Below are 60948 nucleotides of genomic sequence, written 5' to 3' on the forward strand. Positions count from 1 at the left end.
ACTGAAGGGTCCTAGGTTTGATTCTGGCCAAGGGCACATGCCTGGGTTGCAGGCTTGATCCCCAGGAGGGGGCATGCAGAAGGCAGCCAATCAATGATTCTTTTTCATTATTGATGTTTCTACCTCTCTATCCCTTCCTCTCTAAAATCAATAAAAATGTATTTTTTAAAAAGGTTATCACTGACAATCTTTAGAAAAAAAAGAAAAGAAAAAGAAGTCAGGCACAAAGGCAACATTTTATGGTTATCTATATATATAAAAGCCTAAGCGACCAAACGACTGAACAACCTGTTGACAGGTCACTATGATGTGCACTGACCACCAGGAGGCAGAAGCTCAATGCAGGAGCTGCCCACTGGTGGTCAGTGTGCTCCCACAGTGGGAGCGCCGCTCAGCTGACCCCATGGGAACCTCTCCCACCTCTGTGGCAGCACTCCAGAGCAGCAGGCACAGCAGGGCCAGGATGAGCAGGAGCAGAGGCTCAGGCTCCTCCTCAGCCACCTGCCACTTTGCATGCTACTACGTCTCTCGGGGGATGTTGGACTGGCCTGCAGGGATCAGGCTGAAACCAGCAGTCCAACATCCCCTGAGGGGTCCCAGATTACAAGAGGGCCCAGGTCAGGCTGAGGGACACCACTGGTGCACGAATCTGTGCATTGGGCCTCCAGTATTTATATAAAATCTCAAACATAAGCAAATAGAGAGAGGCAGCAAGTGGATTATGGTTGATTAGTGCTGAGAGGTGTTAGTGTTAAGGTGGCAATACTCCCCCAAATTAACCTATGGATTGAATATAAGACCAGCTAAAATACCATGTGCTTATTTTTTTTGGCATGAACGTATGAGCTGATCATAAAATTCATATGAACTTGCAAAGGACCCCAGCTAGGTAAAACAAATTTGAAAAAGAAGAAAAATATAGGACTCCTAATTCTACATTTCAAAACATACTGTAAAGCTATCCTATCTAATAATAGACAAATATGCAAATTGACCATACCTCCAACACACCCACAAGCCACGCCCACCATCCAATCAGAGCAAGTATGCAAATTAACCCAAACCAAGATGGCTACAGCCACAGAGAGCAAGGTTTCCTAGGTAACAGAGGAAGCCAAGCTTTCCGCCTGCCCTTGCCAGGCCTAAGCCTCCACTCAAGCTACAAAGTTTCAATTATAGAAGGTAAACAAATTCAAACAAATGGCGGCAGAATGGAGCTTGAGAGAGCAGGCCAGGGTTGCCGCCGGCAACAGGGGAAGCAAAGCTTTCTGCACACCCTAGTTTCAATTATAACCCCAACACAAATGGCTGCCGGCCTTGGAGGGAGCCCCAGGCTTGGCTCCGCTCCAGGCTACAAAGTTTCAATTGTAGAAGGAAAATAAATTCCAGATACCAGGCCCTCCGCTTGGGTTGCCAGGGGGTGTGGCTGGCCTGCAAACCACCACAGGCCCCTCGCTCAGGCCTCCCCAAACCCCAAGGGAACCCCCACCCTGATCAGGGACACCCTTCAGGGCAAACCAGCTGGCCCCCACCCCTGTACCAGGTCTCTATCCTATCTAATAAAAGAGTAATATGCAGATTGATCATCACTGCAACACACAATATAGCTGCCCCCATGTGGTCAAAGATCCTGCCCCCATGTGGACACAAGATGGCCACCACAAGATGGCCAGCAGGAGAGGGCAGTTGGGAGGCACCTGGCCTGCAAGGGAGGGCAGTTGGGAGGCACCTGCCTGCAAGGGAGGGCAGTTGAGAGGGACCAAGCCTGCAAGGGAGGGCTGTTGGAGGTGATCAACCTGCAGGAGAGGGCAGTTAGGGGTGACCAGGCCAGCAGAGGAGGGAAGTTGGGGGCAAACAGGCTGGCAGCAGAGTGGTTAGGGGGTGATCAGGCTGGCAGGCAGAAGCGGTTAGGGGCAATCAGGAAGGCAGGCAGGCAAGCAGTTGGGAGCCAGCAGTCCTGGATTGTGAGAGGGATGTCCGACTGCCCGTTTAGGCCCGATCCCGATTAGGCCTAAACGGGCAGTCGGACATCCCTCAAGGGGTCCCATATTGGAGAGGGTACAGGCTGGGCTGAGGGAAAACCCCCCTCCGTGCACGAATTTCGTACACTGGGCCTCTAGTAGGTAACCAAAAGAATATGGTCCTACCATGAGGCTAGAAATATAGACAAGTGAAAAGAATGAGATTCCAGAAGTAAGCCCATCCTATCTAATAAAAGGGTAATATGCAAATTAACCATCACTCTGTCACAAAGATGGAGGTGCCCATAGCCACAAGATGGTGGCACCCAGTCCCCTCAGCCCTGCTGGAGTCCCCCAGTCCTGAGGGGGCGGCTGCTGAGAGCAGGCAGCATGAGAGGCGTGGCAGAATGCTTGCTTCATCGCCATGGCAATGAGGCAAGTGTTCCACCCTGGCCGTGGAGGGCCTCTGGGCAGCGGGTGCGGAGTGTCCTGCCCTGGGCAACACGCACATGCGCGGAGTGGCAGGGGCTGCGGAGGGCCTCTAGGCCGCAGAGGGCCTCTGGGCAATGGGCGCAGAGCGGCCAGGCCCCACAGAGAGCTACTGGCATATGGATTCGTGTGCAGGGCTACCAGTATAACTATAATCAAATAATTTTTGACAAGGGTGCTACACCCTTTCAATAGGGAAAGCAGTCTTTTAAATGGATGATTCTGGGACAAATGGATATCCACATACAAATGAATGATTTTGTCCCCTATCTCATACTGAGTAAGGATAGTAAGAAGCTGGGAAAATTCCTGGGCAAGTGGAATGGGGAAAGTGAGACAAGATAATTAAACAAGGCCAAACACTTTGAACAATTTATAGCCAGCTAAGGAATTGTAAGACCTTATCTTCCTAACCAAGGACACTTGAGAGCAAATGGTTTATACCTCTCCTCCCTAACCAGAAAATACATAGCTTAAATCACCCTGGTCAGGGAGTTAGAGGACAGATATCCAATTAAAGCCATTTGTGCCAGCTAAACCCAAGGATAGATGAAGTCAGGGGAACAAATAACAAAAACCTGACTAATGCTAGACAGATCCAAGATAAAAATAAAACCGAAAAGCACACCAAAGAATAATCCCAAACTCCCCTATATGCCCATTTTGACACATCAGCATATTAAAAACATACCTGGAAAGCTAATGGAATATTCTACTAAAACCCTCCCCTAAGACTCTCGCCCCACAGAAGAAAAATTAAAACCCTCAAGACAAAGACCTGGTGCAGGCTTGCTCTAGAGCTTGCAATGCCATTTCTTGGGCATGAACTTTTTACTTCCTCCTAAACTTAAACTCTAAGGATCCTCAGGAGACTTGAAACCAGGGGAGTAATAGGAAGCAGCAGCTCTCCAGGACTTAGCCCCTGATCCTGTCTTCAAGGCCCCCTTTTTCTCTGACTTTCCAGTGAGCTAACAGCAGCCCCTCTTTGGCCCACTTCTTTCCTGTACCATTTCTAGGAAGTCAAAGCAGAGCACTGCCTAGGTTCTCTCCTGTGACTTCTACCCTAACTCCTTCCTTTGTTTCACTGTCCCCACCTTTAATAAATGTACTCTCAAAGTCATCTGGACTTGTGTTATGAAATCTTTCCTACACAAACTCAAGAGCCCACACACTTTAGACCAGCCTAAGGCAGACCTGTTCCAGGCCAGTCCTTGTCTGGTAACATTACTATATACAAAAATTAACTCCAAGTGAATAAAAGACCTAATTTTAAGAGCTAAAACTGTAATATCCTTGTAATAAAAAATATATATATATATATATAAATATTTGACTTTGGATTATTCACATTTCTTAAATATGGCACCAAAATGCAATTTTGTCTTCAGAAAGAACAATGTAGGAGAATGCAGCCTTCCCAATTTCAAAACTTACAACAAAACTGAAGTAATTAAGACAGTGTATTCCTGCCATAAGGATAGAAAAGTGAAATAGAAAGAGTGTATAGAAATAAACCAATACATCTATGATCAATTGAATTCCTTTTACTGATTTTAGAGAGGAAGGGAGAGAGAGAGAGAGAGAGAGAGAGAGAGAGAGAGAGAGAGAGAGAGAGAGAGTGAGAGAAACATCGATTGGTTATCTCCCACATGGGCTTCGACTGGGGATTGAGCCCACAACCTGGGTATATGACCTGCCCTGGAATCAAACCCAGCACCTTTTGATTTACAGGCCAATGCTCCAACCAGCCAAGCCACACAGGCCAGGGCTATGATCAATTGATTTACAATGAGGGTGCCACAACCTTTCAATGAGAAAAAACAATTGTCTTTTCAACCAATGGTCTAGGTCCTGAATAGCCACATAGAAAAGAAGGATTTTGTCTCCTACTTCATACCATAAGCAAAAATCAATTTGAAAGAGATCAAAGACCTACATGTAGGACTTAAATATCTAAAATTCTTACAAGGAAACATAAGTGTAAAACTTGGTGATCCCGGATTGGGCAAACAGTTTCTTTCCACTCCTAAGATATACCTAATGGACTGAAAACATGCTCACACAATTACTTGTTCATAAATGTTCATAGCAGCATTATTCTTAATAGGGAAAAAGTAGAAACAACCCAGATGTCCATGAATGAATGGATGGATAAACAAATGAGGTAAACCCATAAAATAAAATAGTATACAGCCATAAGAGGGAATGAAGTACTACTACGTGCTACCACATGGAGGAACCCTGGATACGTTTTGTGCAGGGAAAGAAACCAGACACTAAGGCCACATAATATGCATCCTAATTGGTCTCCCTGCACCTAGTCTTAATTCCTAAGACTCTTTTCCATTTTGAGTCCAGATAGATGAAAATAAATCACAAAATATGCACTTCATTTTTCTATCAAAATCTTCAATGGTGTCCTGGCCAGGTGGCTCAGTTGGTTGGAGTGTTGTCCTATACACCAAAAAGGTTGTATTTCTTTGTGCCCCTCTCTAAAATATAGCATAATGCAAAGTACTGATTACAAAAATTTAAAATTTTCAACTCTGAAGGGTTGTCAATCTCTGCCTGCAGTTACCAGAGGAGTGTGAAAACTCTTTATCGAGTAATTATACATGTGGATGAATCCTCTTTGAGATTTATTCAAGAGCCCTCTAGTGCTAAAGTGGTTTAATAACAAATGTGAGAAACATAGAAAGGCCTTAACCAGAATCTTAGAGACATAGGTAACTAAATGTGTTACTTCCACCAAAATTTATAATAGGAATGACTTTTTCTTTATTTTTTTAATATATTTGTATCGATTTCAGAGAGGAAGGGAGAGATAGAAAGATCAATGATGAGAGAGAATCATTAATTTGGCTGCCTTCTGCACATCTCTTACTGGGGTCCAGCTGCAACCTAGGCATGTGCCCTTGACCGGAATCGAAACCAGGACCCTTCAGTCTGTAGGCCGACGCTCTATCCACTGAGCAAAACCAGCCAGGAGTGACTTTTTCTTAATGGGAGATTCATTCTGATAAGTATTTTACCCTATTGCACTTATTCTACATGAAGGCAGCATTGTTTGATATCCCCTTTTAATTTATATATCCTCAAGAATCTTTGATCCCAGTCTCTTAAACTATCTATACATTTATTCATTCATTTAACATATGATTTAGATCTAAAATCTAAAGAGATAGGAGACTATAATGGCTAAGATTACAGAACCAAAATACCTGGGTTCAAATCTTGGCTTTATCACTTGTGTTGTGTGCCTGCAAACAAAATATTTACTATATCTGTGCCATCTGTGTATGGGGGTGATAAAAACAGTACTTTCCTGATAAGGTTGTATGAAATAATTAATATTAAAGAGTACTGAGAACAGTGCTTAGTACACAATAAATGCTATATAATTTTTTTTAGCTATGATTTTAATTATTACTATATATCAAGTGTTTCTAGAGCTAACTCTCCTGTCTTTCCTGCATTCTATTTCTTCCATTCACTAAAGTGCTCTGTGGAGGCAATTCCTCTAAAAGTCCCACTCAGAATAAATATACATTCCCAGGAATTTTGGTTACTCTATCAGATGTACTACTTGACATGTGGCATTTTTTGTGTGTGTTTTTGTTTTAAAAAAATATTTTTATTGATTTCAGAGAGGAAGGGAGAGGGAGATAGAAACATTAATGATGAGAAAGAATCATTGATTGGCTGCCTCCTGTATGCCCCCTACCGGGGATCCAGCCCACAACCTGCAACCGGGCATGTGCCCCTACCAGGAATGGAACTGTGACTTCCTGGTTCATAAGTCAACGCTCAACCACTGAGCAACACCAGCTGGGCTTGATATCTTTGTTTTTGATGGGATGAGAAACAGAACAGGGGAAACTTGAGGAAGAGTTTTAAGGATAAAGTAGTCAAAATCATCAAATTTCCCATGTGTGAATTCCATTTTCACCAGGCATCCCTTTTATTATAATTTGGCTTCTCTTGTACATTTCCTTTGTTGTTGTTGTTTTGTTAACCCTCACCCAAGGATTTTTTCCATTGGTTTTTAGAGAGAGTGAAACATAGGTAGAGAGGGAGGGAGAGAGAGAGATTGTTTGCCTTCCGCACACACCCCTACCAAGGCCGGGATTGAACCTATAACCCAGGTACATATCCTTCACCAGGAATCGAACCCAAAACCCTCTACTCTCTAATCCAGGGGGTCCTCAAACTTTTTAAACAAGGGGCCAGTTCACTGTCCCTCAGACTGTTGGAGGGCCGGACTATAGTTTAAAAAAAAACAACTATGAACAAATTCCTATGCACACTGCACATATCTTATTTTGAAGGAAAAAAACAAAACGGCAAAAACACCCGCATGTGGCCCGCGGGCTGTAGTTTGAGGACGCCTGCTCTAATCGCTGAGCTCGGGTACATTTCCTTTTGAGGAAACATTTGCTGACCAGAGTTTTTGGGTTTTCTTGACTGTTATATTTTTTCATGGGAAAAATTAATAAATTGGATCCCAGCCAGTGTGGGTCTGCGGTTGAGCATCGATTCATGAACCAGGAGGTCACGGTTGGATTCCTGGTCAGGGCACATGCCTGGGTTTCGGGCTCAAACCCAAGTAGGGGATGTGCAGGAGGCATCCAATCAATGATTCTCTCTCATCATTGGTATTTTGTCTCTCCTTCTCTGAGGAGAGAATAAATATTAAAACAGAATAAATAGGATTGAAATTTTTGTTTGGTTTATAAATGTTTTCTGGTCATCCCACTGAGGCATATTTTACCCTCTCCCCTCCTAATTTTAGTTGCTTTGCGCAGGCTCTTGACACTCTATACACGGAGAGAATCTGAGGTAAATTTTATTAGTCTAGGGCTCCTGGGAAAGAAAGGGATCTAAACAGATCTGGACTGGCTTGAGAGGAAGAGGGAGTGCGCGTTGGGACTTTGTAGTCTCTAGGAGGGTGGGACCGAGGTAAAGCTCCACATCATGGGCTGTAGATTTGCAATTTCCCAGTGACAACAAAGGAGAAAGTTCTGGCCTTTCTTATCCGCCTGCCCAGAAGTGAGTGTGTGTGTGTGTGTGTGTGTGTGTGTGTGTGCGCGCGCGCGCGCGGGCGCGCGGCCCGGGGGGGGTGGGGTGGGGTATCTATAAATGCTGGAAGATTTTGCAATTTTTAACTTTCCGTGTTTTTTATTTTTATTATTTGTTGTCTTTTCTTGTAAAGCTTATTTTCAGGGTCGGTCAGTAGCAAAAGAAGTATGGATAAGAAAGAAGAAACTAGCTCAAATAGAATTGGCAGGATTCAGTGACTGACTGAACTTGCATATGCATTAAGGAACTATTACGGCAAGGTTTTCAGTCTGAGTTAACTCTTGAGAGAATGGCCACTATTGCCACATGAATTTGTGAGGTAAATTGAGAAAAAAAAATTCTTTACCGTTCAAAACGCGTAGAAAATGTTTGCGCACGCAGTGTCTTGGCAAATGTTTTTCTCCTAAACGTATTTTTTCCTTAACATTTTTTTTCACATTTTGCTCAACAGCTTTTATTTATTTGTTTGTTTGTTTATTTATTTTTATATTTCTTTATTGATTTCAGAGAGGAAGGGAGGGAGATAGAGATAGAAACATCAATGATGAGAGAGACTCATTGATTGGCTGCCTCCTGCAGGCCCCCTACTGGGAATCGAGCCCGCAACCCAGGCATGTGCCCTTGACTGGAATCCAACCAGGACCCTTCAGTCCGAAGGCCGATGTTCTATCCACTGAGCAAACCAGCTAGGGCCCTTAACATTTTAATAACTACTATAGACATGTATATGACAGGAATAACGTGCAAGCAAAACCATATGTTTAAAACAAATTCAGTGAAATTAACCTGATTTTTATGCATTTTATTCACCAAGTTTACGTCTTCACCGGTCGGCTATAGTATTTTTTTTTAAAATGGTGTCTCTATCCCTTACACACAGGGAGGATCCAAAAATCATGTGCTTAGATGCTGTGGGCAGCCCGAATTTTAGAATTGCTACTCGGGTTGCACAGCAGGGTCGCGGAGGAGAGGGCCTCAGCGTCCAGTACTTCGCCCTGGCTCGCAGCCTGCAGCCCGAGACCTGCAGCCCACCGCGCATGTCCAAGTGCTGAGGCCTTCGAGATTGTATAAGGCCGTGTACATGTACGCGCCCACCCTCCAAAGTCCTTTAGTAAAGTATCATAGAAGCCCGGATGTGCGGGGGCCCGAGCGGGGGCCGGAGCGGGGACCGAGAGGAGGCAGGAGCGGGGGGCTGGAGACGGAGGAGCTGCCGTATACCCATGAGGCAGCGCGCGTAGTTATATACCGCCACCGCGGTCTGGGCAGCTCATTCGGCGCTGAGAGGCACTGGGGCGGCTGCTGTGGCAGTAGCCGCCGCCCAGTGTTTTCGCGCTCCTCCTTTTTCCTCCTTCCCTTTCTCCTCCTCCTTAGAGTCCCATTCTGGCCGACCTGTTCTGCTCGCGGTAAGTGGCCGCCACCCCGCCTTCGCCTCAGGGAAGCGGGCGGAGGCTGTCGCTCGCGGCGGTGATCGCCTGGCTGTGAGGGCGGCGTCGGAGGCCTGTGGGTGAGGAAGGGAGGTTGAGGGTCTGGATGCGGCGCGAGTCCAGGATAGTCCAGGGCGCGCGGAGGAGGGGACGGCGGGGTGGCGCGGTGGCGCGGTGCCGGGTGGGCCACCATCTTGAGCCATCGCTGGCGGGGGGGGAGGGATCTCGGGAAGGTAGCTGCTCAGCGGCGGGGTTTGGCGTGCAGCTCAGGCCGTGCTCGCGCGGGTTGCCGCCACTGCCTCTTTATAGTCTGGGGCCTGTGCGTGGCTGTGGGTCCCCAGACAGATTTTGGCTTTTCTTTCTGGAGACAACTCCCTTCGGTCTTTTGTACATTTGATGTCGATGTCTGGTGAGACCCGCCTACCCCTGAGTCTCTAAAAGAGAAGGTTCCGAACTTTGAGGCTTCAGAGGCCCTGGGGCCCATCGTTTACGTGTAGGTTTCCCCCACCCAGATTACTGGTCGTCGAGTGCTCACACCCTCGTTCTTGCCAAAGGGATTTCGCTCCTCCTCAGAGAAATCTTGCTCCATTCCGTTATTGTCTAGAGGAGAACAGCCCCGGGAAGAAACGTGGAGTTAGAGACACATTTTTTTTTTTTTTAACAATGAGCTTTGCAGGTTTTACTTAATGGAAAAAATTATCTCATTCTGAGATTTTATCCTTCTCTAGACGCGGAGGGAGTTCCTTTTAACTTACCTCAAGTTTTAATGTTTTTATTAAGGAGAAATTAGAATAAAATGTTAAGTGTAGCAGCTTCTTGCAAGCACAGGAAATCTTCAAGGGGTTCTCTTTGTTTGCAAAGATTTTTTTTCGTTGTTTTTATTTTTAATATGTGGACTTAAATTTCGCCTTTTGTTTTCAGTTTTGGTCTGTGAGTTTTAATGTCTTTTAGTGCCATTAAATATAGACTTGAAACCAAGAAATAATGCTTTAAACTACAAAAAGTCTTCTCTTAGCCTTTGTGAGATGTCCCGCTTTGGGGGTTACTGTGAAAACTCAAACCGTCTCCTTAAGGATAAATTTTATTGAACCTATGAAGGCACTGGTTTGCTTATGAAATTAAGTTAGGGTTGTATGCCCTTGATGTTATAACATTGGTACAGATTCCACTATAATTGTATTCTGCATTGTATATTTCATGGATTATTACCCATTTTGAGGTGTTGATAGAACTATTTGGAAGGTGAGGAAACAGCCTCAAGTAGAAGACTTTACGGAAGTCATAATGGGTAGGAATTTATATATCTGATTCTTAAACCTATATCTTCTAACTCTTCAACCAGTGTTCAATTTATTGTATCATGCCCCACTTTTCATTGCAGTGAAGTGGTTAAGGAGAATAAACAAGGAGGCTCACCCCCAAAAAACAAAATATTTTCAATTCCCCTTTCCTTTAAATTTTTATTTTTAATACTTCAGATCTTTTAAACTTTTTGGTATTTAAATAATATTGTTATTATTTCCAAGCATGTTGAAAAGTTGGAGAATAGTCCATTGAAAAAAGTTTTGATGTTGAAAGGCTCCAAATTCCAGCTTCCCCTGTTCAACCTATTTTCCTCAGTTAAGTTTTCTAGTCTAATCCCATTTTCTTCAGCCCAGTGTTTTACTATTCAGCATCAACTTTTTTTTTTTAGTTGAAGAGATGAGTAAGGGGAAAGGAATATATAATTCTGTATCTCCTCTTCTCTCTGATTTGTTCTCTTTATTCAAGAGGACATTTAGAGCCATCCAAAAATATGTTTGTTGCTGTTGTTATACTAATAGAAAACGGGAAATACCTAAATGAATAAAAGTTTTTGTAAATAAAAAGCAATCCATAGTTTTAGTGACAGAATATTGGAAATTTATATTTAAAATATTTTTCATTTCAAAAGTAACGTGATAGGTCAGAAATATTTATGACTTATTCATTAATTAAATATGTAACTGAATATTTTTTCTGTCTTCCTACACCAAGAGGGACTAAAATATATTTGGTTTTTAGGCAGGTTGTTTTAAATAATGACTCAAGAAGATGGTTTACTCAGTAATTTGTATCAAAAATGTGTGTCTAGCCCTGGCTGGTGTGCTTAGTGGTTAGAGCATCAGCCCTTGAACTGAAGGGTCTGGTGTTCTTTATTTGTGACGGTATTTAAACAGTTCTTTACATGAACTAGAATTTGATTTCTTTTTAGTGCAAAGTACTGCATAATAATTTTTCATGTGCTTTATTTTATCTTCCCAGTAGGTATTACTGTTTTCATTTTACAGAAAAACTAAGCTCAAAGAGGTTAATTAAGCATTCTGTAGGTTTGGCGACCAGAAAGTGGCAGACTCCAAATTCACACTCATTTATTCAGCCCATGTCCAGTGTTCTCATCATTGTACTGCAGTTTTTACTTGACATTTCCCCTAGTGGATAAAATATACCCCTCTAAGATGTGTGTCAGGATCCAGCTTATCAAATATGGCCCCCCCAAAAAAATCACAGTCTTTGTACCCAATGATGATTGTTTGAATTTTATTGAGGAAAATGATGTTCTGTTCGCTGTCTTTGGTCGCAAAGGTCATGCTATTGGTGACATTTCTGTAGTCCGCTTTAAGGTTGTCAAAGTAGCCACTGTCTCTCTTTTGGCTTTATACAAAGGCAAGAAGGGAAGAACAAGATCTTAAGTTTTGATGGTGAAAACAGAGTAGTAATAGATTTTCATATATCAAAAAAACAAAGTAAATGAGTAAAACTACAAAATCAGTGCTATATGAATCAGTGTTAATACATTGAACAAATACTATATTTTTATGAAACAAAGTCACTGCCTATTTTTTAGTTTTTCATACCTATAATTCATATCTATCTAAACAATAGCAAGATTTTTCTATTTGAACCTTTTCAATACCTTCATTTCTATAGCTAAATGTATTATTTAAATACTCTCTCCCTCTGATCTTTTATTAGTCAGCATCAATTAAAGTTACAGCACTTGATGACAATGCAGTAGTAAATACAGACAAACACATGAGCACTCATAGGATCCAGCAATTCCACTTCTGGATATTTATCCAAAGTGAACAAAAACATTAACTTGTAAAGATACCTACCTCCCCCCCCCCCATGTTTATTAAAGCATTATTTACAACTAGTGGCCCAGTGCACAAAATTCATGTGTGTGTGTGTGGGGGGGGTGTCCCTCAGCCCGGCCTGCACCCTCTCCAATCTGGGACCCCTTGGGGGATAACTGGCAATCGGATGTAGGGATTGGGCCTAAACCAGCAGTCAGACATCCCTCTCGCAATCCGGGACCGATAGCTTCTAACTGCTCACCTGCCTGCCTGCCTGATCGCCCCTAACCACTCTGCCTGCCGGCCGGCTCACCCCCAACTGCCCCCAGCTGGCCTTCTTGCCAACTGCTCTCCCCCGGCCCCATGCCGGCCTGCTCACCCCCAACTGCCTCCTCTGCCAGCCTGATCACCACCCCTGCCCCCTCCCCGTCAGCCTGCTCAGCCCCAACTGCCCCCTACTCCACCGGCCTGATTGCCCCCAACTGTCCCCCACTGTCAGCCTGCTCGCCCCCCCCTGCCGGCCTGCTTGCCCCCAACTGACCCCCCTGCCGGCTTCCTTGCCCCCCACTGCCAGCCTGCTCGCCCCCAACTGCCCCCCACTGTGGACCTGCTCACCTCCAATTGCCCTCTCCTTCTGGCCTGATCACCCCTAACTGCCTCTGCCTCAGCCCTGCCACCCTAGCTTTGTCCAGAAAGATGTCTGGAAGGTCTCCCAGGTCTCCCAGTCTAATTAGCATATTACTCTTTTATTAGTATGGATAGCCAATGCATGGAAACAATCTAAGCATCTATGGGCAGATAAATGAATAGAGAAGATGTGATGTGGCGTGGTGTGTGTGTGTTTATTTTTAACAGCTTTATTGAGATAATTCATATAACATACAATTCACCCATTTGAAGTGTACAGTTCATTGGTTTTAGTATATTCACAGTGTTGAGCAAACACCACCACAATCAATTTTTTGATGGCCACTATTTTTTTAAAATATGTATTTTTATTGATTTCAGAGGAAGGGTGAGGGAGAGAGAGATAGAAACATCAATGATGAGGGAGAATCGTTGATCGGTTGCCTCCACATGCCCCACACAGGGGATCTGGAATGTGCCCTGACTGGGAATTGAACCATAACCTCCTGCTTCATAGGTGGAGGCTCAACCCCTGAGCCACACCAGCCAGGCTAAAATATTTTCATCACCCCCAAAAGAAATCCCATACCCATTCAGAGTCACTCCCCATCTCCCTCCAGCCCTCCCAGACCTAAGCAACCACTATTCTACTTTCTGTCTTTATGAATTGGCTATTTCTGGACATTTAATATAAATGAAATCACAATATGTGGTCTTTTTGACTGGCTTCTTTCACTTACTATAATGTTCTCAAGATCTATTCATATTGTAGTATGTATCAGTACTTCATTCCTTTCTATGACTGAATATTATTTCATTGTATAGGTATGTCACATTTTGTTTATCTATTCATCAATCAGGCATTTGGATTGTTTTCACTTTTTGGTCATTATCAATAATGCTGCTATGAACATTTGTGTACAAGTTTTTGTGTGGACATATGTTTTCAATTCTCTCTTGCCAAGATTGCAATTGCTGAGTCATATGGTAACTTTATGTTTAATTTTGTGAGGAACTGTCAAAGTGTTTTTCCAGTGTCTGCACAATTTCATATTCCCACCAGCAGTGTATGAGGTGTCCCTTTTTTCCATATCCTTGCCAATTCTTGTTATTATTTGTCTTTTTTTTTATTATAGCCATCCTAGTGGGTGTGAAATGGTATCCATTAAATTTTTAAGTATTTTTTTCTTGTGGTAAAATACACATAATGTACAATTTACCATTTGAACTATTTTAATCCATTGTTTTAAAATTTTTTTTGTAGAATGAACTCTTAAAAGAGTGTTGAATTTTAAATATTTAAATCTGAAAACAAAAACTATCTAAATAGTAATTGCAACTACTTAAAGGCAATCTCTAAAACCTGAATGGGTGTGTTCCAAGAGTTGTTTGTCAGTTACTTGGAAGTCATTTACTTGAGATTCATTCCCCGCCCCCCCTATAGGAACAGTATATTAAACATGGGCATAGTGTCTTTAAGTCAACAGCTAGAATGGAGAGATCTTTACTCTTCAGCCTATTTTGATGCCAACTCTGAGTTGCATAACCTAGACACCCTTTGGAGTTGCTATTATAGGAGCACCAAGGTTCTCACTGCACATTTTGCTGAATATTCCATTTCTTTAACAGATCTCCCACAGAATTCCTTGCTTTGGAACCAAAACTCTGAAGTGATTACTTAAGATTTTTTTGTGGTGATAGCTTTGAAGGGTTCAGCTATCTTATTGGATAGCACAGCTTTAGACTGAAGTTGTGGTTCTAATGGCACCTGAGTATTTCTGACTTTTTAGAGTGTTTGTGAATGTATTAATTGAGACTCCTTGGTGGCTGCTATGGGCCCCAAAAGCCATCTCCATAATCATAGGCAGTACATAGGACATGTTTATTTATAGTATTTGTATATTTAGTACTAATTTTAAGATATTTGTGTCAATAGATATTTTATATGATCATCTAATAGAGTTCTTTTTTTGTGAAATATATTTTATTGATTTTTTACAGAGAGGAAGGGAGAGGGATAGAGAGTCAGAAACATTGATGAGAGAGAAACATCGATCAGCTGCCTCCTGCACACCCCCTACTGGGGATGTGCCCACAACCAAGGTACATGCCCTTGACCAGAATCGAACCTGGGACCCTTGAGTGAACAGGCCGACACTCTATCCACTGAGCCAAACCAGTTAGGGCATGAAAGAGTTCTTTATGAGTCTCATGGGCTGTGCAGTTGTGACTCTTAAAAAATATTCTGTATTCTTGACATTATTAGTATGTTCCTCATGCTGAGCAAGAATTGTCATGTATTTATCTACTCGACATGTGCATTACCTTAATTCTAGTTGCAGAACAAGTGATAACTATTCAAATAATTGAGTTGAAGAGATTTAATAGTCAAACCTCAGAATTACGGAAATTTACTTATGTACTGAATCACTAGAGATTCTTGTAGCAGTAATTCAAACATTTATAGCAGTAACTTCTTCTGGAGTTAAATTAGTTTATTTCCCCTTTGGTCTAGTGAAGGCTAAATTTGGAATTGGAAAAACTAGGAAAGCTTGCTTTTGCAGTCTGAGGATAAAGACAAATGTGAAGGCTCAATTAGCCGTTTATCCTAATATGTCAGATTTCTGATGTCTTTTTTTTTTACTTTTTTATTTTATAACAAATAGTTTTAAGTATGTTTATTTTATATGTCAAGTATGTTATGTGCATGAGAATTCTGAACACAAATCTCTGTTTCAAAGAAAGCAAAAATGTTGATAATGTTTAATGCACCACCTTTTATAAAAGCCTAAAGAATCATAGACATATAAGTTTGTAAACTTTTGAAGGCAAGGCTATGATTTATTCATCTTAATTATTTTTCTAGAACTGATCACATTACCTTGAGCACAGAAGGCAATGAGTAATTATTTTTAATCAATCTATGATGAAATTTATCCAGTTACTTTTCTGTTCCTTTTAGTCATCATTGATAAGAAACCAAAAAAGTAAAATAAAAATTTATTTGAACATGCTTTTGTATAATAATTACATTTATTTATGATATGAAGAATAACAGTTAAAAATTAATGTCACTTAGTATTTCAAAATTCACATTTAATGAAACATATTGAAGGGTGATTACTCATTTTTATAAAAGGGTACCTTTCATAGATTATTTGTAATTTAATAATTCAGTAAGTTTCTTCAAGTAATAAATGCTTTGCACATTCAGCATTCTATTTACTAAATTTTCATTCATTCAGAAATGAACCAAATATGGAAAGTAAGTAGCATGTGTGTATATCAAACACATGAAACTCAAAAGGTAAGCTTTTCATAGAAGAAAAATATTAAATATGTGTATATTTAATTTAACAAATCCACCCTAATAGTAGGTATGTTTATTTTATAGGTCAGAAAATTAAGACCTAACTTGCTACCTTGTCTGGAGTCACATGGTGAGTTTGCTGGAAATCGAAATCAGGCCCAAAGATTTCTGAATCCCAATTTTATGTTTCAATATTTTGTGTTAAAGTGACTCATAAAATTGATTGTTGTTATATATTGGTGCTTAGGTGACTCTACAACTTGATGGATGACAATAAATCTTTTCAACCAAAAAGTAAGTATTGCTGCTGCACGTGATACTAGTATGTGTGACTTCCTTACTTATAACCTTGCTTCATGATAAAAGGTAAGAAAGGTATAGGTGGGCACAGTTTAAACACATGTATTAAAATAATACATACTTGTAGTAAAAAAGAACAATATACAATAAAAATGTTAGTAAACTAGAAATTAAATGTTTCTTCATCTCCAGAGATAATTACTAATATCGGTTTGGTATACATAATCAAACTTTATATATATGCAAACTAAATTATTTCTAAATAAAATCATGCTGTATATGCTATTATATGCCTTTAAATAATTTTACTCAAAAATATTCCTTGAAATATATTGACAGTGGCAGTACCTAGTTAAAACAATGAGGGAGATCTATAAACATAGATGTAAATGATTTTTTTATTATCAGTATATATGGGTCTCCTTCATTTTTTAATTTTTTCTTAATCTTTATTCTTGAAAGTATTACAGGTGTCCCCTTCCTACCCTTCCCCACACATTTGTCCATGGGCTATGCATATAAGTTCTTTGATTAATCGCTTCCCTCCTCTCCCCTTCCCTCTGAAATATGGCAGTCTGTTGCATGTTTCATTGTCTCTGGAACTGTTTTGTAAAAGATAGCACTGCCTGACTTTGCTTAGTTTCTTAGCCTGTAAATTATCATATGTTAAGTGCCTAGTGTATATCCAGTAGACTACTGTGTATAAGAAATACAAAGGAAGAAGAAAATGTGTTCTTCACTGTTAAGGAGCTTACTTTGGAGTAAGACATGTACAGTTCAGGCACATTAATAGTGAGCAGTTTGAGATCATGTATGGTAAATTTTGAATTGCATTGAATATTCTATCAATGTAGTAAGAGGCAGAAGAAAAACAAGGTTTAATGGTTTATTGAGGAAATTTTAATTGAACCAAGAGTTGGGATGGGGCAGGGAATTAATATTTTGTTGAATATATGTGTGAAGTTAGGTACTTTGTGTGACATTTTCATAAATTTACCTTACACTTCAATTAGGTTGATATTATACCATTATTAAAAGTGAGGAAACAGATCCAAGCAATTTCTCCAGAGTCATATGATTAGAAGTGGTGCAATGAAGATTTGAATTATTCAATTTGATGTCAAGTTCATGCTCGGTCTATTATACTTAAATAATGTGGACAGTCTAAGGTAAGGAGGAAGGATATTATAGATGGAAGAAGCAGTACAAATGAGGGCTTCAAGGGACAAAATGAGGATCATATTTTCAAAGTATTCAAAATATGCAAATGCTAATCTATGAATTACTTTTTAATTTTACTTAGAGCAAGCATGTTAAACTCGCGGCCAGTTGCCAGCTGCGAGTTTGACATGCTTGACTTAGAGCATTCTGCATGTATATGTATATTTTTTAAAGTATAGTTTAGAAAAGAAAGGGATCAGTTCATAAAACTGGTTATATTTGGGAGGGTGGGAATGTTTTTTGTTTTCTTTTATGGTAGGTGGACTACTAACCATGAAGCAACTTTATGCCAAGAAATGATTTTGGCATACCAGTATAAAAGGGGAAATATTAAAGATTTTTTTAAGATAGCACCAATACGTTAAAGTGATTCTTTCGTATGCACTCCCCAAATCAGATTTACATAGTACCTTTTTATTGTTGTTAATTCTCACCTGAGGATATTTTTTCCATTGATTTTGTTAGAGAGTGGAAGGGAGGGAGGGTGGGAAGGAGTGTGTGGCGGGGTAGTGGGGGGAGAGAGAGAAAGAAACATTTTCGACCTGGATCGAACTTGCAACCCAGGTACCTTCCTTTGACCTGGAACCAAACCCACAACCCTTTAGTGCTTGGGCCAATACTCTAACCACTGGCAGTACCGGCCAGTGCTACATAGTACCTTTTAATTTTGACTTAGAAGTAGAAATGACATTATTTTAACATAGTAATATTACCTTTAGAAATTACTGCATTTAAAGATGAAATACATATATCATTGTCTTAAAGAAAGATATTATTGTCTGAGCCAGAACCCTGGAATTATTTTGTTTTAATTTTATTGTTTAGTTGTTCCCTATCCATGTCTCACTCCACATATCTAGCACCATTTCTATCCATCCATGTTGCCATTATATTAATTAAGTGTTCCCTCAAAAGGTTTTAAACCAAAACAATACATGCATAGCTTTAAAAATACAGATAATATTAAAGTTATAAATTGCATAACCATCATTGCTGAAGGATGTAAAAGAACAAGAGAAAGGGTTGTGCACATGGGTATGCATATGTTTTGGGTCTGTATATCCCCATGTTTTTTCAAGACACCCACTATTATTAGTTTAGCTGTTTTTCTAATCATCACTTCCATATTTATAAAATTTTAAAACACACATATACATAATGCTGTCTCTTGAATCATAAGTTTTTGCCATTATCTAATGATTTCCTATTAAGTACTATGAAGGTTTTAGGTTTCTTATATTATCCCTACCCTCCAAGCACCTCCCATTATAGTTATAGCTCAATTTTTGGTTAAATCCTATTAGATGTTTTTATTATAATGACCTTAATAAATTTGTTCCCTGATGAGCATAGTACTATGGTATTATATGTTATAGATACATTTACTTTTTTCTGTTTTAAAATACATTTCTTTATTGATTTCAGAAAGGAAGGGAGAGGGAGAGAGAAATAGAAACATCAATGGTAAGAGAGAATCATTGATTGGCTGACTCCTGCATGCCCCCTACTGGGGATCAATCCCGCAACCTGGGAATGTGCCCTTGACCAGAATCGAACCTGGGACCCTTCAGTCTGCAGGTCAATGCTCTATCCACTGAGCAAAACCGGCTAGGGCTACTTTTTTCTGTTTTAAAAAATATATAGGCATCAATTTAAATTTTTTATTTTTTAAAATTTGCTAAATTTAGTTAAGATCTATAGCCAAGTTATCTCACACCCTTCTGTAGCATATTAACTCAATTTTCTACATGGTAAAACTTGCAATCTATCAATTTAATTTTTAGTGTGTGTGTGTGTGTTTGTGTGTGTTTTCCTGGAGACATTCCTCCTGGGGGTAATGTTATCCTGCTCTACATTGCCTGGTTACTCTTTAGACCTGTTGAGCAGCTATTGTCCTGGGACTTTCTTTTGTCTTTGTATTGTATTAAATATCACGTTTTCTGCATCCTGGTCTTCCTCCGTTTTCTTTTTCTTTTTTAAAAAATATATTTTATTGATTTTTTACAGAGAGGAAGGGAGAGGGATAGAGTGTCAGAAACATCAATGAGAGAGAAACATCGATCAGCTGCCTCCTGCACACCTCCCACTGGGGATGTGCCCGCAACCAAGGTACATGCCCTTGACCAGAATCGAACCTGGGACCTTTCAGTCTGCAAGACGATGCTCTATCCACTGAGCCAAACTGGTCAGGGCTTCTTTTATTTTTTAAAAATATGTTTTTATTGATTTCAGAGAGGAAGGGAGAGGGAGAGAGAGACAGAAACATCAATGATGAGAGAGAGTCATTGATGGGCTACCTCTTGCACGCCCCTCAATGGAGATTGAGCCCGCAACCCAGGCATGTGCCCTGACCCAGAATCGAACCGTGACCTCCTGGTTCATAGGTTGTTGCTCAACCACTGAGCCACGCTGGCCAGGTCCTTTTTCTTTTTTAAATTTTCATCCAAGGATATGTTTGTTTTAGAGAGAGAGAAAGAGAGCATTGAGGTGAGAAACATCCATCGGTTGCCTCCCTTAAGCGCCCCGACTGGGAATTGAACCTACAACCTTTTTGGTGTACGGACGATGCTCCAGCCAACTGAGCCACCTGGCTAGGGCTCCTCCTTCTTAAGTGTCATATTTTGGTGGATTATTTTTAAGAACAGATGAATGGGGGATAAATTTTGTCTAATGTTTCTTGCCTTTATTTTTGATGAAAATATGTACCTTATGCTTAATGAAAATCTTGGCTGGTTATACAATTCTAAATTGAAATCTATTTTTACTAAGACTTGTGAAAACAATATTCTAACTTCTCTCTCTCCACTCTCACTCTCTCAGCTGTCACAATATTCCCTTATCTTCAGCATTCTGAAATTTCACAATATGTCCCTCAACTCTCTGTTTCTTTTCTTAATTATTGTGCTAGGTGCTGGTGAGCCCTTTCTATCTGGAGATTTATATCCTTAAGAACTGGGAATTTTTTCTTGTATTTTTTCATTTGATTATATTCCCTCTCCTTTTTCTTTTTCTGGAACTTTTATTAGCTGAGTTATAACTTTGAAATTTATTTGCCAACACACACGGTGGGCAAAAATAGGTTTACAGTTGTGAGTACACAAAACAGTTTATTCTTGTATTATTATTTATTAAGTACTAGAGGCCCGGTGCATGAAATTCATGCACGGGGGGGGGGGGTGTCCCTCAGCCCAGCCTGCCCCCTCTCCAATCTGGGATCCCTCTCACAATCCAGGACTGCTGGCTCCCAACCGCTCGCCTACCTGCCTGCCTGATTGCCCCTAACTGCTTCTGCCTGCCAGCCTGATCACCCCCTAACCACTCCCCTGCCAGCTGATCAATGCCTAATTTCTGCCCTGCTGGCCCGATTGTCCCTAACTGCTCTCCCCTGCTGGCCTGGTTGCCCCCAACTGCCCTCCCCTGCAGGCCTGGTCGCCCCTAACTGCCCTCCCTTGCAGGCCTTGTCCCCCCAACTGCCCTCCCCTGCAGGCCTGGTCGCCCCTAACTGTCCTCCACTGCCGGCCTGGTCACCCCTAACTGTCCTCCCCTGCAGGCCTGGTCACCCCCAACTGCCCTCCCTTGCAGGCCTGGTCGCCCCTAACTGTCCTCCACTGCCGGCCTGGTCACCCCTAACTGTCCTCCCCTGCCAGCCCAGTCGTCCCTAACTGCCCTCCCCTGCTGACCTGGTCGCCCCAACTGCCCTCCTCTGCCAGCCCGGTCGCCCCTAACCGCCCTCCCCTACTGGCCTGGTCACCCCAACTGTCCTCCCCTGCTGGCCATCTTGTGGTAGCCATCTTGTCTCCACATGGGGGTGGCCATCTTGTGTGTTGGAGTGATGGTCAATTTGCATATTACCTCTTTATTATATAGGATTATATTATTTTCCATACAAACAACTATAACCCTACTTTTGCTCAACCCTGTATATATATTTTAGTTCCACTTATGGGACATTTACTCAACTATGGCATTTGGTTTTTTACTGAATTTTGGCTATATTATTATAATCTTTTTGTTTTCTGAATGTTACTTTTAATAGCTTTCTTGTCTTATCTCTCTAAAAATGTTAATTATATTCTCTCTAATTTTTCCTGCCCTATATATTATCTCTGTTTCCTTTAAAATCTTTTATTCTGTTTTATTGTTTTTGTCTTTCACATTGGAAGTTTTAGTCATATTTCTGATGATCATTAGTTGTACATCCTTATTAAGAATGAGGCACCAAGCCAAAACCGGTTTGGCTCAGTGGATAGAGTGTCGCCCTGCAGACTCAAGGGTCCCAGGTTCGATTCCGGTCAAGGGCATGTACCTTGGTTGCGGGCACATCCCCAGTAGGGGGTGTGCAAGAGGCAGCTGATCGATGTTTCTCTCTCATCGATGTTTCTAACTCTCTATCCCTCTCTCTTCCTCTCTGTAAAAAATCAATAAAATATATTTTATAAAAAGAAAAAAAAAAAGAATGAGGCACCAAAATGATCATTTGCTCTGTCAGCACTTGTAGCTTGGTGGTATTCACAGTACTGTAAGCTCTTTGCTTAGTTTCTTCATGTGAGAAAAGTCTAGATCTATCCTAAGATGGAATAAGCCTCGCTTAACATTCTCTATTTTCAATGTAGCACCACATTCCTGCTTTGCTCTGTGCCTAGTATCCCTCAATCTGATTCAGTTTTTCTATTATATCTCCCACCTGTTGCCTCTTATTCTTTACTTATCTCCCTTTTAGTTAATATAGGAATTGAGGGGGGTTCAGATCATAGGTACAGGCAGTCCTTTTCATAGATATAATCATATTCTAGTTATAAAACTAAAACTCAGTTTGATTGGATTTTAATGTTCCTAAAATCTGTTGGCCACTGTAAATAACTATTGTCATCCATTATTTATCTAGCTAGCATAATTTTACTAGTTTAGATATCAGAGATTGATTTTGAGTTTCTTACTTTTGCTACTATTTACTGATTACAAATATCAATTCAGTAATTGCTGTTAGGATTATCAAAGTACACATTAAATATCATACTATGTGCTGCAAGAAGTATTTTAAAAATAAGATTTGCTTCTCTCCTTTTGAAAATTAGATAATTCAAAAATGGCAGAACTCTTTATGGAATGTGAAGAAGAAGAACTGGAACCATGGCAGAAGAAAGTAGAAGAAAAGCAGGATGAGGATGATGATGAGCTGATCTTTGTTGGAGAGATATCAAGTTCAAAACCAGCCATTTCAAGTAAGCATTTACTTTCAGTAAAGATTTATAAGATGTTTCTAATGGAAAAATCTGTGTGCTGTCTTATATGTCCTTGTTACTGTATAAGGTGAGAAGGAGCATAGAGGTCATTAAGAATTTGTGAGAATCAGAGGGAGAATGTGGTTGGGACTTTTACCTAATGGCATTGTAAGCCTTCTGAGATTGGAAATCATAATTTTTAGTGGAACCAACTAGCCTATTTACCTGTTTTTTATTAATTTTTCGTTTTCCTCCTAAAGCCCAAATGTACCCAGAAAAGGAAGTGTTTGGACTGCTTTGTTTAAAATACCAGAATACTAAATAAGTTTGTGTTAGTCTCTTAGGGGGTTCTCATATCACAGTGTCATCTTGATTCATGGCTACAAAATGAACAGACACTGCATGATTATACAATCTCTGATCTGTGTATCAAATGGGCTGTAGCTTCTGAGCACAGCCATCTTCCAGCAACTCCTGATTATATTCATGAAGGAGTAGGGCATGGTCTTCAGCCTATGTACTTGGATGATACAGGCAGTCAGCACACTTAATCCTCATGCCTTTCTAGCAGAACATGACCAGTATCATTGTGGATTATTGGATTTCATTTATAGTAATTAGACTTATCATTGTTATAATGTTAAAGTGAAGATATTGATGACATTTCTTTAAATGTCCAATAATAAATGTGAATATCAGGGAGAAAGAGGAAACAGATTCTTTCCCGTTATAGTTACTTTTTTAAGCCAGGAGAATTTACAAAAGAATATAGCCAGAATACCAGTATTTTCTTACTTACCATGGCAATGCATAATAGTATGGTTGAGAGACAAGTTTTTATTTTCTGAAAGCCTAGTTCTTTCTTCTCTTGATTCTAAACTTGACATAGTACTTCTATTCAGTTTCATCAGCGGTAGAATAATTTATTTAATTCTCAAAATTATTTCTTGTGGCAAATTTAAAGGTACTAAGTGGAGTGCCACTTCAAGTATAAAATGAACTAGGCATGGCCCTGTCCAGTGTCCTCAATGGTTAGAGCACTAGTCTGTACACCGAAGGGTAGCAGGTTCAATTCCTGGTCAAGGGCATGTACCTGGGTTGCAGGTTCACTCTCTGGCCCCAGTCGAGACACCTTACCTTACGTTCAGGAGGCAACCTATCAATGTGTCTCTCTCACAAATCATTCTTTTTTTATGACCAAGTAATATTTCATTGTATATATGTACCACAGCCTTTTTGTTTTGTCTTGTTAATCCTCACCCGATGATTTTTTTTCCCCATTGATTTTTAGATTGTGTGGGAGGGAGGGAGGAGAAAGGGGAGAGAAACATTGATGCATGAGAGACACATTGATTGTTGCCTCCCGCACCTGCTCCAATTAGGGCCAGGGATGGAACCTGCAAGCCAGGTACGTGCCTTTGACCAGGAATTGAACCCAAGACCCTTCGGTGCAAGGGCCGATGTCCTAACTACCAAGTCACACTGGTCAGAGCTGTACCACAGCCTTTTTATCCGTTCATCTATTGATGGGCACTTGGGTTGCTTTTATATCTTGGCTATGGTACTAAGTAATGTTGCAATGAACATAAGGGTGCATATATTCTTTCAATTTAATGCTTCAGGTTTCTTCAAACATATACCCAGAAGTAGAATCACTGGGTCATGAGCCAGTTCCATTTTTAATTTTTTGAGAAAACTTCACACTGTTTTCCATAGTGGCTTCACCAACAGAGCATGAGGGTTCCCTTTTCTACACATCCTTGCCTAAACTTGTTTTTTGATTTATGGATGACAGTCTTTCTGATAGGTGTGAGGTGGTTTTAATTTATATTTCTCTGGTGATTAGTGACCATGAGCTTCTTTTCATATGTCTTGGCCATCTGCATGTCCTCTTTTGAGAAGTATTTATTTGGTTCCTCTGCCCTTTTTTTAATTGGATTGTTTTCTGAGTGTTAAGTTGTATGAGTTCTTTTTTTAATCCTCACCCAAGGATATTTTTTCCATTGATTTCTAGAGAGAGTGAAAAGGAGGGAGGAGGGGAGAAGGAGTAGGCGGAGAGAGAGAGAGAGAGAGAGAGAGAGAGAGAGAGAGAGACTGAGAGACTGATGTGAGAGAAACACATCTATTGGTTGCCTCCCACATGCGCCCCTACAGGGCTGGGGAACCTACAACTGAGGTACATGCCCTTGACGGGGGATCGAGCCCGAGACACTTAGGTCTAAAGGCTGATGCTCTAGCCACTGAGCAAACCTGGTCAGGGTGAGTTGCATGAGTTCTTTATAAACTTTGGATAGTAACCCCTTATCTGATATAGCATTGGTGAATATTTTCTCCCATTCAGTAGGTTATCTTTTCATTTTATTGTTGATTTCATTTGTTATGCAAAGCCTTTTTAGTTTGATTTGGTTTGGGATTTTTTTTTTAATGTCTTATACCTTTTCCTGATTAGCAATTTTAGGCAAATCTCTACTGTTCCAAATTTTCATTTGATTCCTCAATAACCTACAACTTATAGGTTCACATGGATACAACAGTGAGCAATATTAAACTGATCCAGAGGATCATGTCAGCCACAAATTTACTTTTGGTATAGTAGTAGATTTGAGATACTCTGATAAATTTTGGGTTCAATTTACTGTGCAGTCTCTGACAGTGTTCCTTTTAGAATTCAGGAGTAATGGTACAGATAATCCAGTCAGTTTACCCATAATGAAACTTCTAGATTTTTAGGGGTGTGAATGTGGCATGGGGATTAGAGGAGGACTTGAGTCACAGGAACCTATGCGTATATACAACCTTGTTCTATTATTATCTATTAAAGTCAAATAAGTTTTAAAATAAATTTATTTTTCAATTACAGTTTACTTTCAATATTATTTTGTATTGGTTTTAGGTATACTATGGTAGTGGTTAGACAATCATACACTTTACAAATTGTTCCCCTGATATTTCCAGTACCCACATGGCACCATACATATTTACTGCAATGTTATTTACTAGATTTCCTATGCTGTACTTTATATCCCCATGACTCTTTTGTAACTACCAATCTGTACTTTTCAATCCTTTCACCTCTTTCACCCAGTCCCCCAAACCCCCTCCCCTCTGGCAATCACCAATCCGTTCTCTATGTATGTGAGTGCATTTTAATTTTGTTTGTTTAAAATAACTGTAATTTTTATAGATATTTTGAACAGAGGTAACTCCAGCTCATCTTCAAAGGCAATAAAGAATGAGGTACTCAGTCAAGGTAGAGTATTATTATATTAATTTTAAAGTGAAATATTTTGACCAAATTTGTTATAGAGAAAAATATTGAATGTGTTGTGTAATTTTAAAATACAGGTGTTCCTGATGCATTCAAGCCTACAAGTCCACACTACAAAGACCCAGTATCAAATCCAGTGGCTGCCTTACCTAGATTTCATCCTCAATCTAAACCTTCACAAAGCTCTATTATTCAGAACGTGTCTAAATCTGTAAGTGTTTCTGAAACTACACAGTTAGCACAGGGACACATTGGATATTATAATAACCTAGTTATTCTAACCCAGTTAGAATTATGGACTGTCATTGCTAGTCACCATTTTGGTAGAAGCATAATCACTATGAGAAAATATCCCCATCTTTATGATAGCTCAACCAATACTCAAAGTAATAACTTCAGGAACTAACTATCCAACCTATTAATAAATCAGGTAATTATATTTAAACTAGAGGCCCAGTGCACGACATTTGTGCACTGAGGGGGTGTCCCTCAGCCCAGCCTGCACACTCTTGCAGTCCGGGACCCCTCAGGGGATGTCCACCTAGCGGGCCTAAGCCAGGGAGTGGGCCTAAGCCAGCAGGTGGACATCTCCCGGGAGGTCCTTAGTGCTGCCATGGAGGCGGGAGAGGCTCCCACCACCACCGCTGCACTCCCCAGCCATGAGCCAGGCTTCTGGCTGAGCAGTGCTCCCCCTGTGGGAGCGCACTGACCATCAGGGGGCAGCTCCTGCGTTGAGCGTCTGCCCCCTGGTGGTCAGTGCACGTCATAGCGACCGGTCATTCCGCCGTTTGGTTGATTTGCATATTAGGGTTTTATTATATAGGATAGGTATAATATTGAAAACTATGCTATCTAAAAAGTATAATTAGTAATGAATATTGCATAATGGCAAAATCTTTAAGATGATCATTTAAACCAGGTATTCTTAATTGGAAGATTGTTCTAAGGTCATCGTTGCTGTTTATTTTGAAAACATACCTTCAGAATTTAGTTTTTAATAGAAATAATAGGTAATGGTAATATTTAGTATTTGTTAGTCTGTTAATATCGATCTCTGTTTTAAATGCTACATATAAATTAATCTAATTTAATTCTTATGACTTCTCTAAGAGGTAGGCACAATAGTTATCCCCATTTTATAATTGAGAAAACTGAGGCTCAGAAAAGCTAAATAATTCACTGAAGACCACATAGCTGGTAAAAGATGGGTTTGAGATTTCAATCCAGGTTAACCCACAGTTTATTTTAAAATATGCACATAAGCATATCTATCCATACATTTAGGTATATACTTTTAAAAATAGAAGCATTCTGCCCTAGCTGGTTTTGCTCAGTGGATAGAGCATTGGCCTGCAGAGTGAAGGTCCCGGGTTCGATTCCAGTCAAGGACACATGCCCGGGTTGTGGGCTTGATCCCCAGTAGGGAGCATGCAGAAGGCAGCCTGTCACTGATTCTCTCTCATCATTGATGTTTCTATCTCACTTTCCCCTCTCCCTTCTTCTCTGAAATCAATAAAAATATATTTTTAAAAAATAGAAGCATTCCCTTAGGGCAATGGTCAGCAAACTGCGGCTCACGAGCCACATGAGGCTCTTTGGCCCCTTGAGTGTGGCTCTTCCACAAAATACCATGAGCAGGTGCGCACATACAGTGTGATTGAAACTTCGTGGCCCATGAGCAGAAGTCGGTTTTCGGCTCTGAAAAGAAATTTCAATCGTTGTACTGTTGATATTTGGCTCTGTTGACTAATGAGTTTGCCGACCACTGCCTTAGGGCAACAGTATAGACCACAGACTATTGGGATTCCTTGAAACTCTTTCAGGGTTCAATGAAGTTAAAACTGTTGTAACAGTATTTGCTCTTTCACTTGTCAACATTTGCACTGGTGATACAAAAGTAATGGAGGGTAAAACTGCTAGTACCTTAATATGAATCAAGGCAATGGAACCAAACTATACTACTATTTTTGTGTTCATGACTGTTGTGCACCCACAGTAGAAATATTTCTTTTAAGAATGTTTCATTTAAGAATATCCTTGAAGAAGTAATAAATTTTTACTAATTTTATTAATGCTCAACCTTAAAATATACTTCTTTTTAAATATTCTGTGTGATGAAATGGGTAGGGTGCATAAAGTATTTCTGTATGTGCAGTATAAGCACTCGAGAAAAAGCACTTGTGTGATTCAACTGCAAGCTGAACTTGCTGTCCTTTTTTAAAATACATTTTTATTGATTTCAGAGAGGAAGGGAGAGGTAGAAACGTCAGTGATGAGAGAGAATCTGGTAGGCTGCCTCCTGGGGACTGAGCCTGCAACCCAGACATGTGCCCTGACTGGGAATCGAACCGTGACCTTCTGATCCATAGGTCGATGCTCAACCACTGAACCATGCCAGCTGGGCCCGCTGTCATTTTTTTTTTTTTAATGGAATGCCATTTTTACTTTAAGGAAAGACTTACAAAGCTCATATATTAATTACTCATTGTTGCATAAAAATACCATAAACTTAGAAGCTTAAAGCAATATATACTTATTATCTCATGATTTCTGTAAGTCAGGAGTAATGGCATGGCTTAACTGGATCCTCTGCTTCAAGGTCTCATGATGCTGCAATCAAAGTTGTTTGCCAGAGCTGGGTTGTACTGGGAACCTTGCTTAACCATACTTAAGCTTACCTATTTATAAAATGAGAGATAATATTAGGTCTTTATTAGTACTGTTATGACAACTACTTGATAGAATACATGTACTGTGAAAGAGGCAAGTACATTTTAAATAGACAATAATTGGTGGCTCTTATTTCAGTTGGAAAGTTGAATAACCTGAACCTTAGAAGTGACTTGCCCAAGGTTTCATAGTTAAATAAATGGACAGGTCTTCTGAATCCCCAGTAATTCCCAATTGGAGAATTATTTTAACATGTTATTTGTTGAATAATGTCTCAGCTCTTTGAAATGGTGGTACTTAATTGACCAGAGTTATCACCTAGGAAAGGGTTTAAAGTATTAACTGTATTTTGAGGAACTTCTGTTGAAGAACTATTTTGGACCATCGCTAGTGAATATTTTCCATTTCTAAGGGCAGATATTTTGAAAAAAATCTATCTCGCAGTAATATTGTTCTTGGTTGCAATTAAGTCTAAAGTCATGTTGATTTTATATAACACACAGTAAGACTCAAATGCAGAAATCTGCCTGCTATGCCTCAAATTATAGGAATGGAATGGTTCAATATCTGTCTCCATTACTTAAGAAACCTATGTCGACAGAAAACTTAAGAGCAAAGTAAGATTCTTAAAACCTGATTGTGTCTCACCTTTAAGCACAAAACACTCAAGATTCTTATATTCCCATTTTACAGGTAATATATATAGGAGGTATAAAAGAAACAGAAGAGAATGCAAGTGTATTTTGCTATTGTTTCTGCAAATGGTTAGTGTGGTATATAGAATAATAATCAATTAGGATTATATTTTATACACATATCTGTTCTTTTTTCACTGAAATTTATATTGGAAACATTTTTCTTTGTCATGGATATTTCTCAAAAATATGTTGCATGATATGTCATTTAATTTATTTTACCATTCCTCCATTGTTGGAGATACAGGTTTTGATTTTTTGCTGTAACAAATAATTTTCCATTAAATATTTTCATTTCCTTAGCATAAATTTGTGGAAGCAGAATATTTGAAATAAGTAGATCAAAGGATATGAACTTTTTAAAGCCCTTAATAGATACTGCCAAAATTTTCTTGCAGAAAAGTTTACCAAAATATAACCTCTACTTTGCCAATAATGTGATTGTTTTAACTAAACTTTTTATTTCAAACTAATTTTCGATTTCCAGAAAAATTATTTTAATAATCCAGAGAGTTCACACATATTCCTTACCCGGTAGATGTTAATTTGACAGAGTAATAATTACCTTTGTGTTTTATAACTTATTAGTCATTGAATCATTAAGGCTATTTTTATGGTAGTGGCATACAGTTAAAATTACCTTTATAAATGTTTATGAAATAAAATAATTGTAACTTTCACAGTCATTTATAAGGAGTTCATCACAAGTTGAAATGGATGATTCTTCTGATTTACTGTTTGACCTGACCCAGGACACAATACCACCATCCCAAGGCGGATCGAAAGTTTATACAGAAGGTTTGGTTTATAACTTTTTAGAAATATAATAAAGAGAGAACTGATTAATATACATATAGAATGAATGTCTATTTTGAAACTCATACCTTTGGGTTAAGTTTTTTATACATTGTAAGATGGAAGTTAATAGTTTCTGATGCTTTTCTTGGGTGGTTTTATATAAAATTGTATTTAATAATAGAATATTTCATTTATTTTTTTATAAATTGACTAACATGTATTCTTTCAGCTCATTCTCACTTGGAACCACCATAGGCTATGAGTCAGGGAAGTCCCTTGGTGTCCTAATACTATGGTTATTTTTTTAAGTATTAATTATTTGGTAGGTCATTAATATGAGAAAAATTGTGTGGTTATAGTTGATTTTTTCATAGACTAGTTAGTGTCTTTCTATCCAAATAAATTATGTAGAAGTGATAGTTAAATATGATTATAGAGTAGTCTTATAAAATGGCAGTACTAAAGAAACTGATTTGCACATAATAAGTACTCATTAAATACCCATTGAAGGAATAATTAAAATTTCTAATTAAAAAAGAATTACCATTCTTTGATTGTATACCATAATAAAGTTCTTTGTTATTGTAATGCCTTAAAGGGATTTTGTTGAATTGAAAATTCCTTATAATCAAAGCAATTACTATTTCTATATTGGCAAATTTGATATATTTTACTAAATGGAGAGAGGTACACAGAAAATTTTTGCATGTTTAAATTGTTTGCTTAACAAATTAGTATGCATTTACCAAATCAAAACAGTAAGAAATTTATAGTAATACAGGCAGTCCTCGGGTTACATCGGACTCGAGGTACGTCATTTCGTGGTTACGTTGCCATCTCCCATTTATTAAAAAAAAAAAGTTCCATCATTTTGACATATGTATATATGTGCTCTATGTTTATTATTTATTTACCACAAGTAAAGGCCAGGAATTGTTATCTTTCTTTTAAAATTTTTTTATTGTTTCACTTCATTACTGTTGTGTATGTGCTCCTTGTGAGTGATGTAGGTGCTTATGTAGGTGGGTTCCAACTTACCACGAAAATCGTGTTACGTCGCGCCATAAGATCTCCAATGTAACCCGAGGACCTACTGTATGTGTACCAAAAAATATTTTCCCATTCTAAAAAATACTTGGCTTGATAGTCACCTATCTAGGTGTCACTTATATAGTTAGTAAAATAGCCAAGTTCCAAAATAAATGAGGAGAAAAAGTACTTGTCTGAAATCTGATTTTATAAAGTACACTAGAGGCCTGGTGCCTGGGGTCCCTCTGGGTGGCCTGCAGTCCAACACTGCCTGAAGCTCCTATCTGATGCTCCCACTCATCCTGGCCCCACTGTGCCTGCCGCGGGCTTGCACCCAATCAGTCCTGATTGGAAGAGGCTCGCGCTGCCACAGCAGCGCTTGCTAGCCATGAGCCCTACATCTGGCACCCTCCCAAGGGGAGTGGCCTGCCAGAGCGGGCTGAAACCAGCTCTCTGACATCCCCCGAGGGGTCCTGGATTGCGAGAGGGCACAGGCCAGGCTGAGGGACCCCACCGGTGCACGATCAGGGCCGGGGAGGGACCACGGGAGGGCTCCAGGGTGTGTCCGGCCCATCTCTCTCAGTCCTGATCTGCCAGACTCCAGCAGCAAGCTAACTTACTGGTCAGAGCATCTGCCCCCTGGTGGTTAGTGAACGTCATAGCGACTGATCAACCAGTTGACTGTCTGCCCCCTGGTGGTCAGTGCACATCATAGCAAGCGGTTAAGCAGCCTTAGCACATCATTAGCATATTACACTTTGATTGGTTGTTCAGTTCTGCTGTTTGGTCTATTTGCGTATTACCCTTTTATTATATAGGATGGTCTTTTTTCATAGAAAAAGCTTGAATTCTTTAAGCTTCTAGGGGGTAAAGACAGTGACTCCTACTCTCTCTATAATTGTAGTGCTATGAGGATTGGAATATTGCCCTAATTGTAAATAGAGTTCTAGTTAATTAGGAAGATATAAGTTTCAGCAAGATTTTTGTGGTCTTTATAATGAACATCTTTACACCTAATTTTCTCATATTACTAAAATAGATGCTTTTGTTTTTCTCACATAATGCATTCATTCTTCAGACCTGAAATCGGTTGTTTGGAGATATAATTTTAATTCTTGCTCTACTTACCTCAGAGCTTTTATTGAGGCTCAAATGAGAGAAGTGAGAAATACATTAAGGTCTTAAAGGACTTGACAATAAACAGTTGTTAACATGATAATTATGAATGCTTATATATGCTATCTATTCAGAAAAAAGATTACTGGACTTCTGTCTAGGATGGTTGTAGAAGGTTCTTGGAGAAGTTTGGATTTGAATTTGATTTTGCAGAATGAGGATAGTAAACAAGGCAGAGGCAACAGATATAAATACTAGTAAGTTAAAGAGTCAGAATTTAAAACTATTGAGCTCAGAATAATTTTATTTAACTTGGAGATTTACTCATACTTCAAAAAATTATATATAAAAGTATATTTTTGCTATACAGGCTGCTAGATAAACAGTTGCCTGGTCCAAAACAACAGCACTCATCAGTTGTTCATATAACCTAAGCATCTGAGAAGAATGTTAGTGTGATTACAAAAAAATCAGTCCCAAGTGTTTGCAGTATTGCTGTCAGTAATCATGTGCTTGAAAATGGAAAAAGTCATTTCTATGTTATCTCAAAGAATGAAACACAGATTTGACAGAGGAACCCATTAATGTAATACTCTTATTTTCCTGGCTTATATCTATGCTACTACTTCTCCTTTAGTGTACAGTTGGGAACATTAAAATATAATGTAAAGTTTTAGAATTTTTATTACAAAGTACAGTTGTGCTATTTTTAAAAGAACTTTTGCTGGATCTGGTTATAGTCTAAATAGCCCCACCTCTCTTGCAAATGCCCTGAATTACATAATCTTTTAGCCTTTAAGGTGATGGTTTTCAAACTTAAAACTTTTTAGCAATGAAATCTCTATTTAACAAAATTTTATTTAACAGTCTAATTTTTTTAAAAAGTTTAAAGGGGGTTTCTTTATCTGACATGCCCACTATATTCCCTAAGACAGAACCATTAGACTAAAGGGAATAAACAGATTATTTAAACTACCTGTCAACTTGTTAAGTGTTAAAAGAACCAACTTGAGGTTTCCATTAGACATCTTAAGTTTTAAGTTTCTTAAAGGGTTTCTCTAATTTTTAGAATAGAAATTGTTTTTACTTACAAGCTCAAATATGTTGACACATCTAAAAATAAATTCATATTTGGAACTGAGCTTAGAGTATTCTCTGTGGTTTAATTTTTTCTGGGGATTGTTTTGGTCTGACTTTTTTTTCATACTACCTGTTTATATATTTCTTTATTCGAAAGCATCTTTAGCATTTTTTGTATTAAAGTTTATTTCATGAGTTTAAATATGTGTACTCCATAATAGCTGCTTGTGCAATTTCTTTAAAAAAAAACTTATTGCCCTGGTCTGTTTGGCTCAGTGGATAGAGCTTCATCCTGTAGACCAGGGTTCGATTCCATTTGGGGCATGTACCTTGGTTGCAGGCACCTCCCCAGCCAGGGCCCTGGTTGGGGTGTGTGCAGGAGGTAATCAATCAATGTGAGAGAAACACATTGATGTTCTCTTCCACTCTCTAATCAATGGGAAAATATCAAAATATCCTCGGTTGAGTATTAACACACACACACACACACACACACACACACACACACTAGAAGCCCAGTGCATGAAAATTCATGCACTGGAGGGGGAGTCCCTCAGCCCAGCCTGCCTTCTCTCGGTCCAGGAGCCCTCAGGGGTGGGAGGTGACCCGGCAATCAGGGGAAGGCGACGCCCCCATCACACCTCTTCTGCTGCCACTGCCAGCAGTGCAAGCCTCAGCCGGCCCTGGTTACCTGAGCCTCGGGCGGCCCTGGGCGGCTGGGCAGCCACCATCCAAGGCTTGTCTGTGCCTTGGGCTGGCCTTGGGTGGCTGGGCAGCTGACATCCAAGGCTTGCATGCACCTCGGCCATCGGCTGGGCAGCTGCCATCTGAGGCTTGCCTGTGCCTTGGGCCGGCCCTGGGAGGCTGAGGGGCTGGGAGGACTGGGGGACTCTGGAGGCAGGCGCCCCGGCAGGGCTGAGGGGACTGGGCGCTGCCATCTTGTGGCTGAGGGCGCCACCATCTTTGAGGACCTGGCAGTCAATTAGCATATTCCCTCCTTATTGGCTGTGGGTGCTGCCATCTTTGAGGGCATGGCAGTCAGTTAGCATATTCCCTCTTTATTGGCTGTGGGTGCACCATCTTTGCGACAGCATGAGGGTCAATTAGCATATTCCCTCTTTATTAGATAGGATGTTTTCATTGATTTCAGAAAGGAATGGAGAGGGAGAGATAGAAACATCAATGATGAGAGAAAATCATTGATTGGCTGCCTCCTGCACACCCCATACTGGGGATCAAGCCCACAACCTGGGCATGTGCCCTGACTGGGAATCAAGCCATGACCTCCTGGTTCATAGGTCGATGCTCAACCACTGAGCCACACCGGCTGGCTGTGCAATTTTTTCTACCTATTTATCATATAAATTTTTATCATTCTTTATTGTCATTTGTATGATATGGTAATTTAATTGTATTACCTTTAATTTAGCTCTGAAGTGCTTTTACTTAGTTTTAAAGGTAAGACCATTTTATTAGCATTTTAAGCAATGTTCTGTTCTATACTAAAGCATTTACAAATATCATTTTCACTATTTAAATTGTAGCTGTGGGTGAAACTCTACCTATAAGAAAACGTCCTAGTATTATAGCAAACAGAGTTCATCCAAAAAAGCCAAAGACCAGTGACGATGTTTCTGAAATAGGTTCGTGTGCTACATTATCTTTAGACAGCTCTCCTTCAGTGACATCCTCCTCAGTTATGACATCAAAAGGTAAATATGAATGTGGTATATAAAAATGAAATTATATATAAATTTTAGAAATTGTGATAAAATTTAAAACTATTATTACTGGCTGTTTAAGGTGTGAAAAAGAAAAAATTGAGTAATAAAAATCCTTAATTTATTTTAGGTACCTCATCAACTGAACATAAAACTGGAAAGCCTTTTCAAAGATCTTGTCCAAAGTGCAATGTTCAGTTCAATAATTTGGATGCTTTGAAGTATCACATGAAGGTAAAAACTTTTTCAAAATTTTATTTTTAGAAATATCCAAAAAATCTCTAAAAACATTAAGAATTGATATTAGTGGTAAATGCTTATTTCTCCAGACATTTAGGTAAGAAATCTCCTCATTGGTATTTTCATATAACTTCAGTAAAAATTGATACTCATAATGATTATCTTCCTAGAAGATTTAAAAATCCTTATCAAGCATCAAAGTTTGAAAATTAAGTTTATATACACTGTAGCATATGTACATTATATTTTAATTTTTAATGAAGATAATGTATTAATCAGAATATTTTATTAGGTGCTTAATCTTACATGTAATTTTAAAATTCCCCTTTTTACCTTATTTTTTGTCCATGGTGACATATCTATGTCACATTACTTAATGAAAAACCTTAGTCTTGAATTTTAATTTTTAACACTCAGACATAAACTCATAGTGGCTTATATTTTTTCCTCTTTCAGCGTTGTTGTCCAGGCATGATAAATAAGTTTTTGGAGATGATTAAAGTAGAAATTTCAAGTACTGAAAAGAAAACTAAGACTGGTGCAGACAAAGAAAAATTGATCATGTTAGTTAGTGACTTTTACTACGGAAAACATGAAGGAGATATTGACAATGAAGAAAAGACTTACACAACCTTTAAATGCTTCAGTTGCTCAAAAGTTCTTAAAAATAATATTAGGTATGTAAATATCTATGTTTCTGTTTGAAAATTGGGATGCTACAGATGTAACTACTGTATCTTTATTTTTTCTGTGCCCTCTTAGGTAAGCAATTTTCACTCTTTCTACGAAGAGCAAATACAGATTATCATGTTGAAAAGCTTTTGTCCTTTCTTGTATTTTAGGAGTTTGACATTTGGGCCCGTTTAGTTGTATTTCTTTCAGATAACTTAAGGACAAAATTTCTTTTAACCTAGGGCAAAATTACTTCTTTTTTTGTATTTATCCTTGATCTAAGAATTTTCGTGAGGCATTATTATTTTTTAACTGTTTTTGAATCTTAATTTTCCTATCACAGAAAGAACCATTTCATCCAGTTTGAACTCCTTTGTAGTAGTTTTATTTAGTGCTCTAATTTTTCAATTCATATTTATAATTTTTAGCACATTTACCTTGCAGAGAAAGTGATCTTTTTTTGGTAATCTTCTGTAAAGTACTACCAGTTCTTTGAAACATGTCTGTTTTGATTTTATGGTTTAGCACATTTTAAAAGCAGAAATTTAATTATCAGTGGAATTTTGAAGGTTTATACATATATGCTTTAAATTTTAGGAACTTGTATTTTGTAGTCTGAGTTATATGTCATATTACATATCTATCATCCTAAGTGAGATAGTAACAAGAACAAAGTAACAAGATATTGACTGGTATTTTTCATTGTTTATACTGTATAGCATGACATTCTTTTCCTAACATTTTATTATAAAAAATTTTAAATATTCAGCAAAGTTGAAAATTTTTACAGAGAACATCTATATATATATATTTGCCCACCTCATTTCTACTATAACATTTTACTATACCTGTATTACTACATATTTATATATTCATCCATAGACCTGATTTTTTTATACTTTTCACAGTAAATTGCAGACATCATTGCACTTCCCTTCTGTGAGATGCATATATGTATATGTGTACATGTACTTATATTGTGACACACATATATAAACTTAAAAATATTTACCCTTGATAACCATCATTTGTAACTAACATTCTTAGGTATCCTATAGGTCATTTCTAAGCCCAGAATTATATTTTATAGTGAATTTTGGGTTTAAGAAGAAGTACATAGAAAAACACTGAAATATACTGTAATATAAATGTAATCTATGAATACTACATTTAGGGGTAGTGCTTTATAATTTTCAAAGCTCTTTCAAATATTTTTTCATATGAGTTTTCATACTTCTGTACCTTCTTTTTATCAAGCCCTAACATCCATCAATTGCTAATGGTCTCAATAGCTTAACAGAAGAGAAATTGTACTTCGAGATAAAACACTGAAACACTGTGACCTCCTTACATAATTTTTACCATTTTTACAGTAAAAATCCATCAGAAAATAACATTATTAATTTTGGTAAAATTCATAGAAAGTGGCTCACTGGGTAAGTTCCTTATACTTAAATGTTATGCATATTACATTAGAAGTTCTTTTATTTTTAGTAAAGGCTTTTTTTGCTCTTACTTTGAGGTTAGCCATTTAATATTAAACATGAAACTTTCTCTTTTGTTTTCATTTCAAAAGACTGGTTACAGATTTCTGGATTATCAAACTGTCTATAAATTTTAAGGTAACCATATTTTATAACATCTAGGAATTTTGTAACATTTAGGCAAGACTAGGATTTTTAAAATAGATTTGAATAGAGATTATGTTAAAACGAAAGGGGAAAAAGACATTTCAAAGTGTACTATAAGCAGCTCTAAAGTGAAGTAGTGTTTTGAAAGTGTGAAAAGATAAATAGTAAAACTCCCATGATGATTGCTATCTAAAAGAAATACTAATAATTTGTCCTTTAAGCCACTTTGAAGCCTATTTTATATATTTAAGGCCTTCAAAAGATTTCTCTCATGAATCTATAACTGCTTTTGGTGGTAAGGTTTCCTTCCTTTAAGTATTTTATTTTAAAACCAGAGGCCTGTTGCATGAAGATTCGTGCAATAGGCCTTCCTTCCCCTGGCTGCTGGCACTGGTTTTTCTCTGGCACCCAGGACCCAGGCCTTTGCTCTCGCTGCAGCAGAGAAGCCAAGTCTTGAGTCTAGGCTTCTCTGCTCTGGCCACAGCAAGGCTTGGCTTCTCCGCTCCAGCCACAGCGGAGAAGCCAAGCCTCTTCAGTCTTCAGTCTTCGCTCAGGCCAGAGACTTCAGTCTTTGCTCCATGCCTGCATATGCAAATTAACCCACCATCTTTGTTGGGATAATTTGCATACTCACTCATGATTGGCTGGTGGGTGTCGCGGAGGTATGGCAATTTGCCTCTTTCTCTTTTATTAGTGTAGATGTATATAGTATTTCATATATGGAAAAGAAGCCTGCTGTTTTTCTTTATAAAAATTTTTATCTGAAATAATAATGAAGTGTTCTAGAAAATTCATGGTATTTCATATTAACTATTAATGGGTTGTTTTAAAACAAAGAGATTACAGTCAAACCTTGTTTCTCAAATGTCTCCCATCTTGAACAATTTGGTTCTTTTTTTTTTTCTTTATTGATTAAGGTATTACATATGTGTCCTTATCCCCTCATTGCCCCCCATCCCCCCACTCATGCCCTCACCCCCCTGGTGTCTGTGTCCATTGGTTAGGCTTATATGCATGCATACAAGCCCTTTTCTTGACCAAGTTGTTAACAGGAAAAAAATGTCTCCATGGACCAAAACTTCAGTTTTTGAACTGACAACCTTTTCATGCTGATACCTCAGCATGACAAAAAGCATCTAGCAGGCAACTAGCAAAGGAGTTGCTGGCAATTAGCACAATTTTAAAACATAAAGAGGCAATCAAGAGTGCTAATGTTGCTAAGGGTGTGAAAGTGCTCACAAAACAGCAATCACAGGTAATTGAATAGGTAGAAAAACTTGTTGATTGGATAAGGGAAAAGCAGCTGGTGATAGCATTTCAGAGGCAGTGATATATGAAAAATTCCTTTAAGGCTAGTAGGGGATAGTTCTGTAAATTTAAGAAAAGAAGTGTTTATTTATAAACTAGAGGCCCAGTGCATGAAATTCATACACTTGGGGGGCGGCCCTCAGCCCAGCCTGCGCCCTCTCCCAGTCCGGGAGCCCTCGAGGGATGTCTGACTGATGGCTTAGGCCCGCTCCCCATGAGCCTGGCTTCTGGCTGAGCAGCGCTCCCCCTGTGGGAGCACACTGACCACCAGGAGGCAGCTCCTGTGTTGAGCGTCTGCCCCCTGTTGGTCAGTGCATGTCATAGCGACCGGTTGTTCAGCTCTTCAGTCGATTTGCATATTAGCCTTTTATCATATTAGATTAAACAGTACATTAGACATGTACTGTATATAAGAAAGGTTTGAAAAAGGGAATCATTTGGGGGTCTGGAATGGATTAATTAAATTTACATTTTTTCTAATGGGAAAAAATTATTCAGTTTTCAAACTGCTTCTCCAACAGCCTTCTGGAACAAATTAAGTTCAAGAAATGAGATTCCACTGTGTTTTACAAATAGATTTACTGAGCCATTTAATGAAAGTGATTACTTGAAGTGAATACTTTTCTAGAGGATTTTAAGGCTTAGGTTCAGATGCTTACTTGTGAAAGTTTTTTTTTTGTTATAAATCTGAATATTTGCACCTGTTGACAATTATTTATAGGTTTATGAACCACATGAAACACCATTTGGAACTTGAGAAGCAGAACAGTGAGAGCTGGGAAAGCCACACCACCTGCCAGCACTGTTATCGTCAGTATCCTACACCATTCCAGCTGCAGTGTCACATTGAGAGTACACACACACCTCATGAGTTTTCTAGTAAGTCACAGTTTCACTGTAGTGCTGAACATCAATGATTTTGATCATCTAAACTATGAGGAATCCTTAAGAACTCTGATAGAAAATAAGAAATAGACTTTGTAGTTTGAGGGCAAAGTTGAAAAGCAAATTTTAACTTGCAGAAACTTTTCAATAAAATTACTTAAGTTGAGATCCCTCTTACAAATAGGGCATATCTCCTGTATTGTGTATAAGGGGTAAGCTAAAAACCAGAGTCCCTGGTTTGCAAATATGAAATCAATGATCTGATTTATACTCTAATAAAAAAAATAACTGCAATGAAAGTTAAAATCACAGAGTGTGGAGTTAGACAACTTGGACCCAAATTCCAGCTCTGCCTCTTAATACAACTGCGAGATCTCAAGCAAGTTACCTAAACTTTCTGTACTTCAGGTTCCTCATCTGAAAAATGGGAATAAAAATAACAATACCTCTCTCAACTATGGAATGGGAATTATTAAGTAAGCTAATATAAGTAAAGTCCTTACTACAGCATTAACAGAGTTAACTATAGAATTATTGGAACCACCATCACTGTTACTATTATTACTTGTTGCTGTTGTTATAGATGTACAAAATGGACCTTTTATTTATATACATCCTTAAAATGATGTAATTTTTTTTCCAATTTCAGCGATTTGTAAAATCTGTGAATTATCATTTGAAACAGAACATACTCTTTTACAACATATGAAGGACACTCATAAACCCGGTGAAATGCCATATATTTGCCAGGTACACACACATTTTATTGTGTACTTAGATGTTAGTTTAATTATCATGTGCCATGAAATAGTATTTTATTATTTTTAACCATTTAAATAAAACAAGTGACTAAACTTGAAGACCCTCTTCAATCATAGAAACTCCTTTGGTTTAACTTGTGTATGTGTGTGTGGTGGGTTGGATTTGGCCTGTGAGTCATAGTTTGCTGACCCCTGTGCTAGAAAAACAAAATACCCTGCTAGAAAAAGACAAACATATGGACTTTCTTACTAAGTAGGGAAAATAAAGACATGCCAGAGAAATAGTAAATGCTATTAGTTATGGGAAACTCAACTAAATACTTTGTGGCTGCTATTTTTCCATAATTTGAAGTGGTTCCCAATAAGATAGCAAGATAAAGATAAATTGCCTCTATCATATCCTGGATATTATTTAAAATCCAAAGAAGAGAATACTCTCATTTTATATAGCAGGATAGGACAAGAGGTATCAGAGTTTGAATGATACTTTTCTGTTTCAATGATCATAATTATTATTTGAAGTAATAGGATTCTTGATTGTATAGGCAGCAGAGATGAATTAGAACATAATGTTCCTCTGTAAAAATGATTTATTATTGCTACTTTAATGTAATTGCATATCAGTTATACATGTTCAAGTTAAACTAAACCTTCTTTATATGTCTAGGTTTGCCAGTTTAGATCATCAACATTTTCTGATGTAGAAACTCATTTTAGAGCATCCCATGAAAACACAAAGAACTTGCTGTGTCCATTTTGCCTCAAAGTTAGTAGAATGGCAACCCCCTACATGAATCATTACATGAAACATCAGGTAAGATTTAGCAGTTCTTATTTATTTTGTCTTAGTGGAAAGCTATATATATCTATATTATACACACACACACACACACACACACACATACACACACACACACTAGAGGCCCGGTGCATGAAAATTCATGCACTGGAGGGGGGTTCCCTCAGCCTGGCCTGACGCCCTCTCAGTCCAGGAGCCCTCAGGGGCGGGAGGCAACCTGGTGATCAGGGAAAGGCAACGCCCCCATCATACCTCTGCTGCTGCCACTGCCAGCAGCGCAAGCCTTGGCCAGCCCTGGTTACCTGAGCCTCGGGCGGCCCTGGGCAGCTGGGCAGCCGCCATTAGCAGCTTGCCTGAGCCTCAGGTGGCCCTGGGCGGCTGGGCAGCTGCCATCAGTAGCTTGTCTGTGCCTCGGGCTGACCCTGGGCGGCTGGGCAGCTGCCATCAGTAGCTTGCTTGCGCCTTGGGCCAGCCCTGGGGGGCTGAGGGGACTGGGGGACTCTGGAGGCAGGCGCGCGGAGCGGCTGGGCCCGCCCCATGCCATGCACCTGCCGCTCCACCAGGGCTGAGAGGACTGGGCGCTGCCATCTTGTGGCTATGGGCGCCACCATCTTTGAGGCTGTGGCAGTCAATCAACATATTTCCTCCTTATTGGCTGTGGGTGCCACCATCTTTGTGAGGGCATGACAGTCAATTAGCATATTCCCTCTATATTAGATAGGATGTAAAACTTAGATCAGTGGTTAGATTTGTTCTAGAAGGAAAGCAAAGTTGTTCCAAATGACACAATTTACAATTTATGCTGAATTACTTATGAAACTTCCACTTCTTTTACTTGTCTCCTTCCTCATGATGTTGCTCATGAACAGTGAAAATTCTGAAGCGTAGGTAGTAATAGGAAACATAGAGTAGAGGAGAAGAGGGAATATGAGTGGAATATTTAGGGGGTCTAAGAGTGTTGAGAATGGAAATGATTTTGAAGGTAGTTAATCAGGAGCAGAGAAAAGGATAAGTATGAACTGAGGAAGATATAATTGAGGACTCACAGTCTTCTCTTTCCTTTTGCTCTTCAAATGTTATTTCTAATTTCTGGCCCATTTTTTATTATGAGAAGACATGTGGTTCTCATCAGTGACCTGGAACAGTCTTTTGTAGCCATCAGTGATAAAGGAAACAGCAATGAGACTTTTTCTAGAATGTGAACTATGCCAGAGAATTATATTTAGGTTATAATTTGTTTCCTGGATGACTTTCCAGTTCTACTATTTAATTTCTCAGATACCAGTATTAGTGCTTTCATCTTTCCTTTGAATTATCATATTATGCTTGCTTATTCTTTTCCTGACACAATTAGACCAACCAAACTTTTATTTGGCCTGAAAACTTTTTTTATTAAATTGGTTGGGTTGGGGTTCCATACAGGTTTCTAGTATACATTTCTATGATACATCATCTGAATATTGCATTGTGTGGCCACCATCCACAGTCAAATTGTCTTCCATCACTACATATTTGGCCCTCTTTGAAGTAAACCTATTCTTGAGTGTTTGAAAGAGCAATGGTACCTTTGCCAAAATCAGTAGCAGTCAGTGAATTCCCTAAATCTGATTATATAATCAAGTTCTGTCTCCTCACTGATCAGCTCATTACATTTTCTTAGTATTGATTGCACTGTCATGGCCAATTTATTCCGAACCACTGCTAACATTGCCTTTAGTTCCAGTCATTAGATAATCATGAAATCAACTTGTAGTTGTTAATTAGAAAAAAATCATAAAAGTAGCATATCCAAATACATTTAGGATCACTTATGTTATGACTGGGCTGATACCAACATGCTTATTTTTGTATTCTGGTATGCCACCTCATCCTTAAGAACATCTGGCAAAATCTTTCTGTTCTAGCCCTAGCCAGTTTAACTCAGTGGATAGAGTGTCAGCCCTCAGACTGAAGGGTCCTGGGTTCTATTCCAGTCAAGGGCACATACTTGGGTTGCAGGCTCTATCCCTGGCCCTGATTAGGACGTGGTAAGGAGGCAACCAAGCTATGTGTCTCTCTCACATCGATGTTTCTCTCTGTGTGTCTCTTTCCCCTTCCACTCTCTAAAAATCAATGGAGAAATATCCTTGGGGGGATTAACAAAAAAAAAAAACACAACTTTCTGTTCTAAGGTTTTTCCACCAAGGTTCCATCAGATGTTAACAGAGGTTCTGCCCTAAAATTGTCTCCAGAAAAAAGAGATTCATTAAATGGCTAGATTTACAAAATAAATATTTTAAAAAAACACACAAGATGTTAAGAGCTTTCAATATGCTAAAAAAAAAAGTCATAAATCTCCAAGGAAGGGATATTGCATATATATTTTCCCAAAACTTATTTGACCATTGAACCCTTTATTTGTGCAATACCTATTAACATTTCTTGAGGAATAGGATTTTGGAACCACTGGTCTTGGTGCTCTATGTTTCATCTTTTGACCTTTGATTTTGAAAGGAAGTAAGAGAAGAATGGGCTTGCTATGAGGACTGTCTTTTATGTGGTTTACATGATCTGTGGTCACTCTTCAGACCCTGAGTTGTATTTCTTAACTTGCCATGTATATAGTTAACCCAGCAGGTCTTGAGTTGCTCAAATCATGCACATTTTTAGAAGGGTCTGCTTGCATAACTGGCCTTACCTAACTCCTGGAAACTGAGCCTTTGTTATTAACTGACGAGTATTTTACATGCCTGGAACTTTGAACCAGGTTTACCAGCTTTTCTAGATCATTTGTGCAAAAAAATATGATTGTAGTGAACACTTGCTTTTCTACTGGGAATCTGAAGGTTAGTGACTGAACCCCATAAAAAAATCAGGGCCCTTAGACTCAAAAGAGCTTCCCTGGCAAAAAAAAAAAAAAAAAAAAGACACACAAAAAAACACCAAAAAAAACCCCACTATTCATATTGCTAGGGGATTGATTGTGTCCTATACAACTCCATCGGGAAAAGCACTTGGAAATTGGAGCCAGTATCCTTCAGACTCCACCTAATGTGCTTTATTAATCCTGCTCTGTATCCTTTCACTGTAATAAATCAGAGCTACAGTTATCACAACTTCTAAATCTTAAAATTCCTCTTATGAGATCATCAAAACTGGGATTAATTTTAGAGATTACTGACACACCTTGAGTGCCCAAATTTTTTTGTAAGTTTCAGGTACCTAAGAGATAGGCTATCAGTAGTCAATAGAACAGGAGTGGGGAGCCTTTATTCTGCCAAGGGCCATTTACATATTTATAACATCATTCGAGTTCCATAATCAACTTAAAAATTACCCTGCTATATTTGGTCAAACATTTCATTAACTTACCTCTAATGCCTTGGCCGGACCAAACCAAATTATTTTGTAGGCTTTATATGGCCTGCAGACCAGATGTTCCCCACCCTGCAGTAAAGGAAAGACTATTAATACAAAGATCACCGGGCATCCTTCAAAGTACTTGCAACTTGTATAATTGTTCACAAAATACTCGAAAACCATAGCAGGATTATAAGCTTGTAATTGAGATCATATCAGTGCCCTTTTAGACAATAAAAATGGTTGAATCTATAGTCAGTTTTATTCTTTTTGAAGACTTCAGATGAAACTTTTTCCTAAAAAGAATATATTAAGTTTTGAGTGATTTTATTTATTTTTTAATATATTTTATTGATTTTTCACAGAGAGGAAGAGAGAGGGATAGAGAGTTAGAAACATCGATCAGCTGCCTCCTGCACACCCCCTACTGGGGATGTGCCCACAACCAAGGTACATGCCCTTGACCGGAATCGAACCTGGGACCCTTGAGTCCGCAGGCCGACGCTCTATCCACTGAGCCAAACCGGTTTTGGCTGATTTTATTTTTTTAAATATATTTTTATTGATTTCAGAGAGGAAGGGAGAGAGAGAAAGGGATAGAAACATCAATGATGAGAGAGAAGCATTGATCGGCTGCCTTCTGCACACTCCACACTGGGGATTGAGCCTGCAACCCGGGTATGTGCCCTGACCGGAAATTGAACTGTGACTTATTTATTTCCACTGAGTGATTTTAGAGCTAACAATATGGCTTGTAGAACTTTTAAGAAAGGGTGAAGGATTTCAGCAGTGTTAAATAGCCTCATTAAATATTTATAATAATAAGGCAGTTAAGTGAAATAAGTCAGTCAGAGAAAGACACGTATCACATGATCTCACTCATATGTGGAATTTAATTAACGAAATAAACTGATGAACGGAGTGAAAAAATAATAACAAAGCAATTGACATATATTAATCACTTGCCGTATGACAGTTACTAGTGCTTTTACTTGTATCATCTTGTGTAATTCTCACCACTACTCTGCAAAGCAGGTATAAAGTCATTTTCATTTCATAGATGAGGAAGCAAATGAAACTAAAATAGTAATAAAAACACATTATAGAGAGTAAGTAACTTGCCCAATGTCACATTCTCTAATAAATTATTATTTCTAATATTATTTTTTAAACAGAAAAAAGGAGTTCATCGTTGTACAAAATGCAGACTTCAATTTTTGACCAGCAAGGAGAAACTGGATCACAAGACCCAGCATCGGACTTTTATAAAACCTAAAGAACTAGAAGGCTTGCCTCCTGGTTCAAAAGTGAGCTTTTAAATATGTTGTATTGTAACATTTTGTGTGATTATAGAAATAACCTCCTGCCTGGTTTTAGCTATTGAATATAATATTTAAAATTTACTTCTGATTGTCGTTAAGCTTTTAATTTTAGGTTTTATCTTATGTTTGGAAAGAAAAACTTTTTCCATTCTTTTTTGAGTTGATAGACATGTGCTATATTGGATCATATTCCTTTGTAGTGAGTGCAAGTAAATTAACTGTAGTTTGAGTCAGTGGTTTGTTTCAATATTCTGTAAACTATTTCTGAGCTATTCCAGTTGGCAGCATATATATCTGCTTCAGCCGCTAGACTGTAAGGTTAACATCATGTTTAATTTATCTTTGTGTCTCTGGAATTTGTCATAGTGCTTGGGTGCCATAGTTCATTGAAGTTGGTATTACTGAGTGTTCTCAGAGAAGCAAGTTCTGCTTCTGAATACCGTTGCTGTTTTAAGAGCGCAAACATGTCTGACTGCAAATTTCCTTTTCCCTGTTTGCCTTATGTACATTTTCTCTGACTTTTTTTTAATGTAAAGTCAGCTGTTGGCTATGTTCCAGTGGAGAATGCATAATCCAAAGTGAACAATTCCCAAACATTTATATTTGGCTTTGAGTACTTACCTTTAAATGTGAATATGTCTACTGTTTGAAAATAATGTAAAACAGTGCTCTGAAGATGTAGAGTGAGAGAAGCTATCCGGTATCCTTCCCTGCAATCCATTCATTCCATGCTGAGACTAAGACATACAGAATATTAATGTAAGCAGTGCAGTCCTCCCTCATATCTTACTTTATTAGTAGTAATAATTAGTATATTGCATTATAACATCATTATAATATTAATCATAATGATTGGGACTAAATGTCTTATACTTTAGAATTAAGCTTTCAGCGTGTTTTTTCATAAATTCTATTATGTAATCCATGTAGCAATTCAGTGAGGTAGACAAGGCAGATATTATTCCCATACCATAAATGAGAAAGCTAAAAGAGGATAAGTTACTCAAGGAAGAGGTGGTACTGAGATTTAACCTTGGGTCTTTTAACTCCTAGTTCAGTGTTTTTTGTGTGATACCAAACCACATGTATTACATATGATTTCTTCATTGGCTGCTCCTCAAGTATATGGGGGTAGTATAGTCAAATGATTAAAGAATGTAAATAGGCAACTGTGTTTTTCATTATATTAATTAATGGGTATAATCAAACATTTTCTTTTTCTAAATACTAAATGGTAAATTTTATATTAGGTCCCTTAAAGGAAATTCGTAATATTATTAAATGCTCCATGATATATGATGACTTGATGTAACCACCACAGTAACCTTTGGAACCATAAATTCTGCCCAGTGAGTCCCCAGAGACAGCAGGTTACATTTATTGGAGATCTATTTTATGGTTACCAAAAAGTAATTTAGGCCTTTCCATATTTATTATTTGAGAATAAATTTTGACCTCTAAATTTGTGAAAGCTATTTAGTTATATCCGAGTATAAAATAGACATGGAATGTGCTCTTTTGATATTCATAAAATTACTACAAGCTACTAATTATCCATATCTGTGTTAACATATAAATACTATCAATACAAAGCTGTAATAGTATGACAGTAAATAAATTTCATTTCATTGGTATGACCATTTAGAATAAATGGAAGATTTAACTGATTGTAATTTACCCTTGCCATTTTCAAAGTAATGATTTTTAATTTTTTGTATTGCAGTGATTTTTGAAACAGCTTTATTGATATATAAATCATATGGCATACTATTGATCCATTTAAAGTGTACAATTCAGTGTTATTTAGTACATGCACAAAGTTGTGCAAACATCACTACAATCCATTTTAGAACATTTTCATCTCTCCCAAAAGAAACCCCATACCCATTGGCAGTCGCTTCCTATTTCCCTTCTACTAGCTTCAAGCAAACTTTAATCTATTTTCTGTCCCGGTGGATATTTCTGTTCTGGATATTTCATATAAATGGAATAATACCATAAGTGATTTTTATAATTGACTTATTTCACTTCGCATAATGTTTCTGAGATTCATCCATATTGTAGCTTATATCAACATTTCACTCTTTCTTTATGGCTGTATCAGTCAGTACTTAGGTACTAGTACTTATGTATCAGTACTTCATTCTTTATTTATGGGTGAATATTATTCAGGTGTAAGGATATACCATATTTTATTTATCCATTCATCAACTGATGGGCATTTTAGTTGTTTCCAGGTTTTGTCTATATGAATTATGCATCTATGAGAATTCATGTACAAGTTTTTGTGTGAACACAATTTTTTATTTCTCTTGGGTAGAATTGCTAGGAATTGAATTGCTGGGTTATATGACAACTCTTATGTTTAACATTTTGAGGAATTGCCAAACTGTTTTCCAGAGCTACTGCACCATTGTACATTCTCACCAGCAATATATAAGAGTTCAATTTCTCCATATACTTGGCAACACTTTTTATTATCTGCCTTTTTTTGGGGGGGGGAGGGAGAAAATGAATTTTATTTGTTTTTTTAGCAATGGCATCATTGTGGGTAAGAACAACAGAGGCATGGGAATCAGTTCCTTTGGGGGAGGCTCAAGCTGCCAGAATCCCTTTTCCCTCCCCACTTTGGGCACTTGGGGGTTTGGGGAGAGGAAAGAGAAAGGGCAGGGCATGATTGATAAAGCTGAAGAGTAACAAAAGGTACTGGTGGGTTATACCTGGGGCCGTGGGAGGGAGGATGAGGTCCAGGGGCTCTTAGGTATTCAGGTCTGGCCTCTAGTCCTTTCCCTTCCCTTTCTTGGCTTTGGCCTTGGCTTTGGTCCTGGGGGTACAGTGCTTGGTTATGCGGATAGTCTCCTGGCACTGGGCATTGTACCACGCCTTCTTCAGGGTGCCTTGGCAGTCTTTGGTGCCGAGTTCCCATCACAAGACCCCCAGCTCTCAAACTTTTACTTGCATTCGGCTTCAAACTCCTTCTTCCATATGCTTGGCACCCTGCACCGGATGCACTGAGACTGGGCCCCCCAGGTACCATCGCAGAAACCCGCCCCACAGTCCTTGCTGCTAGGGGTGCAGAGCCCCCAAGTCCACTCTTTGCATTCGCTCCCCGAGCCACCCTTCTTCACTTTGTCTTTATTTTTGGCCACCACAGAGGTGAGTGCCAGCAGATTGAGGAAGGCGAGGAGGAGGAAGCCTCAGTGCTGTATCTCGCTTGCTGCCCTCGATGCTTCGCTTCCTCCAGTGCTGGCCCTCCAGTGCTGGCCTGTCCCGCTCCAGCCACTGCGGCCCCTTTTTTCTCTTATCTGCCTTTTTTATTATAGCAATTCTAGTTGGTCTTAAGTGATATCTCATTGGACTTTTGATTTACATTTCCTTGATGACTAGTGATGTTGAGCATATTTTCATGTGCTTATTGGCCATTGTATCTTCTTTGAAGAAATGCCTATTCATATCACTTGCCCATTTTTCTAAATTTTTTTCAATTATAGTTTATATTCAGCATTATTTGTTTTAATTTCAGGTATACAGCATAATGGTTAGACAACTATATACTTTACAAAATGTTCCTCCTGATGTTTCTAGTACCTACCTGGCACCATACATAGTTATTACAATATACTTTCCCATTTTTAAATTGGGTTATTTGTCTTTCTTTCCTTTTTATTGATTTTATTGGATTGACACTGGTTAACAAAATTATATAGGTTTCAGGTGCACAATTCCACAACACATCATCTGTACACTGCATTGTGTGTTCACCACCCCCAGGTTATTTGTCTTTATACTGCGTTGTAAGAGTTCTTTATATATTCTGTATATAAGTCCCTTATTAGATATATGTTTTGAAAATATTTTCTCTCATTCTATGGCTTATCTTTTCACTTCCTTAATGGTGTCCTTTGAAGCACAAAAGTTTAAAATTTTTATTAAGTCCAATTTATGTTTTTTCTTTGGTTGCTTGTGCTTTTGGTGTCATATTTAAGAAATTATTGCCTAGCCCAAGTTTACAAAGATTTATTGTTTTCTTCAAAGAGCTTCCTAGTTTTAGCTCTTACAATTTGGACTTTTGGTATATTTTGAGTTAACTTTTATATCTAGAAGGGATCCAACTTGATTGGCATGTAGAATATCTATTTGTCCTAGCACCATTTGTTGATAAAACTATTGTTTCCCTCACTGAATTATTTTGGCACCCTCGTGAAAAAACAATTGACCATGCTGTGAGTGCTTGCAGTGACCTTTTAAATATTACTTTGATGATTAATTTTATAAAAAAATGTATATTGCCTTCATATTTATAGGTTACTATTCGAGCTTCATTTGGATCTCATTCAAAGCCATCAACTGCATCTTCCAGTGATACTCCAAGCACTTCTTCTCTTCAGGTCTCACCTCCAAAGTCTAAAAATACAACTGCTAAAAGCTCCACAAAATCAAATGCAAGTAAATCTAAGATACGTAAGGTTCGTTCAACTATTTCCAGTACAAGTAAAGTAGCTAATTCAAGTAAGCAAGGTAAAGGTGCATCTAAATGCAAAGGAAAAACCTCTTGCAAGCAAAAGAAACAACGAAACAGAAAGAACAAAATCATCATAGCTTTGAAGAACTTAAGGTAATCTGATTTGCAATATCAATTTAATATTCAAATTAAAGGTTTATTTTATTGTAATTTACCAGATCACAAAACTCCCTTGCACATTTACATGATGATTACTTATCTTAAAGGCCAAGCAGTAAAAAGGTACTTTTTATAACTGTTGGACAGAACTTGAATTACTGTGTTCATTGTATAATTGTCATCTTTTACACTTATATTTTGTGTTTATATCTTATGATAGTTAAATTGGTTAATATGATCTTTTTTATTCCAGGGTAAGTTTAACTACTGTTAGATTTTTTATACTTATTCTAGCTTGTTGTTTCAAAGAAAATTTCAAATTATAAGTCTCTATTTAAAGATGTTAACTTAAATATCTTAGCTTCAATTAATAAAATGTTAATAAGGTCTTACCTTATTATTTTTGTTTTACAATATAAATTTTATCATTTTTTTTCTGTTTCCATAAGGTGTTATCGAGGAGTTCACAAGTGCATTGAGTGTCATTCCAAAATTAAAGATTTTGCGAGCCACTTTTCAATACATATCCACTGTAATTTTTGCAAATACAACACTAACTGTAACAAAGCCTTTATAAATCATATGGTGAGGTGAGTTAAATATGTACACTCTCAATCAAAACTGCCATTTAAGATGTTTGTTTTTTCAAACAAATCTGTGCTATTAGAAGCCAGTTTGTCACATCAAGGAGCTAAAAGGATCTAGCAATAGGGAACTCCTAGGCTATTACCCAGTACTACTTTCTAGCATAATAATTCATGAAATTAGTAGCACAAAAATTTCAAGAAGTTAGACTAATGAAATTAAAATAAGTTTGTTAGGAAAATTTGTTTTTCTGGGTCTTTCAAAAAGTGGTTATTTCCAAGCAAAGCTTTTTAAATGTTTCAAAAACATAAATAAATACATGTAACCACATAAGCAGTCACTTTGAGAGACATCAGATTTGTCAAAGATGCTAAGACCATTATTGGCGTTCACATATGCGCACTCTCTCTCTGTCCCTCCACCCCTTTGTCTCTCCATCCACCCCTCTTTCAAGCCATCCATCTTTGCATTCATTTCAATGAAATGTGAAATGAGATACTATAGGGATATTCCAGGGATGATACTACTGTTGAAATTTCTTTTCATATATCAATTCAATTTATATTATTTTAGTACCTACCATATACTTTATGCTAGAAAAAATACTTCAGAGCCCACATTACTTTCATTTGGATCTTATTGGTATGTGCTTCCTTCAGGATGGATTATTTTTAGTAGACAAAAAAATTTTAATATAATTATGCTGTTGATTCAAATTAAGGTAGTCGCACTTAATTTTTTTTTAGTCAGAAATAAGGTATAACCACTAAAAGTGGTTTTCTCTGAAATCATAACAAGACCTCTGTGTTACTTTCTGGTAATAGTTAACTTCCAATTTATAGGATTTGCCCACATTTTTTATGGCTTGCCAGGTCCCCCTCCCTCCCTCCTTGGTGATGAGCCTGACCTCATGGTACCTTGATTTCTTTAAAGCCAGCACTTCACATCCACTTTACATGTTGACCCCCTTCTTACCACTGTCCAATCTTACCTCATTGTATACAATATTCACTTTGAATTCTCATTACTCCATGACTTTGAGTTTTGACCCCTCTTTTTAGTCCAGCAGCACCAATCCAACTTTATAGTTAACCTCATCCTCAAAGTCATTTGTTTGAATGTTGCTTTATTTTTGCCCTATAATCCTTTACATCTTTAGTCATGCTTAACCTTGCTATCCTTGAATCTTTTATCCTTTTTGATCTGTCTCTATGCTCAGTTATAGACTATGAAGCTGTGCTTGATTCGGTCAGCTCTTAATTCATTTTCCACTTTAATTTGGTCCTCTTTTAAAAAATAACTCTTTTTATCTACAAGGTCTGTTTAAATCCTTTTAAATACTCTCAAAATTTATTCTAGCCTCTCAGATGTTATCCTTTTCTAATTGCTCAGAGATCACCCTTTTCCTTTTTCCCAAGATTAACTTTTCTACCTCAAGTTTTTCTCTTCATCCAGACATTAATCTTAGAAAAAAACATGCCCCATTTTTTCAGAGTTTACCCTGCCTCTTAGCTCCTCCATTTCCTCTGTAGCCTTATTCAGTTATTTTGCGCCTTCGTTTCTTCTTTTTCTCCCTACCATTCCTTCTGCCTGCAAATATTTTCAGGATTTTTTTTTAAGATGAAGGGAGTTTACCTTTACTTTGCATATTTTCTTCCTTTTATTGACAACATTTGTAAAGAGTTTCCTTTACTATCATTTCTTTATCCTTTGTAATCTGAGTATCACCCCCGCCTGTCAGTTAAAGCTGCTTCTTTTTAACAGGTATGCCCTAATTACTAAATCTACTCACTATTTTTCATTCTTATTCCTCTGTGACTTCTTTAGAGTATTTGATATTTTTGATAACTCACTTTTCAAACTCTTCTCAACTTCTCTTAAACTGTTACCAACATTTTTTTAAACTTCCTTTTTGGCTACTCCTCTGTTTCATTATTTTTTCTTTCTTCAACTCTTTTGGCCTCTTTCCTTTCTCGGTCCCTAAACCACTCTCAGATTTTTATCTTTTACCTTTCAACTGTAAATCCTCCAATTTCAATGCTGAGTTTTCCTAAGATCCAACTCTTCATCTTTATTTGAGAAATATTTTCACCTTTGACTCACTGGCATCTATAAAGTACACAAATAAGTCGAAAACATTGGCTATCTAGGACCCAAACTATTATCACCCAATGCCCTTTAAGCTCAGTCTGTCTTAAGGCATAATTTGCATAAACGTGGAGCATCAGCAAGAAATAGTATACTTTAAGTTTCTGAAGTCTATAAACTTCTCTTGATCTGCCACTACTCATCATGTCTTGCTAACAGTCCACCTTCTGCAGTTTACCACTCTGCCTCCCAATTACTACAGTGGTTCTGCATCCATACCTCAGTTGCTTTAAACCAGGCCCCTGCCAAACTTTTTCTAATTATACTGCTGGGGAAATCCTGGTCTCTTATTCTGTACCAATCACATGGCTGCCCCAACAGGGCTTTAATTCTGCCCCTAATTTATAGAAGATTAAATTGAAAAATATTTTTGGTGTTTCTTAAAACTATGGGTCATTCTGGTCTCTCCTTTCCCATTTTCCATAGGCTCCTCAACCATCTTCTAGGATCTCCAGACTCATTCTGTCCCAAAATATTCCCAGTTGGCTCCAGGCTTCCTTCATAACTTTTTCCTAATTTCCAGTGAGCCCCAACCCTGCACTTCATTGTCATCACATACTGAGTGCTTACTCATTATTAACCCCATAGAGAACTAACTTCTACTTTACTCTTCTAAGGGCCTTGTAGGTCTCTTTGCATTTCCCCTACTTCTATGGTACCTTGCTTCCCATGTTGCCTCAGATACACTACCCCTGAATGGTACACCCTCACTCCAACCCAGTGTAGATTTTGTCATACATTTGAACTCTGTACATACAGAAGCTTTATTTTCTCAGAGGTTGAGTACCTTTATTACCAGCCCATACTAACTCTAACAGAAGTCAGGTCCAACTTCCCCAATGTGTAGTTTGTCTCACATTAGTATCTAAACTGGCTTTTCCTTATTTTTGTTACTCCTTAGAATGTCCCTCTCCTTCCCTCTCAGTTTATCTTTTTTCCATGAAGTATATGATTGCCACAGCCACTCACAGGAATCATTCCTTTCTTTGTGTTCTGTACCATTCAGGCATTCTACCTCATAATTAAATGTGTCTGTCTTATCTACTTGAGAGAACAGGTCTTTGTATTCACCATGGTACCTACTCTGGGAATATTTTCTTGGGATTATATCTAGCCATAATCTTTCTTTACTTGTGCATACATGATATGCTGGTGATAGTTACCTTGTGTCTAAGGGTAACCAGTGGCCTGGTATGTTGGCTGGCTTGGGTCTGTCAGTGTAAACTAGGGCTAGTGCTTCTCAAAATTTATCTTGCACATAATCACTCGAAAAACTTATTGAAACTCATTTATGGGCCCTAATAACAGAGATTAATTCAGTAGGTCTGGAATAGATCCTGAGACTGCATTTCTAATAAGCTCCTAGGTGATGCCGACACTGTTGGTCCATGGACCGCACTTTAATACTGTGCTAGGCCAATTCTGGCTAATCCTGTCTGGCTTACTAATACAGGAAAGCTTTCCTTAACAGTTTGAAAGGGGGTATAAAAATTGTTACCATTGCTGCAAAACTTGGTTAGTGGTTTTCTGTTCTGTGTGTAGAGGAATTATTGTTTTAACTCCTGAGCTGTTTCCTTTAATCTGCTTTCCTTAAAGGCTCTCCTAGTAATTGCAAAAGATTCTTTAAATGTTTCACTTTTTTAATAATAAAAAATGTCATTTAGCCCAGGAAACATTTACTTTGAGGATCATTCAGATTGTCCCCATTCATTAAGTATATTAAGATTAGAAAGTGATAATTATTATTTGTAACAATTTATATTGTAGTAAAATACACTATTAACAAATACTTTTTAGATTGTTTTCAACTCTTAATAGTTGGAAATTTTTAGCCCAGCCAGTGTGGCTCATTGGTTGAGCATCAATACATGAACCAGGAAGTTAACAGTTTGATTTCCTGTCAGGGCACATGCCCACGTTTTTGGGCTCAATCCCCAATAGGGGGCATGCAGGAACCAACCGATCGGTGATTCTCTCTCATCATTGATGTTTCTATCTCAATCTCCTTTTCCCATCCTCTCTCTGAAATAAATAAAAGCATATTTTTAAAAATGGTTGGAAATTTTAATTTGATGGTCTTTGCATTTTTAACTCTGAGATTTTTTTAAATCTTCATCTGAGGATATGTTTTTATTGATTTGAGAGAGAGAGAGAGGAAGGGAGAGGGAGAGAGAGAAACATTGATGCCTCCTGTACATATCCTGACTGGAGCCCTGCAACTGGGTATGTGCCCTGACTGGAATCAAACCCACAACCTTTTGGTATTCAGGACGCCACTCCAACCAACTGAGCCACGCTGGCCAGGACAACTGAGATTTTTTTCAGATATAATGTTGAGGTACTGATCATTTAAGAATATTTTCAGGGAAATATGTTGTTAGAAAATACACAAATAAAGTGAAATATAAAATACAAATTTTGAAGTAAACAGAGATGACTAACAGAATTTTATAATTTAGACCAGGATCTTTTATTCAAAACTAATAAACTGATCATAGACTTGAAATATAGTCATAAAATTAATATGATTTATTGTATAATAAAATCTTGTTTGTGTCTTATTTCCCCAGTTATCATAGCAGCCATCCAAGTAAACAGTCTCCTCTTTTTCATAAACATTGTGGAACTCTCAGGTAATTAGCTGATCTTTTTCTGTTTTCTTTATTAAAAAATTATAGTAACTTTTTCTAACCTGATGCTGGCATGCCTAGTTTGGAAAATGAAATGATTGCTACTAAACATAATAGAGTTTTATTCATTATATTCTTAGATCAAAGAGGGGATATGTTCTCTAACTAAACTTTGTTTCAGTGGTGTTAGTCATTAAGAAGAAACTTTCAGCCCTAGGCAGTTCACTCAGTGGTTAGAGCATCAACCCGCAGACTGAAGGGTCATGGGTTTGAATCCAGTCAAAGGCAGGTACCTGGGTTGCAGGCTCAATCCCTGGCCCAGGTCAGGGCATGTGCGGGAGGCAATCAGTCGATGATGTTTCTCTCTCTCTCTCTCTCTGTCTCTCCCCCTCCCTCCCATTCTCTCTAAAAATCAATGGGAAAAAAATAGCCTCGGGTGAGGATTAACAACAAAAAGAAGAAGAAACTTTCATGGATTTGCATTCAAAAATAAAAATAAGGCTCTCCAATATTTAAGATACCTAGTAATTAACACTTTTTGGTTTTAACCAATATATAGCTTCATAATTCGTATGTTTTTTCCTTTTTGAAATAAAGAAAATTGTGCAACTTATTTACTATACAAAGAAATTGTCGATGAACATTTCTAAAGGTACTGATAATTAACTTTGGTTATACCTACCACACACACTTAGCTCAGAATCCACTAAATAACTACAGTAATACAAGGAGGTTTGTAATGAGTGCCATGAGAATTAATGATTTCAAAGAGAAGAGTGGTTTCTATTTATACAAAGAGTCACAAGGGCATTCTAGTTGGAAGGAATAGCATGAATAAAAAAGCGGAACCAAAGGACTTGTGTGCTTGCATATGAGCCTAACCAGTGATCATGGACCACAGGGGGGGTGGGGGCATGCGTGTGGAGGGGTTTGGGATGGGAATGGAGGGGGGTTGAGGACAAATATATGATACCTTAATCAATAAAGTAATTTTTTAAAAAAGCAGAAAGGAAAAAAGCAGAAGTCATAGTACAGTTTGGGTAGAGCATGAAGTTCATATAAATACTAGAGGCCTAGTACATGAAATCTGTGCACTGGTTGGGGCCGGAGGGGGGGGAGGGGTCCCTCAGCCCAGCCTGCACCCTTTTGCAGTCCAGGCCCCCTTGGGGTTGTCCGACTGCCGGCTTAAGCCTGATCCCTCTCACAATCTGGGATCCCTCACTCCTTACCGCCCATCTGCTCACTCCTTACTGCTTGGCTCACTGCTCCTTAGTGGCAGGCTCCTTACTGCTCAGCTTGCTGCTCCTTAGCACTGCCTAGGAGGCAGGAGAGGCTCCCACCACCGCCACTGCACTTGCCAGCTGTGAGCCTGGCTTCAGGCTCCCACCACCGCCACTGCACTTGCCAGCTGTGAGCCTGGCGGCTGCTCCCCCTGTGGGCACGCACTGACCACCAGGAGGCAGCTCCTGTGTTGAGCATCTGCCCCTGGTGGTCAGTGCGCATCATAGCAACTGGTCATTCAACCATAATGGTTGCTTAGGCTTTTATTATATAGATAGTGTCCCAAAAATGTATACACACAATTATAAAGGAAAGGCAGTGTTTATTGAAATACATATCATTTTCAAAATTGAGCTCAGCTGTTAAAGTGTGTATACATGTTTTTGGGACACCCTGTAGTAGTGAGATCAAAGTCTGGGGGAATAGTTTTTAGATCAAGATTATGTTCTTGAAAAAGGTTAGGGAAATTGGACTTAATTTGAAGGCATTGGGGAAACCATGGGTGTTTTATGCAGAATCAAGAGTACTGAAGAAAGATCAGTTTGGAGGAGTATAAAAGATGAGTTGTAGCTGGATAAAGCACATAGACTGTTCAAGATTATTGTGGTACTTAAGACTGATTTAATAAGAACATGGGTTAAGGCAACAATGTGATATTATATTATGTTTAAGAACATGGGCTCTGGAATCAAAGGGCTGAGTTTCAAACCTGGTCCTGGCCTTGCTAAGTTTCCAAACCTGACTTTGTCCTCTATAAAAAATCAGTTATTAATAGCACCTACTTCTTTGGATTTCTGTGCTATTTAGATGAGATGAGATGTCTAAAACCTTCAGCCTGGCCCCAGGGAGTGCTCAATAAGTTGTTAATATTTTTAAAATGTTTGAAATATTGACAGTTTTAAGGAAAAAGAGAGTTAAAGATAACCGATTTTAAACCTTTGTCTTGGGGACATGACCTCATAAGAGAGGTCATTCAGGAGGAGTGATTTTTAGGGGTGAGGAGGAAAGCACATGACTTCAGTTTTAGGAAGATCATTTTTTGTGTGACAGCCAGATGTAAATACACAACAAACTGTTAAGACTAGAACTGCAGGGGAGAAGTCAGTCTAAGGAATGCTACTGGTTTTTATTTCTATACAGATGAAATACTCAAATTTAAAATGAACTATAAAAGTATATTTATGCTTTGTTAACAAGCTGATAATAATAATAATTACATTATTGTTAATGATTTCATTTTTTCTGATTTTATTGTCACTTAAGATTTTAGATTGTAGGCTCCACAGAGTGTATAAAGAAGGTCCTCAGCAAATATATATTGAATGAATCAATATTACATACTTGCTTTGCATATAGGCAAAGGTATAGAAAGATTGTGCCTTGCACATATTATGCAAGTTTTTAGTGGAGCCACAACTGGGCTTTAGGTCTCTTGACTCCTATCTTTTAGCAACTGGTATGAGAGGGAACAGTTTATAAAGTACTAAGTGTTAGCATAACTTAGACATGGTTATACCATTTTCTAAAGTACCATTTCAGGTATATCAGACTTATATAATAAAATTGAAAATTTATGGTTATGATGCATAAAAAGTCAAGTGTTACTACATGGAAAAATAATTATTGAACCTATATATGGATTTTCATAAAAGATAAAAACCTTTTCTTTCTGTCTTCTTTTTTTCCATAGGGGCATTACTCTAGTGTGCCTTAAATGTGATTTTCTGACTGATTCTTCTGGCTTAGATCGTATGGCTAAACACTTAAGTCAACGTAAAACTCATACTTGCCAAGTTGTAATAGAGAATGGTATGTGTATATAATTGCATTACTTTGAATTTCTGATATATATTACTGTATTTTTATCAGTCACAATATGGGGTTTTAATTTTATTAAATTGATAGTCTCACTCATCATATATGCTATTTTAAATGTAAAACTCTTCTTCTAATTTCAGTTCCCAAAAGTACCTCAACTTCTGAATCCACTTCTGAGTAAGTTTCTTTTCATTCAGTGCATTTTTCTTTGATGGATTTTAGCACTGTTGCATATTTTTAATGTATAATTAATAGAAATGAAAAATATTAAAGTATTTTGTTTTTGTTTTTGTTTTTAAAGCTGCTTGTTGAAATAGATTCCTGCTCTATGGAGCTCGTGCAACCTGGTGCAAGACAAGTTGGAATTTCCTAAGTTCAAAGTTCTGAAGTGTTTTCTTACACAGAGCCAGTTTCCTAAGTTCAAAGTTCTGAAGTGTTTTCTCACACAAAAATGGTTAAATACCCAAGTTCATGACACTAGCTCTCATTATTTAGCTCTTTTCAGCTTTCAGATGGCACTAGATTCTTATTCCACCTTATCTTTGTGTCAGGTTAACATATCTTAACATGCTCTTTTTTTCTCCAGTTGGCTCTCTCCAAAAATAACTTTTTGTTTGCTATGGTCTTTCTTTGCTTTGCTTTAAAATAATTTGTGTTTTTCTCTGCTGTACTTGCCTTCAGAATATTGCATTCCAAATGATATGGCTATTCATCTTTTTTGTCTGTTTTGTCTGACTTATTAGTTAATTTCATATAAATCTTACATTTTTAGGTCAGATAGCTGTCTTCTCGTTCCTTGTCTGTCATTGTTCTATTTTTCATATTTTTCAGATGCAGAAGCAACACAGAAATTTCAAAAAATGTCCAGGGTACTCCTGGTCAGTGTCCCCCTTCGTTGGACACAACTGATGCCTGTTCTCTCTTTCCAAGGAATGTGAATTGTTTAACTGTGAGACCTCCTGTAGGTTGTGGCCTTAGGAAATCAGATCTTGGGAAGAGTCACTTCCTTCATGACTGTCCGATGCTAATTTGGCCAGAGATGACCTCAAGGCCCACCAATTTGAGCACAACTTTCCATTGGGGGCTTTGGTTCTTGATCTTAAGCTTATGGTTTGATTCTAACCAAGAAAAGCCCATCAAATCAATGCTTTATCACCTAAGTTGAAGTTTAATCATTTTGGCTGCTGCCCTTTAGTCTTCTAGCATGCATGCAGTCCAAGGAATATAAAAACTGATTGTATAGGGAACCAAGGCTACTTTCATGCTCTTGGAAAAAAAGTTTTTTAAAATTACACTTCCAAAGTTACAGTTACTTGTACTATCGTTTTAAAATTTTATCCAGTATTAAACCTAGGAGTTTTCAACAGTACTAATAGTTTTAAAAATTGAAAGTTTATTTTAATTTTATCTTGGTTTTATGTTGTTCTTCAGAAAATTTTTTGATGTCTTTTGTTATGTCCACTTTTATCTCTTTTCTTTAAAATATATGTGTTTGTTTCATTTTGTTCAGAAATTCCTTAGAATTCTCTCTATATATCATGTAGCTACCTATTGGTAGCTTCTTAATTTGCTAATTGTTCAGACCATTAGAGGTTATTACATCCTCTGTCCATCTTAGGACTATTATTAACATTATTTTAGTTATTTTGAGTTCAAAGACATAATAAGTTTGGAAAAACATTTTCTGTAGACCCTAAAACAAGTTTTAAAGTTACATTTCTATACATCTAATACATATTATCTTCTTAGCCATTAATGTAATTCCTTTGGATAAAGATAATATATTCAAAATTATTGGGA

At 38.1% G+C, this 60948-nt stretch overlaps 1 protein-coding gene and 1 pseudogene across 1 annotated transcript; one reads left to right on the forward strand and one right to left on the reverse strand.

Moving 5' to 3' along the window:
- The first annotated feature begins 8818 nt into the window (after window positions 1-8818).
- Window positions 8819-60000, forward strand: ZNF280C (zinc finger protein 280C). The gene is made up of 20 exons (XM_008153916.3): window positions 8819-8932; window positions 16073-16118; window positions 16236-16282; window positions 22585-22731; window positions 25916-25981; window positions 26077-26210; window positions 30048-30162; window positions 34932-35099; window positions 35239-35342; window positions 35805-36025; window positions 39681-39838; window positions 40494-40594; window positions 41273-41419; window positions 45919-46050; window positions 50370-50680; window positions 51136-51276; window positions 55990-56052; window positions 59021-59139; window positions 59289-59325; window positions 59450-60000. Exons 3-20 carry the CDS (start codon window positions 16252-16254, stop codon window positions 59463-59465), a joined length of 2211 nt encoding a protein of 736 aa, XP_008152138.2. The 5' UTR covers window positions 8819-8932; window positions 16073-16118; window positions 16236-16251; the 3' UTR covers window positions 59466-60000.
- LOC103297227 (midkine-like) lies at window positions 48844-49671 on the reverse strand (annotated as a pseudogene).
- Window positions 60001-60948: the final 948 nt, after the last annotated feature.

The sequence above is a fragment of the Eptesicus fuscus genome, chromosome 1 (assembly GCF_027574615.1).
Source record: "Eptesicus fuscus isolate TK198812 chromosome 1, DD_ASM_mEF_20220401, whole genome shotgun sequence".
Taxonomy (NCBI): Eukaryota; Metazoa; Chordata; class Mammalia; order Chiroptera; family Vespertilionidae; genus Eptesicus; species Eptesicus fuscus.

Coding starts and splice junctions, on each gene's coding strand:
- ZNF280C (XM_008153916.3), top strand. CDS start 16,252: ATGGATGACAATAAATCTTTTCAACCAAAAA. Junction 46,051..50,369: donor GCTTGCCTCCTGGTTCAAAA/GTGAGCTTTTAA, acceptor TCATATTTATAG/GTTACTATTCGAGCTTCATT. Junction 51,277..55,989: donor TTTATAAATCATATGGTGAG/GTGAGTTAAATA, acceptor TTATTTCCCCAG/TTATCATAGCAGCCATCCAA.